Source organism: Alosa sapidissima, chromosome 13 (assembly GCF_018492685.1).
Source record: "Alosa sapidissima isolate fAloSap1 chromosome 13, fAloSap1.pri, whole genome shotgun sequence".
Classification (NCBI taxonomy): Eukaryota; Metazoa; Chordata; class Actinopteri; order Clupeiformes; family Clupeidae; genus Alosa; species Alosa sapidissima.
In genome coordinates, this window is record NC_055969.1 from 9385589 (window position 1) to 9455931 (window position 70343).

The window sequence follows — 70343 nt, forward strand, 5'->3', positions numbered from 1 at the left end:
AAGCACCGAAATGAGGCACCAAAGTCCACGTTGTTATTCGATGCAGTTACTACCGTTTGCGTCGGCACCGGTGCCATATTAGAACCGTGTTTCGGTGCCCAACCCTAAAAAGGATCAAAGTTCTGTGCACCAGAAGAGTATCCCATAAAAATGATTTATGAGGTAGTTACATTTCAGGCATTTTTCTTATCTTCAGGCATTTCAACTGGAGGAACTTCTTTGAATAGTCTGTATTATATAATGTGGGATCTAGTAAAGTTTATCAAGTGAAGTATTAATTAAGGAATATATCAATACTATATCAATCAATACTAAACAAGATGCTGGCAATGCCATGTTTTTATTTGCAGTTCTGATAAAGAATAATAAAAAAAAAAAATGGCCCAGAAAGTGAAAGCATAGTTTATTGCGCAATAAATGTAATGAGACAAAATGATGTAGCGCTCATAACACACCTGGCATTCATCCCACCTAGTGCCATGTCTCACTGTTCACCTGCTCTATACTCCTTTCTCTAGGTGCTATTCTAGTTGTTTTCTAGTTGCTATTTGCACCCCTCTACTCCCCCATCTCTTCCCAGCACTTTAGTCAGACCTGGGCCATGATTGGGTGTTCCAGGATCTGACCACAGCAGCATTCCACTCCAGGCCTCTGAGCCAAAGATCACCGAGTTCATACTGGACTTCCTCATTTCTTTCTTTTTTATATTTTTACTCAAATAATCAAATCCAATAAAATCTTCTGCAAAAAGCATTTTTGGAAAAAGGTTCACCGGTTGCCATAGCCTTTTATTTCCTGGTGTAAAAGAGAAGTGCCTCCAGTCTAGAGGCGGTGGGAGGAGATGGGGGCATTTCAGGCCAAGGAGAGGGCCTCATCAAGCGGCCCTTTACCTCACCTCATCTGCCCCTGGGCCCCGAGCCACGCAGGCAGCTGGACGATCGGTCACACATGCAGACCGTGCAGAAGCGTTGCCGGAGCATCACATAACACACAGTGGCGCTTCAGAGTGCTTCTCACAGCGAGTGGGCAGGCGGCAGTCTGGCTGTCAGTGGCCCCACGGACCTTTCCAGAAGACTAGTCCTGAGACGGCTCAAGTTCCAGCCCCAAACATCATCTCCGATTCAGTGGTAGACAAAACATTCCCTGATCTGAACAAAGAGCGCGATCCTGTCAGAATGTGTATGACTTTCAGTTTAACACTAAATCTGCACAGAGACACGCTGTCTAACTGGGAGTCTAACTTGGAAACGTAACAAAATCCTTGTCAGTCCCTCTGAAAACATCCAAAGAGAGACATGCTACATTTGCATCAGGCCCAATAGTGAAACCACTTGGCTGCTCACTCTAGCATGATAAATATATTCTGGTTGCAATTCCAAATGCACCGGATGAACTATGCAAAAGAGCTCCGCTAGTTCGGGAGCCAAATCTGTGTGAATCAAATAACGACATCCAAACAAGGTCATTAAGGCTATTTGTGTGCGCAGCGCGGGAAACCCTGGAATATTTCAGCCATTATCCCTGAATGAAATGACAAACGGCCACGGACCGAAAAAACCAATAACAACGGTCGGCCTCGCCTCCATCTCACACGCATCATCCACTTAGCGGTCACAATTAGGAGGGACCCCGCCACGAGCGAGGCCGTTTGTATCGACGGGAGCTCTCGCAGGGCTGTGGCATGAAAGCCAGACGCAGAGCCGCCTCAGGGGGGAGTCTGAGCGAGAGATGTGTCCCCGCCACTGAAGACAAACGGCCGGGAATCAAACAGGAGGGAAGTGGACCCCTAATGGGATCCAGCCCCTGCCGCACAAACTGTCCACCCCACCACACACACACGCTGCACACACACACACACAACCACCACACTGCCCCGTCAAACCATCCCTTCAAGACTGGCGTCGATAAACTAAACAGGAAATGGAAGAGGAGGAGGAGGGGGGGGGGGGGGGCAATGTGGAACGGGTCCTGTGGCACTTACTTCCTCTGATAGCCACGACCTTCCGCCTGCACGAAGCAAAGCAGGAGAGAACCACCAGCAAGTGGAGCCATCAGCATTGTGAAACCAAACCCCATTTGTAGTGTCCTAAGTTGACCATAAAGTGTTGCATGTTAAGATGTGTATTATGCTTCACAACACTTTTGCAGATGGTGAAAGAACCATGGGCTAGTGGAGCCATCGGAGCCATTAAACAAAACCTCAATTGATGCAAGTCTTGTGAATTAGATTTTAAAAAAAGCCAAAGAGCCTATTAAATGTGTCAAATTATATCCAACCGGTCAGATCTGGCTGCATGACATTTTATTTTACAGCCTTTCTGCTGTCCTGCCGAGCGACAGGCAACCTCTTGTTACGTCTGGCACCTGTGATTGTTGATCTAAAAGCAGATGCGCGAAATTAAAATCCCCCCCTTTTTTTACTTTATGGGAATTCTTTAAACAAATGAGACTGTGCTCAGTGAGTCATGCAACATTGAGCTGTGCTGGTAACTCAATCTGGCAAAACACGTTTCAGTGGCTATTCAGTCAGAGAGTGAGGCCTACTGGTTCGGTCTGTTCCATGACACAGCGTGCCATTCCATATAAACATGTTTTGTCACTAAGAAGGTCATACTTTTTCCACTCTTTCACTCAATCATTCCCTCATTCTTTCTCTCTCACTGTTTCTCACCCTTTCCTCCACAAATGCCCCTTCTTTCATGATGAGCTCTCCCTAAAAAACCCACCATTGATCATTCTGGAAAGAGCCTTGATACAGCTACAGTTCTGGACCCAACTCTGAGCGATATTATACCAGCACAAGGGCTTTCTTCTGCCAGGCCTACATGGCAATACCACAATTGCTCTGTCCCAACGATTTAGCCCGACATTACAGAGAACACAGAGACCCACATTCATCGGACATCTCAGAGCAGAACAAATCCTGGGCATCCTATATGTGCCCCTCTCCTGAATGTCTTCCCTTTAAGCTGAGGGTAGAGATAAATGTAATGACCTTGTGATGTGGACACTGTTGTATACACTTACACAGTGCATTCCTTCTGCACTCTGGGCTAGACATCTGATCAATACAAGCATAGAGGTTTGGACAGCTGGAGCAAATAAAGGCTAAAGCCATCCAGGCATCTGCTGGGCTTTTTGGATCAGTCAGGGAGTGAGAGCGGGGTGGGTGGGGGGGGGGGACAGGGAGGGTGACAAAAATCCACTGATAGAGACACTACTTCTGGGTTCATTTTAGTCAGAGAAGACCTCTGAGAAGACTTGGGAAAGATTCTTCTAGAAGACACTGACAGGCCCTGCCCAAAGCCACTTCCCCAAGGAGCATGTCCAATGACAGGCTGTGTGTCCGTATGCTTTCCCCATTACACCTCTCAGGGGAGTCATATGATCCCTGCCGCTATACTGTTTACTGTGTATGGGATAAACAACAAACTATGTGCAGGCAGGACAACTTTCTACAGGATGTTATTCCACAAAGTGCTCCTTTGGCTGGTGAAGCATGAAAATAACATAGCTAAAATGATGGTTTCATTTCCTTATACAGTGCGCACAGTACATTCCTCTCTTAGACAATTAGATTACACTGATTAGACTGATAAGCTGTGTATGCTCTATCTGACTGATTTAGTCACATATGTGATATGTCTTGATGAGTTTTTGTGTTTCAATTCTTGTCAGTCTCAGAGTGTCTAAGAATAAGTCAGATTTATCAGTGACGTGCATGCCGAAATCCTCTTCTCATCTCACTGCTGTTCAAGGTGGCTGTTCAAAGAGTCTAGAGTGCCAAACTCTTTGATCTCTGTTTTCATCTTCCCATTATTTCACATTGTGACAGAATCCAGATGGAACCTTCTCCGTGGCCACGTGACGATGTCTCTCCACCGGAGCATAGGCGAAGAGTCGACAGGCTCCTGAGTCACCCTGGCTGCCCGCTGATGTTTGCTGACCTTTGAGGAAGACCCCTTTCCTTTTCCCTGACAGCCATCGGAGGGATGATGCATCTGCGCGGCGAGCAGCTGCTCTCGCTTCCTACCTTCAGTTTCGAACCCACGGATTTCCTGGCTTTTAGCGCCTTGACGTTCAGGACACAGGATGCGCCCATTGTCTCACATTGTGTTTGATTTTTATTGTTTGCCAGCGTGAGATTTTTTGTTCAGACGCCTAAACAATAACAGCTTAGATCCTCAAATGTTCCGATGGAGGGGGATAAGGACCAGGGGGTGGACAGAGCGGGTTTTGACATGAATGTCTGTTTTTTGGACACAAATGAAATGGCTATTGACTTGTTTTTATGAACCCTGAGAAAGGATTATAAATGAAAAGGGAGGCACTGGAATAGGCTGAACATTTGTAATCATACGGCGTCCTCCTGTTGCTCAGCCAGCTGAGCACGTTGCTAACAACACCAAGATCAACGATTCTATTCCCTTGGAACACAAACAGACATTAATAAAGTGTGCACCTAACTTTGAATAAATCTGAAGGATTGAAGACAAAATTAATCAGATCTCAAAAAACTGTCTGTCTGACTGTTCTATTCTCATCATATCTATCTCGTAATATTTGTGTGTATCTGATATTAAACTGAAAAAAACATCTGTCCACTGTCCAAATCTGTCTATTAGATAAACATGTCTGCACACAAACGAAATGTAAACAACATGCCAATGGCATCCTGTTGCCTCACCCTCAATGAAGTCCGATGGGGTGTAGACTTTGCTGAGGGTCCTGTCCCCTCCGGCATTGCGCGGGGCATTGAGGGCCTGCAGGCCGTTCTCGATCACCTCGCCCAGCTCGTCGCGCCGGTCCTTACGGACGGGCTTCTCCTCGGGGTGGCGCGTGAGGCCCATCTCCAGCTGGTAGACACGCTGCAAGGTGAAGCTCTCGAAGGGCACCACCGCGTACTCGCTGGGCAGCCGCGTGCCCTGGTGCACCTCCGCCTGGCTCAGCTGGCTGCGCAGGAACTCCTGGAGGTCGGCGTTGGGGCTCTTCTCGTTGGCGGCCGGCGCGGCGGCGTCACCTCCTCCTCCTCCTCCTCCTCCTCCGGCGGCCCGCTCCAGGGACTCCTGGACGCCCTTGAGCTGCTCGCTGCGCTCCTGCAAGGCCTCCTTCAGCTGGGCGATCTCCTTCTTCAGGGCGGCGATGTGGAACCGGTGCTTGTCCTCGTGCTCCTGCAGCAGGGCCTGGTAGCCCTCGCGGCCCGTGGGTCCCCCGCTTGGACCGCTTGCCCCGGCACCGGCCACTCCGCCTCCTCCCCCACCGCCCCCACCTCCTGCCCGGGGCAGAGCGTGGACCCCCAGCCCGTCCTCCTGGTGGGGGCCGCAGGTGTTGACGTAGAGAAGGGAGGCGGTGCAGCACAGCAGCACCAGCACCAGCCCGATACGGGACAGCCAGGCGAGCGAACCCCTCCTCAGCATGGCGACGCGTCACACCAACAACACGGCCTCTCTGAGCGTCACGCAAAAAGCTGCTTGTCTTGTTGCTGATGTGCTGCAGAAATTATTTCAGTTAAGCTTCTGTAAGCATGCACTGTGATGTGAGCAACACATAAGGTATCAGCCATGACAAAGCATGACTGATTGGATGATCTCCAATGCCTTCACATACTCAACTCCTGAGCTGAGTATGTGCTTAAGCAAAAGTCCTAAAAAATAAGCCCATAAGGGACTGCTGCTCGCTATCCTGTACAAGTGGCCACTGTTATCTATGCCTCTACGTTCCACACCAATGTCAATACAACAGGCAAGGTTATGACCAGGTCCTCACCCCAGCCAACAACACAGTCAGACTGCAGGGAAGTGAATAAGAAACTGCTGTTTCCTGTCCAGTCTAAAGGAGACGTCCCACTTTCGGTCCTGACTCACACATGACTAAAAATGTCCAGTTCCCAAGCAAAATTGCGTTACATTCCCCGAAGAGCACGTCTGGACCCAAGGCCCGGTCCATGCAGCCCGAGCTGCTGATGACACATCGGTCCCGGCCGTGAAGCGGGTGAATATTGCATGCTTTCAGAGCAGGGGGTATTTGCTCTCTACATCCTCCTGAGATCCATGCACAGTAGAATCACAGGGCACCGGATCAATCCACATTCCATTGTGATGCAAATTCATATAAAAGATGGACTGTGGAACAGTGACTATAATCTGCTCGCTGTGTTGTTGTCATCTGGGCAAGAGCGCGGGGAGTCTTCATCCACAGCGCCACATCTTCTTATGGAGATCTAGGAAGAGAGAGAGAGAGACACACAGAGGAAAGGAAAAGATGAGAAATTGGCTGAGAAACACAAAGAAAGACAGAAGTGCAACCCGTTTCTCTCACTTGAAACTGAGAGCAGACGAGAACAGAAACAATAACATCATCATCGTCAGTGAACCTGAACATATGAGACAAACACTTGCAAACATTTTTCATGTCAATTGTGTTATTGCTCCTTTGTTACTTTCTGCCACTGTTTTTTTCTACATTCCTCTTCTTGGTAAAAAAAAGTCACTGCTGGCACCACCAACAATCCAACTGCACAGATGTTACTAAATGAGAAACATTGTAGCTGGAGTTGCAACAGACACATTTCCTATAAAATTAAACATGTGTTTCACGTGCTACAATTTAGGCTACCTCAAAGACGACGTTAAGAACCCAACAAAGCAGCCAAGAACTGGCTCCTGGAGAACACTGTTGCTAGTGATGTGTGAAAATAGGAGCTCTGTGCTAAAAGCAGCCCAATGTGAACACGTCTGACCAATCTCACCGGGGGAAGAACAGGCTCACTGTAGTCTAAGCAAACATGCTGGCAAGAGGCGAGCCATTCATACACACACACACACACATACGGACACACACACACACTCATGGACACACGCTCACACACACACACTCAGGGACACACGCTTACACACACTTACTCATTGACTCACATACACTGACTGGCTCTCTTTCCCACATGCATACACTGTTACAATTATCTGCGTCTTCATGTCATTAACCTCGGAACTCAAACATACACATACTATCTTCCCACTTGTGCTCAGGCTCAGATATCCAGTGGTGTAGTCCAAGTGATATGTAGGACTACGCAGTATACCCATTTAAAAAGCATCACCATCTCAGCATACCCACTTAAAATAGGCAAGGATACATATTAACATTTGGGGTTGATCACTATATACCCACTACAGCAAACTACTACATCACAGTATACACTACAACTAGACTACACCACTGCACATACCTACTCATGCACAAACACACACATACTATCTTCCCACTTGTCCACAGGCTCACATACCTACTCATGCACACAGCAGTGATGCATATGTCTGTATTTGCCCAATTTCATAAGGAATGGAGTAAGTATAAGATTGATTATGAGGATGCTTATTTATGTTTGTGTGTGTATGCATGTGTGTGTGTGTGTGTTTGCCGGAGCGTGTGTGTCTGTTGACTCACCACACAATTAGCTCTTTTATAGGTTTGGGAGGCTGGCCCTAATGAAAGGATTAGTTATGTCAGCAGTGAATACCGGACTGTATCGAGCAGCACTGGCCACGTCCCAAGACTCAGGCATGGCCAGGGATGGCTATTTATCAGGACTTGGACCGTTACTGACGCGGTCGACGGAGCCATTCCTCTAGTTCACTTCCCTTGCACCATCGCAGATAAACTATCACAATCACCTGCCCAATGTGATCACAGACTGACTAGAAACAAAAAGATGAGCAGCTGGTTTATGGTCTCTTATGTTGAGTGAGTTACATCGTTAAATTGGGAGAAATAAAATGCATAAAAGGATACTACTGTTACCGACTACACAAAATGGATTAAATTCATTTCCCAGGGAATGCCAATAACAATAAACACCAAAACCAAGAGCTGATTTTCCATTGGTTTAGTTCAGCTATTCTTTGGGTTGGTTTCACAAACACCCACCAACACATGCACACACACACAGACACACGTTTAATACTGGATTACAACTCAGGACACAGACACATTCAGATAGGATACAGTCATGTTTCCAGCAGCCATACTTTGCCAGAGTGGGATGCTTGTCCTACGCGCAGCCTCCTTGCTGCTGCCGTGGGAGTTTAAATAGGGCACAGAGGGGAAATCTTCAGATGTCTCCATCAAAACTTACCCACCTCCAGCTGCTTTAACTGTCATAGCTCAGGCTGATTTATGTAGTCACGCCCTGGTGAGGAAAAAGACACCCCTGTTTATGACACACACTCCTACTATATACTTCACATATGTGTGAGGCTGTGTGTGTGTGTGTGTGTGTGTGTGTGTGCTAGCATATGTTTTGCGAACGAGTGAGTGTAGATATATGAGCAAATGAGTGATTCACTGTCTCTCTCTCTCTCTCTCTCTCTCTGTGTGTGTCTGTGTCTGAATGATGTGTGAGTGTATCTAAGAGTATGTGTGTCTGAATGTGTCTGAGTGTGTGTGTGTGTGTGTGTGTGCATGTGTGTGTGTGGCCTGCAATTGCCAGCCATTCATGCCCACTGCTCTTGGATGCCAGTAAGCTTGGAAAAGAAGGAAACAGGAGCTCAGCAATTTGAATGTGGCCCAAAACTACTTGCCCTTCACTATGAGGAGTGATGATTCATTGGGAAGAATGGGCTATAAAGGCAGCAGAGTTGGGTCCCATTGCTGCACCGTGTGCACTAAAGCTTATTTACGGAAGTGCTGTATTTCTCTGGGCATTTTAACAGAATCTGCCAAAGCAATATAAGTAACACAGGGTATCTACAATATATCAGCGGAGTAAATTGACCCATAATGAAATACATGAAACCTGACTATGAACCGAATGGCGAAAATTGCCACCAGGGTTCAGGTGGGACTGTTCATGGGTTTTTGTCTTTGGTCAAATAAAAATGGGATAAATCAGTTGTCAAACATTATAAAATAACTTCCCTATTAGTATCAAACAGTCACATCCAACACACTAACTCTGTATTAGATAGATAGATAGATAGATAGATAGATAGATACTTTATTGATCCCCAAGGGGAAATTCAAGATTATTCAACTTATTAGGACATCAGTTATTGCTTAATGTCTAGGAAGTTAAGTAAAGGTAATGCAACAACAGCTTTTTCCCCCCTCCTCTCCGGAATCGTCCATCTGCAGCAACAGCCCAGGCGCTGATCTCACACCCCTCGTTGAGAGGCCTTTGCCAAATTGCTGCCCTCGCTCATGTTCTCGTTCGTGACCTCGCCATTTTCTTCCGTTGCAGCCTCTCACTCCCTCAGGCTGCGAGGGGACTGAACTTTTCCCCTGAAATTAATATGTGCTGCAGTTTCAATGACTTACTGGGGTGGAACCGAACCACAGCCTCTCTGCTGCCTACTGCTGTAGACTGGATGGGCTTGCAATAGGCTCCTACACTGGGCTTGAGCCTACGCTAGGCTATGTGTTCTGCATCAGAAACGAGGGAAGACAGAGTGACTTACAGAGAATGAGAGAATAAGAGGGATGGAGAGATATTAAGAGAGAGAGGAAGGGGAGGAAGAGAGAGAACGAGAGAGAGAGAGAGAGAGAGAGAGAGCACAATAACGATTACATGCCTTTACATCACTCACGGGCACTAAAGTTGAGAACAGATGTCTCCAACGAGGGAGGGAAAAAAAATAAAAGTTGTCAACAAGCTTGAACTATTGCTCCTGAATAATACATTCCAACATCAGGTGGAATTAGGTTAGTGTGGAGGCGGAAAGACAGAAAGGCCAAGACACAGTTAAACAGAAAGAGAAAGAGAGAAAAAGATAGAGAGAGACAGAGGTGCAAATACCGAGACAGACTGACATAGCAAGGGATCAGACATTTCCTGATTACATTGCCCTGTGTCTTTGACAGCTTGACTGTGGATAGCGACTGCGGGCAGGAATTGAGATGGAGGTGGGGTGTTGTGCATGTGTGTGTGTATGTGTGTTGGGGGGGGGGGGGATCTGGTGAAAAACAGCCACTTCCTCTCTTCAAACAGAACAGCTTCCTGTCTGCAGGGCATGGGTGGTACGGGGAGGGCTGTGGGCACGGCTCTGCCCTCGGGGGCCTGCAGAGAGAGAGGTGTCATTTAGCTCGTCTGATTCCAGCACTCACTCACGCACGCATGCACGCACGCACGCACGCACGGGGGAAGCTGCGCCGCCGCTCATCACTGACGCTACCATGTGCAGGGCTGCCAGGGCTGCTCTCATCGGTGCTTGTCTGTGACATCCAGGCCAAGTGTTTGCAGAGATGCAGATTTCAGTGCTCAGGGCCACGGTGCAAAACAATCAGTGATACTCAAAGCACACACACACACACACAAAGGCACAGGAAAGAGCACACAGAAGCCACTTTATTTTTTTCCACAGCATACTGTGTGTGTATGTGTGTGTGTGTGTGTGTGTGTGTGTATTAGCCACTTTGTCCTAAGCTCGATAACACGACAAATTAAAATGTCTCTCACTCTGTGCGCACAACAAAACACACCGACACAGCTGAGAGTAAAACACTCTGGTTTTTTTTTTGTTTTTTATCTCTCCACCGCACTTCTTCTCTCTGAGGAGAAGAATCTTCCGCCTCTCCCCAGAGGACCTTGGCTGTGGTTTTGATTGGGATCTGTCAGCGGGAGTGCGCTTTACAGAGGAGGATATCCGGTCAGAGACAAGCATAGGGGGTAGGAGGGGAGAGAGAGAAAGAGAGAGGGAGAGAGAGAGAGAGAGAGAGAAAGAGAAAGGAGGGTGCAGGGTGGAGGGAGAGAAAGAGTCATACGGAGAGGTTGCTGAAGAGGTCCAAGGCTTGACGTGTTTTACTGTTTTTTTTTTATTACTGTGCAAGTGGGCACCAGTGAAAGCAATTCCAGGTGTTAGTCATAGGCTACACTGACTGTCCACGCACACACACACGCACACACACGCACACGCACACACACGCACACACACACACACACACACATAGAGATGAAGGGAGGTATGTGGGGTGATGGAGAGACACAAAAGGCGAAAGGCGAACAGAGAGAGCATGAACAACTGTGAGAGAGAGGAGAGAAGGAAAAAGAAACAGCAGTGGGGGGGGGGGGGGGGGGGGGGAAAGGGGGAGAGACAAACATGAAAACTGAAAGAATTGAGGAGTAAAGAGCAAGGGAGAGAAAGATAGAGAGCTTAGAGAGAGAGTGAGAGAGAGAGAGAGAAAGATCGAAAGCAAAAGACAGAAAGATTCACTGGCTCTTTGATGTGTTTCCGGCCCTCAGGTGATTCTCTCTCCCCTTAATTAGCTTGGGCCTCATGTCAGGCCCCGGATCATAACTGCCATCTGCCCTTCTGCTAAAACACACATACCACTGCACACAACACTCTCACAAACATGCGCACACACACATACACACACACATACACACACACACACACACACACACACACACACGTACATACACACACACACACACACACACACACACACACGTACATGCACGCTCCACTGCACAAACATAACACAAGATGCAGAACCTATATAAATATACTACACCCTGCTGTTAAAGTACATACTGATCAATATAATGTTAAAGTCTCCATCTGCCTCGCACACAAACTAGCACACAAAGTACACAAAGTAGCATGACCAAACAGATTTAATAATTGATAAAGCCTCCTACACAATACATTATTCAGGAGGCCTTCACCCTCAAGTTTGCCAGTTTCTCCAATTTGCTATTGTGATAAAACAGTGCATAAAAGTGTTCATAGCCGTCTGTATCTAACACGCTCACAACAAGCGTTCAACTTGCACTGCTACAAAATGCTAATCCTGCAAAATAGAGAAATCGCAAAGCCATTGACAGTCATTCAGTGGGCGACTTCCTATTATGCAGATCCACCTCTGCCAAACAAACAAACAAACAACAAGCCATACAAACAAGCCATACAAATTATAACCATCCTTCTTCCTGGAACACACAAACAGCCAAATTAGAGAACACTTGACTTCAACATTCTCAGTTTAAGTCACTGAGGATTGTGTTTTCGCAGGCCCTCATGAATTACAAAGCTGCTTTCAGCGAGGCTAAATGCCATTGTTTACATTCTTGACAGTGCAGTAGATATAGATGTAGTCTCCAATCTCTAACTCCTGGTATCTTGGTACACACAACAAGTTTTTTCTGGGTTGAAAACCAATCTAGAGCATCAGAAAAGCACACCAGGTTTCCTCTTCAATATGTCATCCTATCACTGAGATGAGGGAAGTCATTAAAAGCTGATGGAGCCATGTTGCCATAAACCCATAATGAGTGGAAGCAAACCATTTTCAATACTAGAGCTCTGCAGATTGTCTTCTTTACTGATAAATACTTTTAAAGCACTCCTCCCCCCACCCCCCAACTTAAAAAACAAACAAAAACATTTAGGCTATATTTAGTATTAATCACTGATTTAATCTAGACGCATAGCCAGAAGCCACTGAACTACCATCCGACACCTTGTGGCACTGACTCCTGATTCAGCTAACTGTTCTCTTATAACGAAGGATATCTCCCAGAGAGTGCCTGCTGTTGCCACGGTGAGATGTTGTCAGTCTGTTCAATTATAAGGGGGCTGCTAGGCAGAAGTTGAAGCTGGGAGGGAGAGGAAACGGGGGCCAATTTGCATTTTCACTGAGTTCTAATTCCTCATGAAGGAGAATTTTGCCACTGCGGTTTTCTCTTGTGAGTTTTTTTTTTTTGTAGAGATGCTATCTTATGACGTATTAAAAACCATGGAAATCATTTCAAGCAAATCCCAAATTCGGAGGTGTTAATTTCCTCTCACAATTCTTTGTATTTCCTCTGCTATCAGGACAGGGTGTAAAATATTTACATTTTTTGTGAAAACCTTACAAATGTGAAAACAGGGTTAAAGTTATGGTTACAGCAACCTTAATCATTTCTCATAGTCTTCTATAGTACATTTCCAAATGGCTGAATGTCTTTCTCTTCTATAGGTATTGTAGCAGCAAAAATATCTATCCTGGACTGCTCCCTAAATGCAAGATGTGTAGACAGGCATCCTTGCACTTTCAGGAGAAATAAAACGACACTGGAGACTCCTGCCACACTGGAGCTTGGCCAGTGAGCAGGTCAGAGGAGAGCTGAGGAGCAGGTGGATGCCTGACACTCTAACCCCTCCTGCATGTGCTATAACTCAGCCTTGGCTCAGACCGAAGACAGACAAACATTGTGAATCAGTGAACAGTACACAGTCTGGATCTGTCCAGTCCTACTCTGTTTCTTTTATTCATCAGGCCAGAGCAGAGCAGAGCTCCTTTCACTGAGAGCAACCAGTCTGAATAGAAACTACAGGTCGGTCTGTAGGCGCCTCCGATGATGTAAAGATTAGAAACCCCATACCAGGCTGCCTGTCCTTAACAAGCGGAGCTCGAGCAGACCATGCAGCACTACAGAGCTCAAATGACAGCAGATGTCAGCTCAGAAGCAGGGACAGGGGAGAAGTAGCCATTGAAATGCCATTTGTAGACCAAACGTTATGTCTGGAAGGGAAATAATGAAATTTAGAAAGAGAGCACTAGCCTTTGGTGATATTTAAATTGGATGAAAGTTGGCATATCTAATATATGTGTAATTTTAACACCAGATCTGTGATAATTATGCCTTGAAACTGAAAGAGTATCCAACCCACATATGCATACTCTCTCATTATTTTGGTTAGAGATGCTTTAGATCCTATGCTTAAACAGCCTTAATGAGGGCACTTGGTAGGATTTAGTGTAATTGCCCAAAAGCCACAAAATATACTGGTGTGTGGACTAAGGTTCCTGAGTTACTAACTCAGTATATTTAAGTAATGGTGGTCACAGCATGGATTGTCTGAATAGCCCCAGTATCCTTTTGCACACAGCTTACTCCAAATGTGCCACACTTTCCAAATAGCTTTATACTTGATGGCTGATCTGATGGCATTTTGAGAAAGCCACTTGTGCTGAGTGCTGCATTGTGTTTCTTTTCCACGTGATAATGGCCTCTTCAATATCTAAGACATCACAGCCTGACCTAGCTTCTCTATCTTGATTGAAAATACTGACAGTAAGCCAACTACATGTCTAATACCATCTAGCAGTACCATTAGCCAATGTCAACTACAGAAAAGCCCAGATCGATATCAGTTAAATTAATTACTTTAATGCAAACTAATAATTAAGCTAATGCTCCCTCTGAAAACGCTTTGCCATTTTCCTCTAACAGTTTGCACTTTCAGCTAATTCATCTTCATTCATTTGGGTCCAGGAATTCAGAGGCAGTGGCTGAATGCAGGTCTCTGCCCATTGCAGTGATATTTTTGAAAGTTGAATCACCGTTCCAAACAAATCACTATCAGTAGCGATCATATAGCCTATTTACCATATCACTCTTGATCATTTCTTCCTGTGTGAAGGACAAAAGTCCGGTAGCCTAAAATGGTCTACAACTGGACAACAGTGTGTAAAAGAAAACTGAAGGTTTCCTGTACATTACTCGGATAAAGTTAGAAGTATGATTTAACCGCCCCTTGATACAGAGATTGCCTTTGTTCCGAGACAACTCAGCAGAGGCGGTTTTCACACGCGTCCCATCACTGACAGATGTAAAAACACAAAACACCGATCAATATTATGTTTACCTTTTGGTGTCATTCTGGCTTCAAAAAAGTAGGTTACGGCTTCCAACGGCTTGGGGTCTGTCAACGTTGTGGACTCGCGCTACACAGCGGGCGCTCTGTGCTCCGTGGTCCTTGCATCGCGGTTCCGCACTACAGTGCGATGAATAGGTGCGCGTTTCGGACTCTAGAGAAACAGGATCTCGTGCACCCCGCCCCAGAGGAGCCGCCTCCTCCCATCTCGCTCTGCATAAAGGATGCGTTGTTAACGTTACCTGTGGCTCTTCGCGGTCTGTTCAAGGCGCACAGGGCAATTTCCACTCTTAAACGCGAACTGTTTCTGTGTAGCTGAATTCTAAAAAGTCTTTCGAAGACAGAAGCGACTGCGAGTTACTGATTGCCCCATCCATCTCTACTTTGCCACAGCGTTGCGGTGCTCAGTAGGTGTTGCATCAACTTCAGACTGGCAGGGAAGAGGTATTTATGAAATAACGGTATCAGTGCATGCGCAACAGCAGCTTCGTCTTACTTTTGTAAAATATATCTTATGAAATCACAAAAAGTTTCACAGGATGTGAGGAAAATTAGTAATCTCATAAAGGCTATACAAATAGACTAGGTTTTCCACCAAAAACGATAAGCTGAACTCTGGGCATATAGGCCTAGGCTATCGGCTAGATCTGGGCCTAGGCCTACGCCTCATTTCGTCCCTTGACAACATTTGGTTAACCTTTACAAAGTTTTAGAAGCGGCTGTCTTTGTATGCCATCTCACAAATTCGTTTAAAGTCAATTTGACTTTTATCAAAATTATATTCGGGGAGACTGTCTGAAGTTTGCAGCTGATGACTTTATTAGGCCTACTCGCGAGCTCTCAGTTAATCGGATTCAAAAAAGATGGTCTTCATGGACCTGGTAGCCAATATCTTGCCAAGTGGTATGGGAACCTAAAGGCTATTTACGGTAGGGCCCTCTACCAATGCGAATGTCAGACCAGGCCATACCACTAGTTTGTGTAAGTAGTCTATGGTTCCATCTGCTGGACACAGAGGGTGCTACTGCTGGAGAGCTGATCCAATTAGGTCTGCTTTATAAGCATTACAATAACCCATATGCATTACCTCTGATGCAATCACAAAACACCCTAAAGGCATTTAAACACAACCTCAGTGACAAACCAAGGCTTTTCCCATATACACAATAGAGAGCAGGGTTTCTCAAGAGAGCAGGTTTCATTAACAGGGCTTTAATAAATTAGGAGTAGTGAGAAGGCCATGTGTCTGTGGGGCTGAAAGACTTCCCAAGTCTACAACAGTGCCCAAGAGTGAACTGGTTATAGTTGCATTTAGTGTAGATACACACACTGCAAGAATGTATAATGCATTTGGGAGGAAATCACTCCTCACATGTTTCACAAGTTTTGTCAACAGCTAAGACAATATTAAACATATCATATATTAAAGGTCAAACATGCAAACACACTAGGCCTTTCTATGAACTGCAAAAGCCATGAATGCACATATTGCACATACATCCTTTATACTGCACAAGTTGTCCACAGAACAATGTCTATTTTGTAGTCTTTTTGACCTCTAGGCCTTTGGCAAGCAAACATTATGTCTAACTTACAAAAACTTGATTTCCCGAGAGAGTTAAATGAAAGGCATGGAAGACTGTCAACAAAATAAGCAAAGCAATATTTATTCTGCCTCAACACCCAGATTCTGATAGGTTTAGACAGACCATCTATATCAAATATAAAATACCCTGCAATGCACAAAGGAAATTGCAAGCTGATTTACCACATCTTATTCAAGACTAGGATGCATGCCTCTGTAATACTACAACACAGTGCCAACATTCTCCTGCTATCCCCTTCCAACTATTCACCGATATGTGGTTGTTTATGAATAAATAATTGTGTTTGTGTTTATTCTGTTCATACAACTTCAGTTGTATGAGCACCTGAGGAAAGACCAGAAGGGATTGAGATTTATGAGCATAGCTTTACTTCTGGTGGCCAAATCTGTCATGTCTGTTGAAACTGGTTAATGATACTGTTGAATATCCAAAACAAGTTTTTGTTTTGTGAGCTGATTTTAATGCTATGGAGGTTTTTGTGCCAAAGACCAATTGAGAAGCAAATTTATGGTCACTTCAGATTTTGACTATGACCAGTGTTGGGCAAGTTACTTCAAAATTGTAATGTATTATGTATTACTTATTACTGTCATTTCAAAGTAATTTGTTACATTATAATATTACTGTCTCTGAATTGTAAGGCATTACACTACTATTGTATTACTTTTAAGTTACTTTTACCAAAATATCTAGAAATATGGATTTGGAATTCTAAATGCAGTTTATTATGCTCAATGCAGCTCATTGCACTTCTAATGGAGGCGATGTGGTATAACATAATGACTGAGCTAGGCTTAAGGCTAACAACAGTAGAATGCAATAGGCGCAGTGATGGCTCATGATGCAATACAAGGAACAATCATAGCCAGAATTTGGTTAAAAGCAGACAAAAGGTCGAAGTCTGATCAATTGTGATAGAAATGCTGTAACTTTAGGCTTAGGCCTACTCATTAAAATCAACAGAGAGCCCACTACCTGTATATTGTAACCCAAAACTTGTCAAGATAGGCTACACAGTGCCGCCGCTGGCCATTTTGGTGCCCTAACTGGTGAAATACAGTATTAACCTAAGTATGTCATCATATGGCCAACTATAAAGATGTAATCTGCCTGTTCCCAGGGATGGGTAGTATTTCTGAAACATGTAATATATATTTGTATTTCAAATACAAAATAGTATTTTGTCATTTGTATTTTATTGGGTTGAAGGAAATGGCTCTGTATTTTGTATCAAAATACTTTATTGGTGTGTATTTTTGTATTTTAGAAATACTGCAAAATACTATGTGAAAAACACTTAAAAAAGTAGATACTACACACAGGTGTAATGAATAATTGGTAATTAGGCAACAATGGTTTATTTTTATCGCAAACAGCTAATGTGAGAACAGCTGTGTTCACAGACACTCACAGCTTTTCAGTGACCGCTATTGTTGAAGCATTAGCTCTGGTCTGAAGCACTGGTGTGAAGTCATACGCAAGTAAAGATGACCAAGTTTACCTGTGCAAGTTCACATAAGGACACTGACAAAGGCAAACATGTCCTATTGTCTCCATGCCAATCTTTAACAGAAAAAATGTCAGATATCTCAATGAACCACAATGACATCAATAAATGGTAAGGTGTTTGAATTCCCTTCCTTGTAGCATCCATTTCTGCATTCTACAGTGGGGACAAGTTTAACTTGTTTAATTAAATAACAATTCTATTTCCTTATTTGCTGCATACTTGAGGTTGGAGATGTTAAGGCATATCAAGTTTCTCACATACTGGAACTTCAAGATACATAGCCTTATGATTTTCTTATTCAGTTCTGCACTGGACTTGAATTACGAAATTCGGCACAGATACACAATTATGATTTTGGCCTATTGATTATAATGTGGTTAATTGAAAGCTCTGTCAGTTGTTTTGGATAAGCATCAGCTAGATGACTAAATGTAAATGTAAATTCTTGAATTATTCTTCTGATCACACTACATGAACTTGCATACGGTATACTATTTGGTATGACGGGCCAAATTGTATTGTTTTTTACTATATAGTTTTAATAGGCTAAATGTTTGGGCTATTAAAAAGCTTTTTTTGTAGTGCTTCCATACTTCCTTGAAAAAAGTATTTTGAGTATTTTCTAAATACAAAAATACAGTATTTTATTTTGATACAAAATATGGTTACTGTATTGTGTAGTTTATTTTGATACATTAAAAATTAGAGTATTAGGTATTTTATTTTGAAATACATTCTGATGTATTTTTGCCCATCCCTGCCTGTTCCCAGCAGTACAACACTTTGCGATGGTTAGCTTGTCATCTGTGACGATATATGCTAGGCCTAAGTGACTGACCTATCTGGGTGCGTTTGGAGATGCCTGATGAAATCAGACGTTGTTGAATAGGCATAATTTATCCTGGTGCCACACACCTTGCATGTAGCTGTTCGCTTATTAGAGGGGATGCCGGATCAGGCCACCTGGATCAACTGCCAGTCTCAGGCTTTAAGCATACAAACTGGCCCTATTAAGACTACACATCCTGTTCAACTGCTTCCTCTGCCAAAAACTGTTTCAAAATAAAAGTCCTCACTACAATATTTCACTGTTAAACAATTTAACCCTTTAAACTACTGAACTTTTTAACTGTTCAGCCATTGTAACTGTTACTTGTCATCAACTATGACTCCTACCCACTGTAGCTAGTTAGCATGGTTAGCATGTTAGCATTGCTAACATTGTTAGCATTTTTAAGCAAAACTGCTAAAAATTATTAGCTAAGTTAGCTAAGTAACATGGTTAGCATAGTTAGCATGCTAGCCGAACCTGATGGCGTTAGCTAACGTTAGCTAGTCAGCTCACTCACATTCGAAATGCAATGAGGGGGGGAACCGTAGGATAACGTTAACGTGATCTTTATGAAATACATGTCATTCAGCATCAGGTGTGGTCGTTATCAACGAGTTTGTGATTAAGTTACTGTTCTTCGGGTTAACAGTGGAAGCAATTAATGGGACAATATTTGCTTTAGACCTGTTGTAGCTTGTTATCTTGCCAGACATAAAATCTTATGGCGCTATGAAGTGAACCACGAGCTGAACTTGTGATCAGAACATGACATGAACTCGGGTACATCACTTGTGAACGACGGAGGTTTCGGTTATGAACTTCAGGCCAGGGGAGCTGTAGATGCAAACACTGTACTGTACTGTACACGTGTCACCCCTGCCTTCTGTCACTTGCCTACCCTGTCCTGTCCTGTGCCACTACCACTGTTCTAACCCGGGACAGTGGCACGAGACAAGAGCGTGGCCGTGGGACAGTGGCACGTGTGCAGTTCAGTATCACTTTTTGGCTTCAACTGCTGTTGTTGGATGTCAGGTTGCAGTCAATTTATTCTACATTTTAATATACATTTCTGAGGTCTATATCACCACAGCAGGTCGATGTTCTTAAAGGAATAATTTTCATTGCAATAACTTTGCAGATGCTGAAAGTGACATGACAAGAGGACATTGGCTGTCTTTAGGTAAGTGGCCCTTGTAAGTAGGATATTTTTTTTTACCTTGTATGGATAACTGTGAAGTGTAGTCAGGTTAACAATGCTCTAAGGGCACATATTTGGTCCATCCATAGAATCAGAACAATGTTAGCAATGATGTAGTCTAGTTAGCTGTAGTGGGTATACTGTGATATGTAGTCTTGTTAACTGTAGTGGGTATACTTTAATCAACCACAAATGTTAATATGTACCCTTGTCTATTTTAAGCGGGTATACTGAGATGGTGATGCTTTTTATGTGGGTATACTGTGCATTCCTGCGTTCCATGTAGACTACAGAACTGAATGTTAGTAATCAAATATGATATATTTAAAAACAGCACTCACTGATGCATTAACTTATTGTTATTGTAGTACACCTTTTTTAATTGTCCTACAGTTGTGGAGAGAATTGCTTTAAAAAGGTTACCAAGTTGTTAGTCGCTTTGGTTAAAAATGCGTAAGCCTAATGTAATGTAATGACAAAATAAATGCATAAAACGTTTTGTAGATTTGTACAATTACATACATTTATTAAACAATTACAAAATATAATTGGGTAAGAGACTTAATGAAATTAACACATCAGATCTAATTGGTTATTATTTCTAATAAAGATGTTTAGTGACCAACACATGTACAGCAGGTACCTCATGACACAAACATGTCAGTTTTCTCAGCCCTGCTTTTGTCTTCCACAGGGACCGGGTTGACAAGTGGTTATTGGAGTGATTGCAGATGGGCTCCCCCTATTAAGTCAGGTTCTGCTCAAGGTTTCTTCCTGGAATATGGGAGTTTTTCCTTGCCACAGTTGCCATATTGCGTGCTTGTGGGGGGTAAGAGGGTTAAGGCTGCCAGTCTTATGACGTCATTTTCTATATTTTTGATATGTTGTTGAGTAGATCATAAACAGCAACGAAAAGTGATTGATAATGACTGACTGACTATTATTGTGTTATATGCTTCAAATGTAAAGCACTTTGAGCTGCATTCTGTGTATGAAAGGTGCTATACAAATAAAGCGTATTATTATTATTATTATATTATTATTATTATTGAGTGGTGGTTGGAGTGAGGAATAGGCTGCTAGAGGCTGCTGGAGCAACAAGACTCCCTGAAGCTGAGACTGGAAAGGGCAGGCCAAGTACTTCCATGGCAACAAGCAAGGTGGGAGGCATGGGTTTAGGTGCAGAAGGATTTCGAGTCTTCCTTGCCTTTTTGCTTTGACTCTTGCTTCCAAGATGGCCATCATCCTGTCGCTTTTTGTTCCTATCAGCCCTAATTGATTTTGCTTCAATACGAAGCCTCAGCCTGATGTATGTGTTGACAATTTTTAGTTTTAGGTCATGGCATGAAGGCAGTGTGCTGTGCAGGAGCATGGCCTCTCTCTGTAGTAGTGCCACTGCATTGGCTGACTCCATAAGGGAATCGGTCGTCCTTGCCCGGAACAACTGGTCCACTTTGCTGATGAGATCGAAGGCCTCTTGTGATGGACGGTAAAGGGCACCTCTCTTGAACTCCTTCAGTTGTTGTAGCAGTACGCTACATTTGCTAGTAGCACCATCATTGCTATTGTCTGCAACAGCATGCTGGCATTCCTCACAACGCGAGTTACTGATTACCCTCTTAACAATATATCCTGCAAGGTAATATAATACACAGGCATCTGTTTTGGTTAAGGTAGGTGTTGCTGTTGCAGGTGTTGCTGGGTCTATCAGTTCCTCCAGCCTCAGACCAGGACTGCAGATGGTGTCGAACCAGTGGTCTACCTTCTCAAGGAACCAAGATGTTGTGAGGTAAGACTGTGGCCGTTGCTCCTCCTCAGCCAGGTATTTCAGGCCAGCACTGGTCGCTCTACTGAAGACGTGTATGGCAGGTGACAATGACACCGAGATTGAATAAATATGTGCTGTTGGGGTCAGATCTTTGAAAAGTTGGGATCTCATTTGTCTGCTGCATTGAAGTTGGTCAACAACAAAAATGGGAATGATTTTGCAGTCATGAAGGATAAATTGGTATGTACTGTGATAGTATGTACTGTGTCTCTGTGTTAAGGGCCGTTCACACCAGGAACTGTAACTATAAATGCGTCCACACTGACCAACAATAACAAAAGTCTCTCCTTGTGTTGATGAATTTGCTGGCTAAAGTTCAATGGATTCGGATTGCCTGTCAGCTTTTTATTCTCAAAAAAACTCTTGACAGATATAGTTGGGAATCACATTTTTAGTGTTATCATTATAGTTCATGTGTGGATGTAAGGTCTGGCTCCCCCAACCGACCTTGCAGAGGTCGGCCGTGTATGGGTATGTAAAACTCTTGCTGGTCTCTTTGGTTTCTGGTAATAACTTGATGTGGCATCTGTGACTGTCTTGTACCAAGTGTACACTGACTGTTACCTGCTCTCTCCATTCTCCACTGTGCCTGTTCTTACCTAGGACCAAGGATGCAGAGGACAAGATGGGTGTGCGGTATGACTGAAATGATCAGAAAAGGTCAGAAGAGGCCCTTACACAAAGGTTTTTCTTGATCCAGCATCAGCATCTCCAACACCTCCTGTAGCACTCCAGACTCCAGCCAAATGTGCTACCTCTTCCTTACATTAGCCCTCTTGTAGGTGTGCATAGTGTATGTAGAGCATCCTTTCCACATTGTGTCTTCGGTTGTTCACACACAATTATTGTTCAGACTTGGGAATCTAAAATGTTTTTCAGAATGTCTTTGAAAATCTAAATGAGTGTCTGCCCTCCTTTTTATGTTGCAGTCTCACCATCTCCCTCACAGCCTTTTTTGTGTTTTGTTCCTGTTCTTGTTGTTGAAACACACTTATTCCACACATTGCAAATTTAATAAACAAATCTAGTGAAAACCTAAAATGTATCAGTCATCCTTTTTATGCTGTTATAAGTGCTTTATTGAAACCATTGATTGCTTTATTGAAACTGAGTTACAAGTGTGTTATCGAAACAGTGGCTGTCCTGAACAAACTGTTAAACAAACTTACTTTTAACACAGCTGTTGATTGTGAATTGTTTATGTACTTTTGACATGTTTATGGCTTGGTCTTAAAATATTATCAAGGATGAGTGGTGGCCACCTTTAGGCTATTTGTTCAAAATTAACTAATGAACAGATTGAATGCATTGATCAAACTTACTTGTAACATAAGCTGTTACTGATCGCCATTTATATAATTATTTGCTAGATGTTTATGGCTTACTCTTAAAATTGTCAGAGCTGTATGTGGTCGGCTTACATTTAGGGTGGCCACCTGTATCTCCTCAAAAGAGCTGGAGAGGACACAGAACACATCAAAAGCCCACAGTAACATACAAAATAGGATACATTGTCGAAATACCTATACATTATACATGACGGGAGACAGGTAAATGAAGGATCCTAAAGAAAAGACAACAGTAATGTTGGAACTGCCAAACAATAGGCTACTGTAGAATTCTGGGGTATTCTGATGTGTTCATATGTTAGGCTACTTCTGTGTGTAGTAGTCTATACAACAGGGAGAGGTCCATATTATTGTACATAACTGTGCTTTAGGCCTGTGTACCAGCAAGAAGGTCATAGGCCTACAGCCCAATGTTTAGGAACAGCCGAGGAACATCAGTGATAAAACTTCAGAACGATGTTTGCAGAGCAATTAAACTCTCTAGGTCATGGGCACTATCATGTAAGCATGCTAACGTCATAACACTTAAACTCATGTTTGGTTTGTTTCAATGTTTCCCATTATCGTTGCCGTCTATCGCATAGAAATAACATGGCAGCGCGAGGGCTGTTTGGAACTGTTGAAGCGTACGTGAACCACGTGACCGCTCGGCGGCGACTTCAAAGAGTGTCGCAACTCTCTTTTTCTATGGCTCTGGTTCTAAGCATACAATCTAACTCTACCTGAACTACACATCCTGTTAAAGTGTTTCCTGTGTGTCAAAATAAAAGTCCCAGCCATCTCTCATGCATTCAGCATTTTATCTCCAGAACGGCTTGACGTACATGCTTCAAATTTGGTACGAGTGTTTTTATAGACTCAAAGGTGAAGTGAGTTGATGTTGGAGGTTGAAGGTCAAATGTCAAGGTCAAAAACACCTTGAGTGTGATCTCAAGAATGCCATGTCACAAGATTCAAATTTGGTTACTCCAAAAGCACCTTTGCAGGTATCACAATTACCCCATCAACCAGCTAGCAGCAAGCTCAACAGCCCCACCAACACCCTAACCAGCAGATTGCATCCCCTCGTGTAATTCCTCGGAATTGCATTTCTAGTTTCCTCTGTGCAGTTAGTTTTTGTAACCGAAAGTAATGATAAAAGGCACAACTCCGGGAGGACTTCTTGTCGCCATGGTCAATGCATTTATATCTGAGTGTGCGCACCACGTAGCGCATGCGTTACATTTCACATTATGGCAAAGGGCTCGTTATGTTTCACAAAGTATATAAGTAAAATAAAATAGAAATACATGAATAAATTTAGATTAAAAAAGCAATAATTGGATGAAATACAGCTTGTTCAGGAGTCTCGAAGCTCGAGTCCGAGTTAAGTCTGAAGTCTTTTGACTGGAGTCGCAAGTCAAGTCTGAAGTCACTGTTTTTGCGACTTAAGTCCAAGTCCCCATCTTGTTTACATTTCTATCCCTTCATTCTCTTTAATTGAAGTTCACAGCACGAAGCTGACATGAAGAGCATTTATGCTTTAACAAGAATAAAAAAAGATTAGCGTGGCACCGCTCTAGATGAGTCATTAAATGAATTGTGCTATTTCGCGAGGTAGGCTATAGAGATCTTTCGGTTTCACACACGAAGTGCACTTAACTGTTCTTCATATCCTAGTTGTCTGATAAATTGAAATTAATGAGCGTAGGCTTATGTCCATCGAGTCAGTTGCAGCCAGCCACAGTCATCTTCAACCAGTAACCGGAGATACGTTCTGCTATTTGCGCAGTTGTTTGCGAATATGTATCAAAACATAACACCACTTAATTTCAGGTTAAAATGCATTGTAATGCGCGTTACTGAAGTTTGTACCGAGTAAAATATTACCCAATAGTTTTTTTGTAATGCCTTACATTACCGCGTTACAGCAAAAAGCAATATGTTACAGTAATTACATTACTTTTGTAAGTCGTCCCAACACTGACTATGACTAATAAAATGACTAATAAAATGGCCCAGCCTATGCTTGATAAACAACATATGTTATCATCAGCGGTGAAATGAATATGCAACTGTAATCATATCTTCACTTAGCTCTTCTGTCAATGGCTGAAATGCTTTTTACTAGGTATGCACGATAGGCTATATCGGCGGCCGATAGCCTATATTATTAGCCGATAAGTGAAAAAATGAAAATATTATCGGTCCGATATAACAGAATTCTGGCCGATAATTTGCGCCGATATTTTTTAAAGTCCTAATTTAGGCCTATGTAAGTGTGGCAGGGAAGAGGTGAATTTGTTGCATCGACTACGCCACCTAGGGGACGGGAGGCTGGCCCCCAGGACAAGGAACTAAACTAGATTAACCCCTGAGGGTAATTAGAGCACACAGGTTCGTAAACCCCAAGGATCCGGAGACATGCATTGCATCAACGATATTTATTCCAACAAGACATTATTACAGTTGCACAGTAAAACATGACCATACAATTGACACTCTGACGGAGAGGTCCCACCGACACAGTGACCAGGGGGCTGCTATATAAGCACTGTAGCTATGGGGTTGACTAGCACCTTGCTATTGGGCGAGTGACCTGGTCTCAGGGGAGGGGTAACTAGAGCAGGGGAGATGCTTACCACAGCGAGCCGGACTACTGCAGGACAGAGGGGAGGGGGTCCAGAAAATACACCATGTGTGAGAGAAACACTGCAATCCAAGCAAAAGACACCTCAATGTGCACACAGCAAGGGAAAGTGAAGGCCTCCACCACGAACTCAGTCCTCCGCTCACGTGGGCCACACTGCTCCTGTCTGACAGGGGAAGAGGAGACACAAGCACTGATTAACAGAGTGGTTGATCTTACAAGCCAGGTATGCTAGCAGTACTACAAATGGCTACTTATCTTAAGCAGCAGGTTTGGTGCTCCAGCTCCGCACGGATCAATGGTCAAATGGGACAGCCACCCTGGTCACAGCATTGGGATTGTAAACCGGCATGCATACACACCCACGCACATACACACCAACATGCACATGCACAGCAAGCAGGGTAGCCACACAGACAGACTGGGGGTTATCCCAAGCTGGGGAAGAACAGCAATCCTGGTCACAGCATTGGGATTATAAACCAGCATGCATACACACCCACGCGCCCACACACACACACACACACACACACACACACGCACGAGTAGAAACACAGGCAGAACGGGGTTTATCCCACAACCAACAAATAAAAGTACAAAGTGCATGCAGGTTAGGCCAGAGAAACGGCGACACAGCACTGCATAGCCCAAGCATGTATTGGAACAAACAAAACAAAAGTCCTAGCACCAGCCAGAGCCAGTGGCTAGAAAGATCACAGACTAAACAAATATCCTAATAATTGGACATGACATTACTAAAAGGAGACAAATACAGCAGTCTCTTAGGATGTGGGAACAGCCGATGAGTATAGCCAGCATATAGGCCAATCTGTAAAGCACAACAAAAGCTCAGAGCTGGCGATCCTATGCTCCACTTACAGGTACGAGGAGGAGAGACAACGCACTCATCACTCTACTGCTGATAGCAAACTAACACCAACAAGTTTCTCGCGTTGCGGTCCACTGGACGTAATGCATACGAGTTTCCAAAGCAAATACCAACCGCGCTGTTGAGCCAGCGGTTTCACCTACACGCACACCAAGCTACCGGTATCCCACGTCTCTAACCAGGAAGTCCTTTCACTGACTGAACGACGTTCCTGTCAGTCGAAAGCCACTTCCTTAAATACTAATCCAGGGTACGCCCCCCTAATTAATAACCGGTTAGTCAAGATGACTCAAGGGGAAACCCATTTCACCACATAAGGTCCGTCTGGCTACACTGAGCTACTTGAGCTTGGTTGGCTATACTTTTTCCTCAATGTAATGTCAGCGGTGTGAATGTATTTCACCACTCTAACAAAATCTGTGGATATGCGTTTATTTTGGAATCTGTGCATCTCAAAATCCTCTCGTGAATGATCCGCCATTTAACCTTAACAGAGCGGAGCTCAGCCCTGAGCCGTCTTGTGCTGGTGTGTTTGCACTTTAACGCGCTGGTCGGGGAAACAAATAAACAAACTCGTTAGTGGGATGAGTCCATGAGTAGGCCTAGTTCTAAGTTGTGTTTTAGTATATTTGCATTACTTTAGCTTGGGTTTTGTATTATTACCTAGAAATATGCTAACCATTCGTGCTTCAGTTCCAGACAGGTCATCATAATAAGTTATTAACACCTTCGGGGCTAACTCCTTTCATTTCTGATGCAGCAGGTTGTGCGCAACAGAGTAGACGGACATAAGATACAGTCTGATGAGTTGCAGCTTTATTCAGTTACCCGCAGTTGAAACTAAACCTAAGTTTCCCTCACAAACTCTGATTTGGTCGCTGTAGCTTATTCCAAGCTGAGCCGTTTATGAGCGTTTAGTCCTAAATGAAAACGATTCAACTCTCTAGCCACTTGTTATGGATGTTGAGCATTGAGGTACTAGCGACACCTAGTGGTATGTTATGTTATGCTGCGCCCCATAATGCTGTGCGCAGCTTTTGTACATCATTCAATAAAAGCTTGAACAGAAACATGGTGTCAGAAGCGGTCTAGCTGATATAACGTTAAAAGAGTGTATAGAACCAGCAAATATGGCGAACAATATGATTCCAGCACCAGAGGGCATGCAGATGTCCGGAGATCTGGCGAAGAACTGGGAGGTTTTCCGTGCGGAATTCGAGGACTTTGTGCTAGCAGCGGGCCTCGATGAGAAGTCGGAGGAAGTGCAGGCAGCCTCGCTACGACGGCTAATGGGTAACGAGTGCCGCCATATCTATATGCACAATGTGATGTTGGACGATGGGCAAAAGAAAGACCCTACCGCCATCCTAGATGCTCTGGGGGAGTATTTTAGGCCGGCGAAAAATGTGATTTATGAAAGATATAAGTTCGGATGCTGCAAACAGGAGACTGATGAACCGATAGACAGTTTCCTAACGAGACTACGGGAAGGAGCTGCATCGTGTGAGTATCAGAGGCTAAAAGACGAGATGATTCGGGACAGGCTCGTGCTTGGTGTCGCGAGTGAAAATACCAGAAGACGCTTGTTGCGTGAACGGGAACTGATGTTACCAACAGCGGTTGAAATTTGTCGTCTGGCGGAACTGACTGAAAAGCGCATGAAAACTATGGAGAGCCCACAAGTGCAGACGGACAGTGTAAACGCAACAAACAAGCAATACGAGCGACGTAAACATCAAGAGAAGAGGGCAAGAGATATACAGCTCGCTTGCAAATACTGTGGAAACAGCCACAAGCGGGGCAGAGAGCAATGTCCAGCCTACGGTAAGGTATGCCGAGCGTGTGGCATCTCAAACCATTTTTCTAAAGTGTGTCAGGCTAGCAGCAAGACAAAAAAAAGTAAATGTGCTGGAAGATGTTGAGCAAGGGGACACAGATACGGATGACCTGTTCCTAGCCACAGAATGCATTAGCAATGTAAAATCAAAGGGGCTTAAATGGTTTGTACACCTACGTTTGAACAAGAAAAGGCAAGCATGTCAGCTAGATACAGGTGCCACTTGTAACGTGATGAGCAGCAAGATCAAAGAGAAGTTGTCACCTGGAACAGCTCTACATCCAAGTACAACCAAGCTGAAACTATATTCTGGGGAAACTATGCTGTCACAGGGGAGATTCCACACAGAGTGCGTCATTAGAGGAGAAAAGCATGAACTGATTTTTGAAATAGTGGAAACTCGGCAGGAGCCTCTCCTCTCTGGGGCCACATGCGAACGCCTAGGCCTAATGTCATTCACAATCCCCGAAGAGCTGCATAAAATGGAGGGCGATCGATGCATGCCCCTCACTAAAGAGCAGCTGATTACCAACTACGCGGACATCTTCAATGACCCAATCGAGTCAGTCCCAGGTGAGATACACTTTGAGCTCGACCCAAACGTGCCTCCAGTACAATGTGCACCTCGAAATGTTCCAGTAGCGTTGAGGGAGAGGGTCAAGAAAGAGCTGGACAGGCACATCAGCGCAGGCAATATCACACCAGTGAGCGAGCCCACGGCGTGGATAAGTAACATGGTGACTGTAGCTAAACCAGATAAAATAAGACTGTGCATCGACCCCAAACCGCTTAACCGAGCATTGCTGAGGTCTAACTACCACATGCCAACTCTGGAGGATGTGTTGTACAAGCTGCCCAAGGCCCGTATGTTCACACTGGTGGATGCTCGCGACGCTTTCCTACAGTGCAAGCTTGATGACGAAAGCAGCCACTTGACGACCTTCTGGACACCGTGGGGTCGCATGAGGTGGCTCAAGCTTCCATTCGGTGGCTCTGTATCGCCTGAAATCTATCAGCGCAAACAGCACGAACTGCTAGCAGGCCTGGCTGGCATCGAACCAATAGCGGATGACATTCTGGTGGTTGGGTGTGGCGACACAGAGGCAGATGCGGAACGGGATCATGACACTAACCTGCGTGCTCTCATGGAGCGATGCAGAGCTGTGAAGCTGAGGCTGAGCGAGCGCAAGCTTCAGTTCAAACTTCAAGCAGTCCGCTTCCACGGACACATACTGTCCTCAGAAGGACTGAAGATTGATCCAGAGAAAACGCGGGCTGTGTTGGAGATGCCGACTCCTGCGGATACAAAAGCTGTCCAACGCTTCATCGGCTTTGTGACTTACCTTGCGAAATTCCTGCCAAAGCTCTCAGAGGTCTGTGAGCCACTCCGCAGACTCCTGGATAAGGACATAGAATGGCACTGGCTAGCCAAACATGAGGACGCGGTGCAAGAAATAAAGCGACTGGTCTCAAACACACCCGTTCTCAGATATTATGATGTCACAAAGCCTGTCACTGTCCAGAGTGATGCCAGCATGAATGGGCTGGGAGGCTGCTTGCTGCAAGGGGGGCAGCCAGTGGCTTTTGCCTCAAGAGCCCTGACACAAACTGAGCAAAACTACGCTCAAATAGAGAAAGAGTGTTTGAGCATAGTCTTTGCATGCCAAAGATTTCACCAATACTTATATGGCAGAGAAAAGGTCACTGCTGAAACAGACCACAAACCATTGATTACAATCTTCAAGAAGCCCCTACTAAGTGCACCGAAACGTCTCCAGGGAATGCTGATGCAGCTGCAGTGTTATAACCTCGACGTGGTGTACAAGCCCGGGCCAGAAATGTACGTCAGTGACACTTTAAGCCGAGCTACTCTGCCTCACCAAGGGCCAGACACCCCACACGTGCGACATGCAGTGTTTGTCACCCAGACAGAGTACTCACAGTTAGACCAAGCCCAGCACCTGAATGTCACTGCTTTCAGATTCCGTCAAATAGCACAGCACACAGGAACGGATGATGTGCTCCAAGAGCTGAAGTCAGTGATTCTAGACGGGTGGCCGGACTTCAAGGAGGACACCCCACTGGCAGTGCGGGACTACTGGCCTTTCCGGGATGAGCTGAATGTGCAAAATGGTGTGCTATACAGGGGACAGTGCATTATCATCCCAAAGGCCCTGAGAGCAGAGCTACTCAAGCGCATACACTATAGCCACATGGGTGGCGAGGCCTGTTATAGACGGGCCAGGGATACCCTCTTCTGGCCGGGCTTGAGGGCACAAATCAAGGACTACGTAGCCAACTGCTCAGCATGCAATGAATATGCAAGGAAGCAGCAGAAGGAATCCATGATGTCGTATGAGATACCCACACGTCCATGGCAAACGGTGAGCATGGACATCTACTCCTATGCGGGCAAGGAATATCTCATCATTGTAGACCACTACTCAGATTACTGGGAAATTGACCAGCTGCCAGATCTATCAGCTGACACGCTTATCACACGCTGCAGAGCCCAGTTTGCGCGTTATGGGCAACCTGACACAGTGATCTCTGATAATGGCCCGCAGTTTGCGTGTGAACAATTCAGAAAGTTCGCAACAAACTGGGGTTTTGCCCATGTCACATCCTCCCCCCGTCATCCAAAGTCAAACGGCAAGGCCGAGTCGGCAGTGAAAATAGCTAAATCACTCTGCAAGTGGGCAAAAGCAGATGGCACAGATGCATGGATGGCTATCCTGCACTGGCGCAACACGCCCACAGAGGGGTTAGACAGCAGCCCCGCCCAACGCTTAATGTCACGAAGGCTCAAGACCTCGCTGCCAGTTGCAGACAGCCTGCTACAGCCACATGTGGTGGCCGACGTGGCAGAGAAGTTGCAGTGGAAAAGGCGGATGGCGAAATCCTCCTATGACAAAACCGCCAGGGACCTCCCTGAGCTGAATGTGGGAGATCGGATCAGGATGAAACCACTGCCAGGTGATCGCACAGGAAGATGGCCGCTGGGCCAATGCATCCAGAAAGTTGCTCCTCGCTCATTCGTAGTGGATGTCAACGGCACACTTTATAGGCGCAACCGTGTGGATCTTCGAGCAGCAGAGCGCTCAGCGGAAGTACAACCGACCAGAAAGCCAGAGCCGCACAGTCCTGAACAGAGACATATGACTGGGAAGTCGGCCTCAGCCGAGACCGGGCATGGGTCAGGCCAGGGCAAGCCAGAAGGAATGGAAATCGCACCCCCCACAAGCAGTTCGGCTCCTTGTGCCCCGAGTACACCGCGGGCTGGGCTGGGCCCTACACCGGAGAAGCACAGCGGCTCACCGGGCCATGCGGTTTTCACACGTTGTGGCCGCCTCTCACGCCCGCCTCAAAGACTGGACTGGTGACCTACGAGACACATGAGAACATGGGTTCGACTAGGGTGTAGGCGGATCGCTGCCCTTACCAACGCCCACATACACACGCACACACAGACAGTGGCAACACACACACACATGGAGATATCTCACGAGAGACTGTAGGTCTGTTTAAAAAAAAAAAAGGGAATAGTTGTGGAATTACTCAAATGCAACGCATGTTCTACTGTTAAACTATTAGCAGAGTTGTTGAGATGTTTGATTGCTAAACTACAGTAAGGGAGTTGTGGATAGGGATGTATGTTATTACAGCCTGCAATACTTATTAAAAGGGAAAGAGTTTAAAGTGTTTAATATTTGAACATTAATCTAAAGGAAGGAAGATGTTATGGATGTTGAGCATTGAGGTACTAGCGACACCTAGTGGTATGTTATGTTATGCTGCGCCCCATAATGCTGTGCGCAGCTTTTGTACATCATTCAATAAAAGCTTGAACAGAAACACCACTCACTTGCAATTCAATGACGTCAGGTTCACTTAACGGAGCCACACATACTGTAGGGCTAGGCTACTGTTATGTTGTTGACTGCCGTACTATTGAGGACTATTGTGAGTTCTGTCCATCATTTGTTGGTAGGTAAAAACATTTTCAAGAGTAGGACTAATATTATCGGTTATCGTATCGGTATCGGCCACAACAAACCAATAAATATCAGTTATCGTTATCAGCCCTAAAATTCCATATCGGTGCATCTCTACTTTTTACAGTGATTGATTGGACATTTGAATGACTATTGTCCAAATACTGCCATCTAGTTGACAATCTTCCACGAATGACAAATCCAGCATTGCCTGTCACTACAATGTTTTTATTATAACAAGACATTTTTTCAGTGCTTTGCATTAGGCCTATGTTTTCTTTTCTGTCTCAAGCCTTAAACCGTACTTGTTAATATTTGTGTTGGCTCACATTTGCTTAGGCTATTTGAACTGATAAAGATATCAACATGGTAAAGCAATTAGCCTACACTCAAAACGGTGAATAGGCCTGCATAAGAATATTTAAATAGGTCTATTTCAGGATCATAACAATATCCTGAACACCCTATAGGCCTATCAGCAAAAATACCTTGGTAGGTATAATGCCAGGTATAATGAATGCAGGTTTATTAAGGATTTTTTTTGTTACTGTCAGTCGCTGTTAACGGTCCCATGACTTCGCAATCCTATAACTTCCTTCAGGGAAGAACACATTTGGAGGCGGAGTTGGGTTAAAATTCGGGTTACGATATGAATGGTGAATCTCTCATGATGGACCATCTGTAACTGACAGTGAAATACATATAGCCTATATTGTTTTCTTTACAACTTGCTACACACAAGCAAAAGTCATAGAGGTAAGATCACATATAACTAACCGTTCGTTTTTTTTCTAGGTAATGGAGTTGCTGTTATTTTTTTCAGCCTTAACAAAATAAGAAACAGCCATTACTTAAAATGTTATATGTGCATCTGCTGCCTTAGAAACAAATGTAGACGACTAAATGTTTTCTGATTGTGTGGATCACGGATTTCATGGAATGGTGATGTCTGCATTTCTGCAGGAAATCACGAGTATGGCACAAGCCGCCGCTGCTGACAACAGGACAATGACAGCCAAACTAATAGTCAAGTGCGTAAACTAACATTGATTGTTGTCGAATCTAGGCTACAAAGTAGGCTAGGCTCACTTTTTAAATAACGAAGTAGCCTATATCCTTAAACTCGCGTGTAACTTTTCATGCAGGCTATCTGTGGTTTTAGAACTCTCCGAATCTGGCTGGATTCTAACATAATTTTGCAATGTTCGACCGAATAAAGTGGTGGTCGAGCCTGCAACGGGCAAGGCCCGCGGAAAATGACACTAGATATGCCGACATTTTTCATAACTCAGTTTTAAGATTTTATAAACAAAACGACGGCATATATGTGAGATTCTACAAAATGCAGATTATGGGCGTTTCTCCAAAGGTCTCTGTCCAGAGTTTGTGCCAGAGATAGCCTACAATGTCCTGTCGCATTACGCAAGGAGGTGCGCTATTTTGCAAAATAGCCTCCTGTTGAGACAAGCGGAGTAAAACTTAAATCTGAGTGACGCCAAACTAGCTGACTTTTCAGATCTTCAGTAACTCACGGCGCGCCCCCTCTGCAGGTGCACTACCAGATCAACATGTCACGCTACCTGAGATTCTTCACAGTCGTTGGAGACCAGGATCAGGGTGACACTGCGTGGCAGAATGAAGAGCTCCATGAGGCCAGTGAAGACCTGGAGCCGGCTACCGGGCAGCAGCTGGCGCGCATCACTTTTAGAGATGCCCTATGCCGACTCTACAGCTCCGAGAGATTTCAGGTGGAGTAGGCTAGACAGAGATGAATTGGATACGATTATTGCTTATCAAACCGGTAGGCTAGTTTTCACATAATGTCAACCATTTTGGTGGTAATATTTATCACTGTAGGTATTTTTTAAAACTAGGATTACAGTCAATGTCCTCATTTGACAACTTCCTAATTATTATTATTTTATTTATTATTTATAGGGACAACAATTAATTAATCAACATGTCTGTAAATGTGCCAGTGTTAGCCGGCCGGCTAATTTTCAACTGCAGTCCTTAGAAATAACCATTAATTGACTGGGCCAGTTGTTTTTAAATGCTAAGTTCTTGTCTCTGAAAGTAGGCCTAGGCCTACTGCCCACAGGATTTGTATATCAGTTCTCTCTTGTAGAGGTGTTGGTCTGATCATATGATGTATGTTTTTCAGATTGTTGTGGTCTGTATGGTTATTCTGGATGCTGTGTTTGTACTCTGTGAGCTTCTTATGGATTTGTCCATAATACAAGCTGACGCTGGCCATATTGCCCCACAGGTAGGCTATGTCAGTCATTCTTACATTAAAGTGTGCTATCTTAGTGTGTGTACGTAATTATGTAGCAGGGAGGAGATGTATTAATCACTATTGACCATAATTATTGAACAAGTTATTGTCAGGACAATTTAATAAGTGAAGCTATTTTTGATTTGTCATGCTACAGTTTCAATAAATTTCAACAGTGCATGAATTTATCTTATACAGTGTACAGCTATGCTCAGTGAGGATAATCTTTATCAGCTAGTTTCTTAGCTTAGTCCAAGACTAAAAGCTTTTTTTAATGGAGAGTTTCATTTACTTTTTCTCTTTGAGTCTAGGACTTTAGGGTGCACTCTTAACATTAGGGTGCACTCTTTAACACTTTAGTGCACATTCTAAGACAGTTGTTGATCAATTTGGAGACAAATGCTTTCTGTGCAGTGGATCAAACTAAATATTGCCTCATAGAATATACTAGTTAATGGAATAATGGATGACATGGATTGGTTGTTACACGTTATTCCCACCATTGTCTCCTGATCATTGGTAGGTCTTCCACTACCTCAGCCTGGCCGTGCTCACCTTCTTCATGGTGGAGCTAGCGGGGAAGATGTACGCCTATCGTTTGGACTTCTTCAAGCACAAGTTTGAGGTGTTTGATGGAATGGTGGTGGTGGTGTCCTTCATCCTGGACATTGTGTACATCTCCAGAGAGGATGCCTTCGATGGCATGGGATTGCTGATTCTGCTCAGGCTGTGGAGGGTGGGCAGGATTGTCAATGGTGAGCCCTTTGAGATTTAAAGCAACATGATGTAAGGATGGGCATACCACTTAGTGTAAATTCTTAAAGTTCTGGGGTACAGTAAAGGGGTATCGAGTGTGTTGAAAAGTTTGTTCCTGCACAGTACATCAGTTACATTGTGCAAAAATACCAAGAGTGTCAGGCAGACAGTGGCAATGGCAGATGTCATTCTCCCTATTATGAGTAAGTGTACCATCAAAATGAGTTTCAGGTTATTTAATTTAACACAGTTTGAATGGTGTTGGTATAAAATATGATGTGGTAAAGATGTGTCTCTGTTCTGTTCTCTGATAGTACACAATCACTGGAAGGTAGATAAACACATAGTTCCCATCAGACATCTATATGCACTACGCAGTTCTACGCTCCAGGATGTCTTACAACTCATTCTTTCACTCGTTGGGATTACCAGTAGTTGTGTAAGCCTTTCTCTTTACTTTTTTACAGGTGTCCTGATGTCTGTGAAGAATCGTGCGAATAACAAAATTCAGAAACTGAAGGACAGTAACAATCACCTCATTCAGAGAGTCAATGAGCTACAGGACAAAAATACAAAGATGGTAAGTGCACTTCTATGAAATGCCTCAGTCCACAGGTAAATCAATAGCAATGGTCAGGGTCTTCTGCTTTTTTCCCCATGATCAGTAGTCTTGCCATCAGCATGTGCATACTTCATACACAGCAGTATGTTAAAATCTAGCATCCTGACTATAAACACAGTCATTAAGGTGGCTGTATGAAAGTCACCATTAATTGGAATTTATGTTATTCTGTCCTAGGAACAAGAGAATTCTCAACTACGCTCACTTTTGCAGCAACACAGAATCCAGTTTTGATGTTTCCAGAAGCAAAAATAATGGATCTATGATACTATGAAGCAACAGATTTTTGCACTTGATGCTTTTGCTTTTGCTAAGCATGTGACAAAGGGAGACTATTTACACGATCAATGTAGAAATCAAATGTATTTATATAACAGTGCCATCAAATAATGGTGTTTTTCATGAAAATATACAGTGATGAATCAGTGAGCTTACAAGTCTGCAGTCTGTACAGAATCAAATTATGTTTGATGCAATTCCTAAACAATAGTGTATTTTCTTTTGAACTTATTTTGTTCAAATTGATTTTACATTTAACTTCCTTACAAACACAAGGACATTCTTAACCCACTGGGCGTTGAGATTTGTTTATGAACTCTACACAAGTACCGGTATCTGTATTCTGCATCAAGTCCATTGTATATAATTTACTATGTCTAGATGTCATGCACAATTAAAAGACATTTGTACCCGTGTGATCAAAGTAATTTATTGCAATATATACAAAACATATCAGCACACACATATTCACAAAGTTTACAAAATAATTCATACATGTATCTAATGTAGACACATGTATAGTGTACTTGTGCATTCTCATAATCAAACGAAACATCCTTGACCTACAGATGTCGTCTCTTAGTCCTATCATTGCAGAACTGTGTTGAGGTAGGTAAAGTCCTTTGAGTCTTAGAAAACAAAGGTTGATGTAAGATACAAGTCAACACAAAATAGGATAGATGGATCTCATTTTGATCCAAAATAGGTACATCAATAAACTGGATTTCCACATTAGTGAACTTGCCGAAATAGAGCACTATTTAGTATATTACGAATTGTAAACCTATTGACTTGACTATCTGCTAGTGCCAGCAGCAAAACCACTGTGTAAGTTAGAATAAAACTATTTGCTGTCTTCTCTGTATGTAAAATAATTCTGAAATAACCTTGATGATAACCTTGATAAACCCTCCTTGTGCTCCAGTATATCCTTTCACATCTGCTCTAGGAGTTGTTTTATGAACACAGACCTTGACCTTATAAGAGACATACCCTACATCTGTCACACAAAGGGAAAGAAGAAGTCAAAGGGCAGCTTGGCATCGATGGTAGGTGGCACCCTGTAACCAGGCTCTGCTGGTGCAGACACATCCACAAACGCCACAGAGGTGGTGACAGGCACAAAGCCATTGGCACCTGATAGGAGGACCTGGAACCACGAGACAAAATAGTCAAAATTACCTCAGCGCAAGGTAATGCAAACTTACAGCACCTCAGACTGGGAGGCAGGGATGTTAGTGTAACCCACATTAATTGGCAACTCCCATTGTCATGCACCGATAATTCTCTGGTGGCCCCTAGAGGGCGCACAAGACAAATTTTCAAACAGTCAAATAATAATTTTTCTGAATGCTTAAACACATTTTTTGTAACTATGGCTTTTTTTGCAAAACTCTACACACAAATGGCAAAACCACTCACTGAGTTCGCAAAACTAAAAGCACAAACACTGCTTTGCACTCAGTTTGCAATTTTGTAACACACACTTTGACTATATTTTCATTTGGGACCAAAATTATAGTGTCCGTTGTTAGCAGGTCTCTTAAGACTTCATACGTAAGATGTAAGACCTACATACTGCACAGCAGCTGTACCAGCTGCCTACCGTTACATCAGCACATATCTACCTATTCTGTATACTGAATGATGACATTACAGTTACAACTGTTACGATTCCACAAAGGCAACCTGATATGTGACCACTGTCATTTCACCATTATATACAGAGAAGAATTAGATAATTTAGGTGATTTATTTTTCTGATTTAATAATGAAGTGCCAGTATTTAAAAAAAATGATGCCACCAGTCACAGGCTCACTGGTAGCACAAAGGTATATGTAGCCATTACAGTGCAGCTTATTTAGAATACAAAAATGTCTACACAATATAAAATATCAACATGTATACAAAATGTTTCCTCTAGATCTTTTTAGCAGTCTGCAACCTCCAAACAAGCCTAAAGTTCTATAATTAAAACTCAATAAATGATTGAGGAGATTTGAGAAAAGGGTAACTTACCAGGCTGCTAGTATTGGTTTCAATTATTTCAGTCACACTGACAATTTGTGCTTGGGGATTCACCAGGGACCCATACTTGGTCCATCTCACTTCAAGGTGAAGAGACAGTGGTACGTTACACTCTCTGGAACCCTGTCAAACACACAGTAAACAAGTATAAAATGAAAGAGCAAACAAAGAACCTTACTTCAACAAAGAATGGGGGTAGAGGAGCACTTCTTGGACTCTAAAGTTTGGTTAAGTCAGAGGTGCTCTTTGGATGGGAAACTAAATGCCAAGAATCAAAAAACGCCAAGGCACTCTCTATTGAAAAAGTTAAAAAGCCTTTATTATCATGGCTTGGTCAAGTTAACCTTCTAAAAAACTCCAACGCGTTTCGGCTACATGCCTGGGAGTAAGTATCTATTTTCAATAGAGTGCCTTGGAGTTTCTTGATTCAAAGAACTTTACTTGGGTGATCTTAGCACCAAAATAATAGCATTTTGGCATCTTTATTCTGTCTCAGAGTGTGAAGTTGTTCTGAAGTCCCTGTAAAGTTGCATCAGGTAAAATCTCTTCATTAGAACAATAACATGTGGGTCCCACAACATCTAAAACAACCATAAAACCCTTACTGATGCTGTAGTTTGGTTCTTGATTGGTACCCAGTCCAAAGTGTACTTAGGAGGGGAATTTCCAAAAGAAGCCACATAGTCTGGAAAGTTCTTTCCTTTAAGAACACCTATGAGAGTCTCAGAAAGAACTGAGCAGTTGGAAGCATCTGTCAACCTGGGCAAAAAGTTGTAAATGGAAAAGAAAAGAAGAAGAAGAAGAAGAGGATAAGACATTTTTTTTTGTAGAAGCGCCCAACACAACAACACTGTCCAAATGCAACTTATATCGTCATCATAGTGTCCTCAGTTTCATGTAAAAGAGCAATGGAAACTAAAAATGACCAAGAATGAAAAGAAAAAAGGAAAATGTTTGTCTCACCTGAGGGTGCAGCCAGACACTGTATCTACTCCAAAGAGTACAGGAGAGCGATCCATGCTACCTGACAGGCAGTCCTGACCCCTGGAACTATGGATGACTGTGAGACCTGCCTTGGGGTCAGTTCTCAATGAAATCCCAGTGAAGGAGGACAGTTAAGGACACAAACTGTGACTGTTGAGGCTCAGTTCTGAAACTAGGTTTCTGAACCAATCAATTGGTTCCCTGGGTAATTTGTTTGCAGATATACACTTTTTTTTTTGTGTGTGACACAGATTCAACTTCATAAATTACACAGTAGGAGGATGCAACAACAACTACATTCTGATCAAATCTGAGAGTATTAATAATAACTAATATCACTGACATAGAATGTTGCATGTTAATGTAATGCTCATCTGGACACAGTTTTCATGGGAAAACAAAGACGAGGACAGGATATTAAAACAGTTTAGATAAAGAGACCTCATCTTGTAGAAAATGGGGCTGGACTATCTGCTCATGCTCATTATCTCCACACTCTAGTTTTACAAAACAACCATAAATCCTATACTTGGATCTGCATCTGGCAAGTTTAAAACGGTACAGAATATCCAAAACAACCTCCTCTGCATCATGGATAAACAGGACTCACTTGCATACAAATTACTCGTTTTAGAGCTGGTGAAAAGGATATTTTGCTGTTTTTGTGCCAGCAATTATAGGTAATCCTACTATGTACCCAGGATTGCCACTGAATCTGAATAATGGTTTTTTCACATACTCCTGTAAATGTAAAAATATATACTGTTTTGTAGAGTATACAACATCAGGAAATGGGAAAGAATTATACCTGTTAAAATAAGCAAACACTTTCACCAATTTTCAATACCTGCACAAATTCAATCTGAAAAGTTTGCTGCAGTGGGATCATATTGTTCCTGACTGCACCCAGGATAAATGCTGTGGTCACATTCTTAATTTCCCCGATGTCGCTGAACACAACTACATACTGGACCTTTGACAGTGAAAAACACAAGATATTTTAGTACTGACCAACAGATGTGTGAAGTGTAGATAGAGATCTGTGAAGAAGCAAAAAGTGATTGTGTGCACCTTTCCAAGACCTTACCTGAAACACCACGTTATTGCACACAGGAGAGGCAGCACCTGTCGGGTTCACTAATTGAGGAGTGTAGCTAGAGTTGTCAGAGGGATCCACTGGAGTCTGCACACCTTCCAAAGACTGCAGGACAATGGATATCACCTCCACTGGTATCAGCTGTAATCATCATGTAATCAAAGAGTCACAGACCATTAAAATCTGACTACTGCCCACATTTTGAGATGCTATGCACTTATTCTCCACTGGCACAGACATGCCTTAAACAGATAGGGAGGCAAAAACTAACTCTAGCTCACTCCAATAGATAACCATAACCATAGATACAGATGTCTATAATTCTAATATACTCAAGAAAAAAATGGGATGTGGTAGATGGGTTGACAAGAATTGCACTTACAGTGGCAAGAGTAATTGCGCTCTGCAAAAAAAAATGTGAAAGATCAACATTAATATTAGTGTCTACTCTGCAAAAACACTTACATTTGGTGCAGTGCCATGGCACATTGAATAGACAAATAGACTCACCGAGACAACTTGGAAACCATTATAGCTCTGCAAGCTTAATGCACCCAGTGTGGTGCAGTCATTTACCAAGTCAAAGTTTCGCATACATGTGGTTTTCTGATCCTGTAGAAATGCTGTACAATAGACCAGACAGTAACATTAGTCAAATTTAGATTAAATGTTTCATAACTACTCATTGATTGTACTATCCGAGCAAAAATGCACTGCTAAAATGAGTGTGTGAGTGATGCAAGTCACCCCGCTCACAGTTAGTTTGATCTACTGCCCTCTGGGAAGACGTACAGAAGCCTGCGCTCCCGCACCACCAGACTCACCAACAGCTTCATACACCAGGCTGTTAGGATGCTGAACTCTCTCCCCCCTCTACCCTCAGCTACATAACATCCTGGACATTGGACCCACAATGGCTGCCTTGCACTACTCCACTTGCACACTTTGCAACTTGTTGTTGTCCTGTTGTCCTGAAAACACTTCTGAACACACTTCTGCTGCTCTTACATAACTTGCACCACTATGCCACTTGCATACTTAGGTCAAACAGAACTACCTCAGCCATTTATTGGCCTGACTTTTGCACTATTATATTGACTGTGTATGCACAATTACACAATTTCAACCCAATTTTGCTGCTCTTATTTCATAATTGTATGTGCCTTCTTATTTACTTTTTATTGTTTACTTGAATGTTATGTTTGTATGTGGACTTAATTGGTAAAATATGTCTTGTCTCCACCGTGGGATAGTGGGAAACGTAATTTCGATCTTTTTGTATGTCTTGACATGTGAAGAAATTGACAATAAAGCAGACTTTGACTTTGAAACAAAAAAAATAAAATGCATACAGTGCAACCGGAAAGTTTCCGGACCCTTTCAACCCGACCCTTTTTTTCTCTTCAAGAGAGAGAAAAAAAAAAATCAGAAAAAAATGTTTGGTAAGAGGGATGTCGACACTCTTAATACCTGCAGGGTTTGCATCTAAGCAATAGGCAGTCCCAGCTGAAGCAGGCAGGAGGAAGTTCCCTCTCTGTCCCATCTCATCTTCGGTTAGGATTGTATCACCATACTGGCAATCCACATGAAAAATAAAAGGAATGGGCATCAGTTCACAAAAAGTGTGGCTTTACTTTCTTTAACAACATGCAATACTACCAACATGCTGCATCAAAAATGTAAACATTGTTCGTATTTAGATTTAACATCAGTCATTATGTATGTGTCCTATGTGTCCTATGAAGTCAAATCATTAAAGGAACTTTACAATGTATCCAAATGAGAGTCCTGGATCCTGTTGGTTTGACCCACTGCTCCCTTCAGAAGTGCTGAAGAAAAATCCAACAAACTGATGGAAGAGGGAGTCAAAATTGACATCTGTGGGCACCTCTGGAGTGGCATAAGACAAGCCTGCATCATCTGTGGGAAAACAAACATACAAGACAAACAAATTATACTCTTGGCAAGTAGGAAGGCATATATCAGGCATTTATTTACACATCAGAGTGTTATTGTTTGTGACAAGTGTGTTTACTGATGACAGATGTTATTTACACAGAACCATGTATGAACATGGACATTTTCTTACAGTTGGCTTTCTGTATGCAGAATAGTCCCGAGTTGACCTCTCGATCAACAGAGGACTGCACACTGGCATAACCATCTGGACTGGTTCTCAAGGAATAGGAAGCCACATCTTGACTACACAATTTAGGGCTGACACTGCAAAGGTAGAGAAAAATGCATTTTGGTTCATGGCAGGTCCACAAGTATTGCTAGATATGGAATATATATCTAAAAGAGGATTCTTTCATTGTTATTCCTCATTTCTTATTCCAAAAATCTAATTAATTATCTATGAAATTAGGCAGGTTTCCCACATACATGACTTTCTCAACGGAACAGGAAGTGAAGAGAGATACTTCTTCTGTGCAATCAGGATCACAGCAGCAGTTCACCTCACATTCCCAATGGTGCTGATTACATGGGCACAGGCTGGAAACTAGAGAATAAGAGACTAAATTAGCCAAGGACTAATAACATATGGATGGTCTTAGCTACACACAGCCAAAGTTGTAAGTCTATGCCACAACAGAGCAACTTACTGATGGAATTAGCTCGCTTATGGCGTTAGCTAAATGATTTGCCCTGACAAACCCAGCAATGAAGAGTAGATGCATGGCTTTGTAAATTTGGACAGCTATATAGCTACATACATTAGCTTTAATTCAACGTGCACGCAGTCCAAATTAGTCTGCAAACAGCTAAATAGTTGGCACTCAACTGACAGACACTTTGCTAGTTAGCAGATAGCTATGTAAAATGGAGTCTTTAGCAACAATGTCAAGATCGTACCAGAATAATCTGGGCTAGGTAGAGAACTGAAAAGTTGATGAGGTTCCCGTGGAGCGACTGTAGGCGCACTTTGTGTTGTCGTTGTAGAAAGATCTTTTGCCTCATTTCCAGGAGTGGTCTCGCTCAGTCCAGTTTGACCTGGGAATGGAGTGTCTGTTTCAGTGGGCAAAGTATCTGTTGATGTTGGCAACGAAACGGTGGTACTGTCCATTAATTCCGAGAAATTCTGTAGTCCAATCAAGTCAGTTGTATTGCTAAAGTCGCTATTGTTCTCACTGTATGCATTGGAGCAAGTGTTTTCAGAGTATATTAAAATAAACACTAAAAACAGGGCTTTCATAATATCGGTCCTAGTAACAGATTTGTGTCAATGGCGTCATGTATCCAGGAAATTAGACAGGAAGTACCTAAGCATTCTGGGTAAAAATAAAATTAAAATAAAAGAAATAGTCTACCCTTTTATTTAGTTTTATTGATTGGTAATTGTCAGAAGGAAATTAGGCTATCGCTTACAACGTAGTCAAAAGCCATTCCACTGGAATTTAAACAAATCTGTCTCAAAATCAGCACTAGCCATTTTGGCTCAAGATAAACATGTGCAAATAGACTAATGTGAAAAGAGTCGACACGTCTGTCTGGGTGCAGAAGTGTTTTATATCAAGTATAATATCAGCTGCAGGACTTCAGTTTGACTAATTGTAGCACATACCACAGATCAGAATAGCTCTCCGATGGTGACTTTTAAACTGAAATGCACACACATAATCAGATCTTTGACAAAGACCTCTGACAATCTCTCGCTCCTAGTTTATTAAAGTTCTTATTTCATGATCTGACCTAAACAAATTAAATAATGTATATCACTTCAATTTATTCGACTGACAGGGGTTTAAAACTCTCGAGGATTATTTCTTATGATTAGATTAGTAGGCGTACTGCTCAATTAATACAGCAAAGGGGAAATATAGCCCACTAATAGCATGTTATGGACTAACTTTTAATGACTGTGAAAAGTCCTTTGCGACCGCTTGGGTCATCCATTGATGCAGAAACATGCTAAATGTCCTTTTAGGGAAAGCCCGAATTGCGTCGCCACTAGAGCTCCTGACGTCAGTACGAGTCACGGTCACGAGACCGATCTTTGCTTCTCCGGAACCCGGGTTGTTTGTTGGAGGGCTTGCGAGTGGAAAGGATGATGCCTGGTAGGATGGAGCGATATGGAGGAATCGCGTCTGTTAAATCTGCCAAAACCTAAATAGGCTGTGACTTTAAACGCTGTGTTGTGTGGCCTACAGAGACGTTGCTTTCTCTTAATCGCTAATACGACCGTGGACGCTTCATTTATCTCCGTTAGGTGTGTAGAGTAAGTGCTAGCTCGCAACAATTCTTACCTAAGATCAGCCGAATGTTGGCGGACTGAGTGGCCACGGGCTCGGACAGTGTTGGGGTCGGCAAGTAGACTTCATCGATCTCGAATTGGGGGATGTTATCCGTACTTTCCTATGGCAGAATTGTTGCCAGGGCTGTCCTGGGTGGACTCTCCCAAACTGATGGTCGGGATTACAGCCTCATCACAGCTAGCTGTGGTTTCGGAAAAGACTTTCGTAAGGGGATCTTGAAGAAAGGGATGTGCTACGGCGATGATGCTTGCTTCATTGCTCGACACAAATCTGTTGATGTTTTGGGTAAGTCCTGCATGTACGGCAGCCAAACTAATTCTCTTAGTATTATTTCACATAATTTGCCATTCAGATTATGTCTGATTTAGAACACAAGCGTGTCAGTAACCAAGTGATGCATTGCTATGGTCTAATAGGAACTTCCCCGTGACCGTTTTTTTATTGCATGACCTTCATGGGTTAAAGGCAAGCATGTGGAGACGTACAATGATGTACTGCAAGCTAGGTTGTGTGTGTAGCACCGTTTAGGTGTGACTGCCTACCTGACCTGAGTTCACCGTATCAACACTTCATTTTCTTACACAGTTGCATGTTTGGTCGCCATAACATGATGAGGAATGAAAACATGGAACAATAATGTTAGAACGTTATTTTGTTGAGAAAATTAGCAACCACCATAGCTGTGTGCAGGAAGTCTTTTAGCGTGACCTTTTACCTAGAAACAGTTCAGGACGAGCCCCCCTAGCACAACTAGTGGTGGTATCTTGTGAACACATGCTCAATGTAAACATTATATGATTAGTAAAAACAAAGATAGCAGACACAACAGCATGACAATTTTGTAAAGAATGCATCATTCCAAGGACGCACACAACGTATTAATGTTACACACAACTAACCGGTGTTGACTCAGCCTATTGTCCTGCTCATGTAAAGAGATAGCAAATTTATGCTGAACGATGATGAATAATCAGCCATGTAAATGTCAGTTGATAGTAAATAAACGAAACGTAGCAAGTCATAACATACATTTATATGTGGGTGATTTTGTCGGAGTTTTTTTTTTAAAGGTCAGAATGGTTGAGCATGGAGGCAGCCATGTTGCTAGCGATAGTGGCTAATGTTACAAACTCACGCCTGTACGTCGTTGTTCCGCACGAGAAAGCCTTTGTCCTCAAAACACCTTCTTGTGTGAAGTTGATGGAAAGCGAAGGGAAAATGTCATCGGTCTCGATAAAGTGGATGCCTGCCCTCCATTTAGACTAGATGATCATAATGACAACATTCTGTAAATGTTTAATATTATCTGCTTATCTTCTCCAAACTCACAAATCTTACCGATAGCTTCTAGCTATTTGGGCAACTATGCATCTGCAAAAATAATGGAATATTTGTACAAGATTGAACCTCTTATAGCTAATAAGATACGTATTTTAGCTAATGCAATGTTTTATAATTAAGTAGAAGCAGGAAGTTATTTTTAAATGTCACATTTATGCACGTATTTCTAATTGTTGCGCTGGTTTGTATTCTATTTCTGATTGTAATTGCAGGGGCATGTAACAAACGTTCCTCATAATACCTGTAAAACGGTTTCTTTAGCTTACTACTTCAAACTCATGGTATTTTTTCATCTCATCTCAATAGTCCGAACACCAGAGCCGCTGAAGTCTTTTGTTACTATTGGAAAATGCACGACACGTGGTAGCACAGCTGTTCACATCTCTTTCTTTTGTGTGCGCAAGCGGAAGTAGGACAGCAATGGTCATTTTTTTAAAACTGAGCCAGGGGCTCTAAGTTGTAAACCCTAGTCTAGTGTATTGTGAATGTTAAAGGCACTCAACCATTCAGGCTAAAGGTCGAATAATTTATTAATCAAGGTCGAAATTATATTTTCTTCCATCTGATTTTAAAATTAAATGTCCATATTTCGAACTTCCATATAGCATATGTAGGTGTTAAAGATGGCCTTTCAATTAACGTCACCTCCCGTCACGTCAGTACAATTTGTATAGGATTGTTACTTGCTCTGCAGGAGGTTATCCAAAGCTGGGTTCTGGCTGTCTCACTAGGTTGCTGGGATGAGTTGAAGGGAAAATACCAAATAAACAAACAGACTAGTCTGGTTACTTTGTCAGAATCTTGAGTTTCTTGGAATAATTTGCATTCCTTAGCTTATATCTGATTAATGTAAGTGTAATACAGTGGTCCTTATTCATCACAAACTGCATGAATTTAGTATGGTTGCATAACCTAACAAATAATATATATATATATATATAGGGTAGCCAAATGTTTGAGTATACACTAGCCTCCATCCTCTTGTTAAGAATGATCAAACAAGGGTTGTGTTGTTGCTGATAGATGGTTTGTGTATTTTGAATGGACCATTGTCCTGTTTACAGGATCAACAACACCTTCTCTCTAGTCAGGTTACTTATCCGATCTTGAGAGAACGGTCAAGCGCCTACAAAGACTAATATCAGCTTAACACTCACTGGGTCACGAGGGCCATTTCCAACTGTTAATCAAAACTCAGATGTTAATGCCCGTTGACCATGCCACCTGAGGCAAATGGGATCACCTCCTTGTCTCTTACTGCTAGCACCCTTTTGTGTTGGTGCAGTGTGTCTGTAATATGTCAACACAGATGCAATTCATTAAGATTAATAGATTAAAAAGGAAGTGTACTGTATGTTAGGTCCTAGGTCCAGGTCTGATATAACTGCTTGTTGAAGTCTTTGTAGCACTCTGCAAATAAACTTGTCAGGTTGATCATCTGATCGATGTACAATATTTATGTACGAGTGCCACTTCTTGTTTCTTTTATTTAATTGGATGCTCTTGTATGGTCCCCCCAGCAGAATAACGGTCACAGTGTGTGTGTGTGTGTGAGAGAGAGAGTGACAAAGAGAGAGCTAGGGAGTATGGATGTTGTTTTTCCTCTGTCAGAAAATCTCCCTTTAAAACGTCTCTCTAGAGACCCATACAGATAGTCAGACCTCTGCATCTTTCCCTCCCTGTTCATTTTTCTCCTACAGACACCCCTACCTTCCAATACAACAAACAATTATTTGTGGCTGTGGTTCAATTCAATGAACCCAGATATTCTTTAGAATGTTCATTTTCCAACATTCCCATCACACCGGTGTGACGGTACACCTTTAAGGGTTAATTTATTTTTTCTTTCAAGAGAAAAGGGCAATGCTGTAAATCATGACCTGTAATGGGAGGTTCCATGACGCCAGGCACGCGGGTCAGAACCTGATAGCTGACAGCTCTCCTCATGTTCTGTACTCCCCAGTGGTGGCTGCCTTGACCACAATATGACACAGTTGCCCCCTGCAGCCGGCTCAAGTGAGTGACGGCACTATACAGTATATTTGGCTCTGTGGTTCCCACAAAGGTGAGGTCTCGTGCATCAATCACAAGCAGCTGCCGTGTTTCCAGTCTCAGTCTTATCAACGCGTTGATAATCAGTCGGTTTGTAAAATGTGTGTGTGTGTGTGTGTGTGAGAGGGGGATGTCAAATGGTGAGCCAAATGTTGTGCTAAAGAAGGCCGAAGACGTCCCACGTATGCTTAGAGCAGCCAGCAGTAATAAAAGCAAAGGCATGCTGGCATTAATAGTTAAAATTAGCCGTCAGCATGTGATTGGTGTTCAGGGAGGGAGAACCCCATGATTTGTTTTTCCAGTAGTGCCTTGAGGTGGATTGGAATGATTACATGCATAAGTGAATAAAATGTGCAGACAGACAGATGGCTAAAATAGATAGATAATTGATCTCAATGGAAAGTTAGGGACTACTGGATAGGCAGCCACTTGCATCATCACTGTAAGTCGAGCAGGAAAAGGATACCACTGGAACTCGCCCTTATGCAGTCTCTCACTCTCTGTGGTCCCCTTAGGAGTGGCAGATGGCGTCGGAGGCTGGAGGGACTATGGCGTGGACCCGTCGCAGTTCTCCGCCACGCTGATGCGGACGTGTGAGCGGCTGGTGAAGGAGGGCCGTTTCACGCCCAGCAACCCAGTCGCCATCCTCACCTCGGCCTACTACGAGCTGCTGCAGAATAAAGTGCCCCTGCTTGGTGAGTCTCACACACACTCTCTCTCTCTCTCTCACTCACTCACTCACTCACTCACTCACTCACTCACATACATACATACATACACACACACACACACAACCACACCAACACCTACCTACCTACCTACTGAGTGAGTCACATGTGGATGTACTGACATAGACGAAAACACTCTTTGTCACAATGAGCTATAGCAGAATACAGTGTCCTTGCTTGGTGAGGTTAATAAATGCCCTCGGACAGAGCAACCAACAACCAACTATGAGCAAGGAGCAAGGAAAAAGAAAAGAAAAATGACAGTCAGAAACGCTACAACCAAGTCAGACATTTTGTGCTGGTGTGAAGTCTCGCTGATGTTATGGAATGTACACTACACTTCCCTTTCTTGTGAACAAAAGTGCTTGGTGAGCCCTGTAACACTCACACACTCTTTTCCCCACATTTAAAACCACACCTACATTTGTCTACAACACAGCTGTCTTTTCGAAAGCCTGCAGGGCCTATTAAACCATGACTGTGTCAGTCACGCATCCACACACACAACACATACAAACAAATACACACACACTAATAAATAAATAAAACCACCACCACCCAGCTGCAGGATGAGTCACAGGACGCCTGTCGTGAGGACCCCCCTCCACACACACACTCGCCCACACGTGGATCTGTAGCCTAAAATTAAGCCGAGCGCAAGCAATTCAGGTGCTCTTCTTAGCCTGTGCCCCACTTCCTTCACACACACACACACACACACACACACACACACACACACACACACACACCCAGACGCAAAGGAAAATGGCCATTAACTGAAGCGACCTGTGCCGTCAGCCCGAGCGGCTTCCGATGCACCCATGGAACAGCTCCAGAAGTGGAGGTGGAATTTCTCTCCGGAGTCTTACATCATGGCCATCTAACTTGACACCTGCGCCGGCAAGCCGCGGCTGGGTTGTTTGCGCAGAAAAGTCCGGCCTCGTTTTATTTTTGGACGGCGCACTGCGCCGAAAGGTCACTGGGTGACCGTTTCTCTGCTTGTAAGGTTGTCCATGTGGCTGGCTGGCAGGGAGGAAGGGAAGGGGGATAGGACTCACTTGACGTATGTAGATGGCCGGTTTGTCTTGTTGTGACAGTCCTGACCTCTCCTCTGTTAATGCTATTATTAATGCTACATTAAACTGATGATGACCATTGTAATTTGTCCCTTCATTAGGCATCACCAGCTCTCTCACTCTCTCTGTTTTCCCCTCCTCCTGTCCACGCAGGGAGCAGCACGGCCTGCATCGTGGTGCTGGACCGGCGGAGTCACCGGCTGCACACCTGTAACCTCGGCGACTCGGGTTTCCTGGTGGTCCGCGGCGGCGAGGTGGTGCACCGCTCGGACGAGCAACAGCACTACTTCAACACGCCCTTCCAGCTGTCCATCGCGCCGCCCGGGGCCGAGGGCGTGGTTCTGAGTGACAGGTGAGGCATGACCAGCTGTGCACTCTCTCTCTCTGTGTGTGTGTGTGCGTGTGTGTTTGCCATATGTCCTAAATGGCCTGTTGGTGACCTCTGTCTAGCTGTGCATTAAGCTGTTTCAACCAATAGAAACAATGCGGGACAAACACCATTTGTTGTTTATTTTAACACTTTTACAACCTCTGACACACACACCTCCTTAGTGCTTTGAACGTTCCTACACATCTCAGGCTCACACCTAAAGAATGAAGAGTTTTGGAGACGGCATTTCTTTAAATCACTATGATGATCTCTAAATATTAATCAGTGATAAAAATGTATATGAAGGTAAAATATCTATATGTTTCTGTAGCTGATTCTTTGGGATTGCAAAACACTACCAATCATTCAGATTAATCATATCATGACAAGTGATTGGTTTTGGATTGAGTCATGATCCACCACATTGCGTGTTACTTGTTAAAATAAATCTCACTCTTACAGGGAGGCGCGTAACTGAAGCATTCGTTTGTGTAGCGTCTGCTGCAACAATTAGACCCGTCTTCTAAAACTATTTTTATGCTACGCGAATGGAGCGCTTCAGTTGCGGCCCTGTTGTAGCCTCCCTCTTAGGCCACCCTTGTATTGATTGAACTCCTATGAGTCCTTGTTGGGAGTGTAACTTACTTACGCAAGGGCTCTCTGGGAGTGTAACACAGATACTAAAACATCTCCACTTCCCCCTCCCTCTCTTCCTACTCCTCTCCCTCCTTTCACTCCTTTTCTCTGTCTCTGTTCTCTCGCTCCTTCTCAGAACCCACCCCATATGCTAACCAGCTCTTGTGTTGTGTTGTTTTTTTTTGTTGCATGGAGAACTTTTCAGGAGTTGCCAGGGCCATGTGATGCCAGCCCCTCGGCCCCTAAGGCTTGCCAACATTGTGTGACACACACACGCACGCACACACACACGCTACCCAGAGTGATGCTGTGCTCCAATCATGGGCAGAGGGTGGCCCCTAGGGGGCCGGTACAGTCGGCCAATCCCGTCTCTCGGTTGTGCACTTTCTTTCCCCCTCTCTCCTCTTGCTCTTTAAACTTGGAAGGGATTTCACGATTCAAGCTTTCCATGCACTTTCTAAATTTACAGCGGACCATTTTATGTTTTATGTCAGCTCAACCTTTGAGGGACACTTTACTGTCCTGTTCCTACCAGCCTCGTGAGATACCTCCAATCAAACAGTTCCTTTTTTAGACACATGCTTCGGTGACATATTTTTGTTCCTTAACTCAATAACTCTATAGGTTCTATATCTTGTCACAGACCCCTCAATTCTCTCTCCTCTTTAGCTAGTTCTTAGGCTACGTTTTTGTTAAATGAAAGGTCATGACTCATAAGTATGTGTGTTCTTCTTTTAGTCCCAACACACCACATATTTTTATTTATTTTTAATGCATGCTTGACCTCTGGGCGCTTTGTCTGGGAATTTCTCTCATATGCTTTGCACTCGCATGTCTGGGAGTCGAAATTGGATTTACTCATGACAATGGTGACCGAGAAGCATGTGCCCAGTCTGTGAAGCAGGTATACGTTTTAAGAACGTGTGTGTGTGTCTGTTTGTCTGTCTGTCTGTCTGTCTCTCTCTGTCTGTCTCTCTGTCTGTCTCTCTCTCTCTCTCTCTCTCTCTCTCTCTCTCTCTCTCTCTCTCTCTCTCTCTCTCCTCTCTCTCTCTCTCTCTCTCTCTCTCTCTCTCTCTCTCTCTCTCTCTCTCTCTCTCTCTCTGTCTGTGTGTGAGAGGGCGTGAGGTGACCCGGTGGCCCGGATAGCAGACGGATTATAGTGAATTATGCCTGGTGTCGTAGCGACACAGTGATGGCTGTCGTCCAGGGCATGGACTGTGCTCTTTGGGTGTTTTCCAGGGGCCTCACTGGGCCAAGGTCTAGACCTCTCAGTTCCTTACTCACACATGATCCCTCTCCACCCCACTTTCTCTTTTACTTTATTGAAAATGGTAGGAAAATGTGAAAATTTTAAAGTAAAGAACTAGTGGAGGAAAGATGTAGATGACCTGAGAGATAATAATATATAATCATTTTGACTGTACATGAAGCCATTGTTGAAATTTGGCAAAATTGTATTTGTTTGTTACAGTGCCACCTTGGGGTCAAGGAGTGTCATATTATATGCCTGAGCAGTGGATGGAAAATCCAACCCATCTGCCACTTTTGATGTTTCTAAGGCTTATGATTTTTGCTGCCCATACACTTTTAGCTTCGCTGTTTGGACCACTAATACATTCTGTCGTTTCTTTGTAGTCCTGATGCTGCAGACAGCTCCTCTTTCGACGTCCAGCTGGGAGACATCATCCTGACAGCCACCGACGGGCTCTTTGACAACATGCCTGACTACATGATTCTGCAAGAACTCAAGAAGCTCAAGGTGAGAACCAATTCTGAGATGGGGCTAACACTTCACTCTATTCATTCAACATGCACGCCTAAATAATGCATAGCTGCCTCTTAAATAGATTTGGCACTAACGGGCACTAACGTAACACAGAATTATTTCATAACCCGATTCTCACATACATTCAGACATGCTGAAATAAAAAAAAAACTCAATATCCAAACATGCTCAAAGATATACATTTAGAAAATCATGATTAAGAAATAATGATTACTCATACACACACACTCACACACCCACTTTAACATAGCCCACTTGTTTGTTTGTCCTGTTCAGAACACCAACTACGACAGCATCCAGCAGACAGCTCGTAGCATCGCCGAGCAGGCCCACGAGCTGGCTTATGACCCCAATTACATGTCGCCCTTCGCCCAGTTTGCCTGTGACAATGGCCTGAATGTACGAGGTGAGATAAGATGGCCTCCGCCTCCAGAGGGAGACCAGACTGTGAGGGCGGCCTCCTGCTGTTTTTTGATGACCTTATTCCATATGCGCTTCATATTTGACATGCTGCCTTTCCTCACGAAAATGGATCTGTCACAGTTTCAAACTGATCTATTTAACCTGTTCTGTAAATCTCTAAGTTTTCAGTAAACATGTTTACATGAAGAATAAACAACAGTGTTTTTCATATTAAGTGAATGTTTATAAACTAAATATGTGTAGTGATTTTTTTTGGACTATTCATGGTAATTTGTTGTAAATGTATGTTTGTTTGTTATAAATGTATATGGTTGTGTATGTATATGTGCATTAATTCCTTTTGTGTGTGTGTGTCTTGTGTTTTTGTTCTTCAGGAGGAAAGCCAGATGACATCACGGTGCTCCTCTCCATAGTGGCGGAGTACACAGACTGAGCGCGTGCGGGAGTGTGTGTGATGTGCGTTTCCTTGTGGGAGTTCTCTATGTGGTGCTGCTCCACCTCAAGGCCCGAGTCTTCCGAACTACCCCACCTCCCTGCCCTCCACTGTTCTCAACCTTCACTCCCCGCCCGAGTCACCCCTCCCCATCTCCTTCTTGCACTGCCCTCTTTGTAGTCACTCTGGTCGTCATGTGCATAACACGCACACGCATGCACAACACAAAGAAGTAGCCTCTGTGGTTAAAGTCTTCCTACTCTGCACCAGACAATGCAGACACGGGGCTGTTAAACAAAGATGACGCACCGAGATGACAATCATTTCTGTCTATGTGGTGTGCATGCTGAAAGATCTAAACAAAAACAAAAAGTAACAGAAGGTATAGTTGTCCTTTGTGTGGTTCTAGTGACATGAGAAGACTGGTGTGTCATAAATGATGCGGTTCTAGGGATGGAATGGGGTTACATTCAGGCAGAAAGGGTCTTTGTTGTCACCATCGGAGATGGTTGTAGTGTGGGAAGGTGTTTGTGTGTGTATGGGGGGGGGGGGGGGGGGGGGGGTGAGTGCAGAAATATGTGGCTAAATGTCTCTTGTTTGTTGGAAGGAAAATGAAGGATGTCTGTTGTTGTGCTGGAACGTTGATGCTGTAGATTGTTTAGATGCCTGGGTCTATTTGTCAGTATGTGTGTTGGGAATATGTTCAGGCCATTAAACTGCCTGTGACTCATAGACATTTGTGGCGAGTGCTGCCCATATTTACTCTGAATGATGGTGGCACTGGTGCCTGGTTTTCTAGTTGAGATGGGAGTTTGATCGTGCACAGGATGTTTGCAGATGTAGGGTGCATTTGTGGGTTTAACATAGTCAAAAGCAAAAGTTTGAGTCTGCTGTCTTGATTTGAGCCTTTTCTGGTTAAAGGGCTGTGGCCATAATAAATGTACTGTCTGCATTTAGTGAGTGAATGTGAGTGAGTGGTTGGATAGTTTCAGTGTGACTGAAGTTCGTATAGGGAAGAAGGGAGTGTTGCTTTTGGAATGGGAGATGTCAGCCCTAACAGACACTGACACAGGGACGTTTGTGGTTGGGTTAGTGTCTGGGGCTACACAATGCATCTTAGTTTTTTGAAGTTGCCAGTCAGATGTCATGTTCATACTGCCTACTCCTCTTCTTGATCAGGTCAACAACGCACAAGGGTGAAGCAGGTTGTTGGGAGGAAGTACTCTCGGTGAGGGGGGAAAAAAAAAGAAAAAAGTTAGGTCAGGTATGAGTTGAAAGTCAGAGGTTTTATTTTTGTATTATGTTTCTTTCGTAGTGTGCTTACTTAAAACAAACAAAAAAGTGTGGTAGATGTACGTCTTTTTTGGATGTTCGGCTCAGGTCACGTGCACGTGCAGCCATATTCAGTTTTTCGGACGGCTAAACACCACCTGCACTGTGAGAGAGTGATGATTGTGTGAAGGGTTGTCTAACAATATATATTTTTTTATTTTATTTTGTTTCGGCTCTAGGTTCAATCTAGAGAAAGTTGAACGAGTGTGCTGCTTTTTCATATGTACATGAAACAAAAAAGTGGGTCTATTTGATTTATTTATATGGGTCAACTTGTTTGTTTGTGTGGGTGGGTGGGGGTGTGTGTGTGTGTGTGTGTGTGTGTGTGTCTGTCTGTGTGTGTGTCTGTCTGTCTGTCTGTCTGTCTGTCTGTCTGTGTGTGTGTGTCTGTCTGTCTGTCTGTCTGTGTGTTTAGAATGTAATGTGTGCATCATTCACATTGGAGCTCCATCTAACTGTTACATCATTCAGTGGGTCCTCTTCTGACCCGATCACATTTATCTTCTCGGTTCTTACCATTTAAGCTCAAGTCAGAATGTTGGTATGTCTAAGATGGGAGCCATTATAATCCTGGTCTCTTTTGGGAAACGTCAAAGCAATATGGTTGCCACCACAAGTGATTTGGTTGTATGCTTGGCTGATTTATTTGGATCATATCTGCCATTATGTATCCAGGTCAGCAACTGTCTGTGTTTTGAAGTGGACAGTGAAGCTTAATTAGGCTGTATGTGTGAAAAGTCAGATGTGTTTAAAGGGGGAAAATGGTCAAAAAAAATAATAAGTGACCACATCCTCATCCATGTGCCTCAATCATGATTGTGACCAGAAAAGAGGTCATTTGAACATGTTTGGCTTTCGTAGTTTGGTGATCAGATCCCCTGGTCGCTAAATGTGTATGTGTGTTTGTGTAAGAAAGTATGCGTGCGTAACTTTATCGCAGGTCATGATTCTTTAAAGAAAACCAAAGTAGGAAAGCCATAGCTGCCAGCATGACCAAGGCATCTCTCGAAATTCCACACTCTCTGTTATGTTGGGAATGTGTTTTGCTGTTCTGTGAGAAGAATATGGGGTCGCTGTAATGTCTGAATATATGTACAAGGACATGTAAAACAAATCAAACAAGCAGGCAGTAAACTTAAATGGTTATTAAGACAATACCACATGTAACTGACAATAAACCTCTGTGTGTGTTAGGGTGTGTGTTTTAGACATGGAGAAAAAAAAGGTATTTTAAGCTGCATTTCATTTCTTTTCTCTTTTTTTTTCCCCTGGTAAATCGTCTGGGCTAGTGTTGCATGATGTTTGTCGAGGCTGGTTGTATCTCTGATGTTCACTTCTGTCTGTGTTGCTGATACTCTCGTCCATCTCAACACAACACAGCCTCTGCTACATAATCAGAAATGGATCTTGTCCTTAGTTAAAAATGGCATTAAGATTCATTAAAAACCTGGACTTGCCTCATCGGAGACATTTAGCAGCTGAATACTGAATAACTGGTATTCAGCCACTAAATGGGTGACCCCCCCCCCCCCCCCCCCCCAAAAAAAAAAAAATTCCCCACTTTGTTTCACTGTCCCATTGTAGTGGCCAGGGAGTCCAGGCACACTCTTATAACCAGGACTTTAGTGGTATTCAGCCACTAAATGGCTGATTTCGTCCCCCTTCAAAATCCCCACTTTATTTCTGAAGTCACTGTTCCATTGTAGTGGCCAGGGAGAGTCCAGGCACATTCCTACAACCAGGACTTGCCTTAAGGAAACGTTCACCAAGACTATCCTGGTCAAGAGGCTGTGTGCGGCAGAGCTGATTTGTCTTCATCAGGACCTGGGTGGTGGTCCACATATTAGTCCCCCACTTAGCTGTCCCTCTCTGTCTGTCTCGTCACTGTTGTTCAAGCTTTCTTTGATGGTGCTTTTGCAGTCAAGATGAGTCTCCTCTCAGTCTTTAAGCAGATGTTTGTTTTGAATGAGAACTACACTTTTCTGTGTGTACAGTGTGATACTGCAAGAATAGTTTCTGTAAATATGTTTTCAAAAGTTGTAAAATATTTAAATAAAAGAAATATAGTATTTATACTAAAAAAAAACCCGTATGGTGTATTCAATGAGTCCCTGAAATGAATGCATAAAAAGAGATGGTTGGGGAAGTGCACGGATAAGCCTGACAGTTAGCCTACCTACGCATTACCAAACAGCTGGGTGCTTCGTGCTTGATAGACTACAAAGCGTAATGTCAGGCACTGTACCTAAATCGATGATAAGAGTTGCACACGAATGTCAAATCGTTGAGTCGCTGGATGCTGCCGCCTTCCTTTCTACCCAAAGGCCTCCAAGTCACGCGTAAGCAACACACGGAGAGCGCTCAGCTGATCGCTCTGAAGCGGGTGGGGGTAGCCAGGACATAGCAATCACGTGGCAAACGCTGCGAAATGCGCCGCTGAAACGTGTGGAGAAACATTAGTGTAGTCTATGCACCGGGTCATATCACACATCTGGTGCTCGGCCATTAATGACATTCGCGCAAATATGCATCAAGCATGTGCCTGCCAACATCTGCGTAGCATATGGAACAGAATACACTGAACCCCTCTATGTCTATCGAATATGGACAGTATTAACATTCTGACATCAACATGCGGACATCCTCTGGGCTGTTGTCATATGTCAACACTTTGACAGCTAGCCTATAACATTACCAAAAATAACATGCAATTATGGCCATTTAATGGTTTAGTTCGCGCATATGTTAATTCATTGTAGGCTACAAGAGCAAGCTGCAAGCTCTAACTGACGGCTTCAAAAATGAATCTAACCACAAAACACTACAACAGTCGGCACTGCTCAATTTCACATTTACCCGAGAAACTAGTTTATAGCCATCTCCTGGTGTGATGGATGTACACAACAATATGATAATGCCACTGACTGCACATGGTATGGATAGGCATTGGTACTCATGATGTTGAAATAGGCCACTAGGCCTATAGATATCAAAACAGACAGGACTTAACATCAGATGGTTAATGGATAGTAGCTAAATACTGCCATCATCCTGTAAGAGGCATGTACTACATCAGATGTATTTGTATGTATTTATTATTTTCAAAAAAGAAAAAAAAGAATGACTTACAATTCCCATTCAAATTAAACACCAGAGATCAATATATCCCTGACACAAAATTACACAGATTCACAGTTGTAAATTCACATGTGAAACACCTTTTAGTAAAAAGCAGCTGATTGCAACTGCATAACAGACAAAACGGTAGCAGGTGCTTGTGAATGTGCACATCCCTATAATCACTTAACACTAATTAGAAAAAACTAAGAAAACAGACATTCACTTAATCAACTATTGTGGTATTGAAGACACCATGTTTACATAATTTCCAAAAGGCAAACAAAAAGATTAATACCCATCAAAAGGGAACAAGAATCTGATGTGAACATGAAAAAAAAAAAAAAGTGTTCCTGGCCCAATGTTAAAACAACTAAAAGCTTTAAAGACATTTAAAAGTTCAACAAATAAGCACCACACCTTTTAACAGTTCTATTATGTGACTGCAATCAAAAGGAACAATTCCATTCTCAATTCTCCCTCCCAATCCAACAATCAGATTAATAATTTTGGTCTTATTCATGATGCCTTTCCTCAGCGCAAACAATTAAAGTACTTTGCCATTAAAAACAGCCTTAAGACCAATGACAATTAATATTGGCACATCATAAGGACAGAAGTCCCCAGTCATACTCATAAATAAACTCAATAAAGTAGCAGCTGTGTCAGAAAATACCATAACTGGGTTTACACTCTTTTTGCTCACTCACCCACTCTCCATCACACAGACACTCAAACATACACAACAAACATTAGCTCATCTGAGTGAGGAATCTAAAAAACACGAAATGGCCAGTTCTGAGAGAATCCTGAACACATTGAAGGATGCATACAACATACCTTTGTGCCTCTCAAAATTGGACAAAAAAAATTGTTTTCTTAAAAATGTTCCTCAAATGGAAAACCAACATCGGGCCCTTACAGGCAAGAAGCAATATTGCACAGGTGCACATTCCCATTCTTTGAATTCATCCTGTTTGGATTGGTGTAATAAAGCCAAGACACCGTCTTAGTTCTGAGTTAGTGTGTCTGAGGTCAGAAAGTGGTACTACCTTTACCCTGCACGCAAAGGAAAAAAGATGCCATCTCAATCTTCCATTGGCAAATATGAAGACAACAGGTCTGAAAGACTAGTAGCATTACAAGGACTAGTAGTAAGGCCCGATTTCCTCATAGCTTGCATATCCTGGCCAATTAGGGAAGATCCCATGAGAGCATCTGGGGCTCCCATAGCAGTCAAAGTGAATGCCCCAGTCACTGGTGTCATTTTGTATTGGACTTGTATTCTGGTGTTCTACCTTCAGCGAGGACGGAACGATCCTGTAGTTTTGCCCCTCATTGCTGTCCCAGTGTTGTACTCCGCTCTCCTCATAGAGGATGGCAAACTCGATACGCTCGTGCGGCCGCAAGTCACTGGGCAGGCTCACCTCGAAGGCGAAGGTGTCCCGGTTCTCGTCAGTGTAGGTGGCCTTCACGTACTGGCACGGCACATCGACGTGGCTCTTCCACGTGTCGTAGGTGATGCGCAGCTTGACCGACTTCTCGAAGGCCAGGTTCTTGACCTTCACCGTGCCCACCAGAGCCCGCTCCTGGAGCGTGCAGTGCTCCAGGCAGACGTAGTCGCGCTCCAGCCGCTGGCGGAAGAGCAGGTAGTCGGATGACGGCTGGGTGAAGGCGAGGACCAGCGTGTCCTTCTCTGACAGGCTGAGCGCCGAGCGCAGAAGTTCCTGGATGTTGAGCGGGGGGATGATGGGATCCTCGAACTCCGAGAAGACTTTGATCCTGGTGAGAGCCATGCCCCTGTGGTCAGCAAAAGACACCTGCTTCTTCTTTGCTTTGAGTGTGCTCACCTCGTCCAAACTGGACCACTGCTGGGAGCAACCTCGTTTGACTGTTTGGCCTTCATCTTGGTTCAGACATGGCTGTAAAGCTTTTACAGGCCCGGAGCACCTTTTCCCATGGAAGTCCCCATTTGCCAGGAAGAGTGGCATTGCTAAGTCTACTGGCATGGCAGACTTAGACGAGGAACTGTAGTGTGCACTGTATAAAATAAATAAATTCATTAGTCATCATTATCTGCTTGCATGTGTAGCAAAGAGCTTATGTTTTGGTAAAGGCTATTACATACCAGTATGGCCAAATGTCACATCAGTTTTACTTCTCAAATATTTACAAAGTAAACTGAAATGTATGCAGAGAAGCAGCTAAAATAGATTTTATCTAGGACAATCGTTAAATATTATCTAATAGTTAAATAGACCACACTAAACAGACACTTCTCATGACATAAAAGATCTTTGCACATTAACAAGTTCCAAAGTTCATTCTTTCTTGGTCGCATTTCATAGTGACATTTGACCCAGTGCAGATCTTTGCACATTAACAAGTTCCAAAGTTCATTCTTTCTTGGTGCCTTGGTGTTAAAGCAGCTATACATTATAAATCTCTGACAAAAACAGAGTATCCCATTATCCCTCCACCAGCATGACCAAACAGTGGCAGTGCACAAAGCAAGGTCTATAAAAACATGTTTCAGTGACTTTGGTATGGAAATAAAATGACTGGCCCCTCTCAGAAAAAGATTCTCTAAAACAAACATCTTTGGGATAAACTAGAACAGACATAGTGAGCCAAGCCTTTTTATCAGTGCCTAACTTCTCAAATAATATTCTAAATGAATGGGCAAACATTTCCAGAGAAATTCTAAAATCATACACTACTTTTGGCTACAAAGTGTATGCTGTGAAACTGTGAAAAATGGTGATGTATTGCAATTTTTAAAAACTAATTTCTAAAAAAACTTTCATAGAAGCCTACATAGGATAGCCTGCAACACTGCATAAAGTGTTAGTTATTAGAAGACAGAACATAAACGTGTCAATAACCTGGGCAGATGGTCGTTACAACAGCTATATACATTAGGGCTGTCAAAATAACAAAAATTTAACGCTGATCAATCGCATTTCATAGTGACATTTGACCCAGTGCAGTCTGGCTATCATGACTGAAGGAGGCAGACAAGAAAGCACTGCTTTCAATGACACATTTAGCCTAGGCTTACATTTAATTAAGAACGCCCAGACCAATACTGTTGACAGGAGCATCAATCTACTTTTTCTGCAGTAGACCTAAGGAACTTCTGTTGCCTACCATAGGAGTTCGTCAAGTCTGAAGTAGCCCCTCAATGCAAATCAATCCGGAGTTAGGCCTACGACAGAGACGGTTGATCAAGTTACCTATAGAATCTTTGCCTACGAGTTAGCACACCTCTTGATGATAAAATAGGCCGCCAGCCTTGTCAAAGTTTTTTGTTCTTTGCTAACGTTTTGCTGAGCCTACCCTATGACCGACTAACTAACCGACAAACTCCTGACTACATTTGTTGCACACTGAGACAAAATGTTTATACAAAAGTATGTAGAAGATGGTAACATTTATTTCCATTCCAATGACTTCACACATTACATTTCCATTTGCACTTGTAGGCTATGCTGCTATAATTTCTTTGTTCCTACTATTTAGTTTATTTTCTTGAACTGCTCTCTCTCAGGCTCTGCTATTTTTACAGTGCATGAAAATGCACTGTACTGTTCTTCCTAGGCTTCTTCTTCTTCTTCCAACACAGTTAATGCAGCTTCAACCGTTTAATGTAGAAACTTCATTCAAACTGTGTTACGTAGGTCTTACTTAGGAAATCTGGGCTTTGTATTTCTCATCTTTGTAACTTTTATACTTTTTAAACTATTAATAAAAAACCTATTCAAAATGTACCCATAGACTTAACATGATATAGGCTAATCAGTGACTGATTCGAAACAAAGAGGCAACCATCAAAAGCCGAGTTAAGATCAAACGTCCAGATAAAATGTCCAGATCTTGCGTTTACATGAGATTTCTCTATATCAGTGACATGCACGCCAGGTCAAAATCAGGTCATTTATTTTCGTGGGGTTTATCACTAGGTGGCAGGTCTCGTTAGATCTCTTCCCAGAAACTTTGCAGGCAACACTTCTCAGGTCATAAAAGACGCAATATCTCCATTTCTAGAAAAACAGGAATTTTGATGAAAACTAGCCACTGTTTAGCAGGATTTCTCAGGAACAAAGGCGTGTAGAAATACACGGTTTGCACCCACAGAGCTTAAAGTCTCACCTTTCAAACGAGCCATTGTATGTGTTCATAGCTATAACACAGAATATGCTGTGGCTGTACAAAAATCAACAATGGTCTGGATTGCTGGCACTCTAGGACAAAGCTTCTGAAAACAGCTTGGCATTCAATGAGTTAAACCTCATCTACCTAGCAAATAATTTAACCATTTAAACTATCCACCTATTTAACTGTTCAGTTCATTCTAACTATATTAAACCTCATCTACCTAGCAACCAATATAGTTTGCTTTTACTCTGTATGATATTTTACATCATATTTTTTGCATTTTCATGCACTGCATTTCCTTCAGGAAATGCTTTTCTAGTTTATCCTGGACTGCCCCCCCTACTGGATAGAAAAGGTATAGTAAGTAAGTATATACTCTTTTGATCTCGTGAGGGAAATTTGGTCTCAGCATTTATCCCAATCCGTGAATTAGTGAAACACACTCAGCACACAGTGAAGACAGTGAGGTGAAGCACACACTAATCCCGGCACAGTGAGCTGTCTGCTACAACAGCGGTGCTTGGGGAGCAGTGAGGGGTTAGGTGCCTTGCTCAAGGGCACTTCAGCTGTTCCTACAGGTCAGGGTTCGAACCGGCAACCCTCCGGTTAGAAGTCTGAAGCGCTAACCAGTAGGCCACGGCTGCCCATAGGCAACAACCTAGTAATTATGTGAATAAAAATCTACATGTTTGAATGGCCAAAAATAGGATAAATCATGGGTGGTATTCCACACATTACCTTGGTGTTAGGGTAGCCTACTCTGCACATGTAAGTGAGTGGTAACTTCAGTCATTTGCATTTATCATGCAAAAAATCTGACACCAGGAACTATGCTGATGCTTGACCCAAAGGGAAAATCATAATAAAAGAGAGACACGTTGAACTTTAAACTCTAGAATGTTGGTTTGGCTGTTCATTGATTCACTCATCTGCCAAACTTGTTTTTAAGATATGTTCATAGCAAAAATGGATGTAAGTGATTAGTTTACATTAATTAATCAATCACAGAGTGTGTCATTCATTAGATTATTTGTTTTAATCGATTGACAGCCCTAGTATACATACATCCATACTACAATAGACTATCACCAACAAGCTTCTGAAGACCGCTTTACTGGGATGAATCAGGACTGTGACTAGGCGGTCTGGAGCGACCTCTAGTGTTCACAATCTGAAGCGCACGCGAGTCCAACAGTCTTGCAAGTTTTACATCCAACACCAATTAGCGTTAAATGTAAAATAATTATCAATAATTTGAACAGTGATTGTCAATAATTTGATCAATTTAGGGTACCCTATACAAAGAAAGATACTGGATAGGCCTAGGGTATTTGCAAAAGCAGCAGTCACCCTGGATTAGTCTAGCCTACTCTGAGAATTGATCAGACCTAGATTAGATCTACAGGTTGGTTAAGACAAAGTCCTTTAAACTGATTGATTTCGAAAATTAACAAATAAATAACTTAGCCCTAATACAGGCTAAATAACCGCAGGAACAGTCTTTCCGACACAACGTGTAAATAAAAACGTGTAAAAAAAAAAAAAAAGTGCCATCAAGCTACAATAACGTCTAAAAATCCAGTGTAATCGTCATAACTATTCATTCGACAGAAAAAAATAATGCTGTCGTTGATATGGCCGCATTTCCTTGTGTTTAGAAGCTACAGGTGTAGGCAAAGGCTACTTTTCTTCCTGTTTAGTTACATTGTGGTCGCTTACGGATAGTTCGGTTAGACGGTTCATGTCTACAAAGCGTGATTTAGATCTAGGCCTACTTAAAAAAACAAACACATTTCAAAGACCCAAACACAATAGGATATGACAAGACACTGTAGGGCCTACTTCCAATGATTTCTTGCACTTTAGTGATTTCAAGAAAGCCATTTAAAAGGCCTGCTCAACTGACTTAGTCACAACTCGGAGTGAGTGACAAACCTGCGTTTTAACTTACCAGGATAATTGGCGAAACAAGATAGCCTTTTGCCTGCTCTTCCTTATATTAGTGGCATGCTCTTTCTGTCTGCCGGCCCATGGTCAGTGGATTTGTCCGGGACTGCTACTTCCAACTCATTGAAGGTAATAATTCCCTTGCAGTTGGATCTACGTTACATAGGCTACCTTCTTTCGCATCAAAGTGGAACGCTCTCACGGTGTTAAACCCAAGATCACACCGGGTGCACGTGGACATGTAGTATAAACCAATCACAGACGACTCATTAGGCATGCTGGTCTCATCCCATAGGGAGTGATCCATTGCCCTCTTTGGTATGTAAATAGACCTCTCCAGAATAAGTCCCGCCCAAGGGGGCAGGCGAATTCCCGGAAGTAGAAGAATCGACGTAGGCTGGAGGGACCACCTCTCTGCTAACTCCCATAGAAGTCCATTCATTCTAGGATTTTTTTGAAATACCATAACTTCATATAACATATATCCTGTGCCGATATTGTAGCTTCTGTGTAATCCACATAAACACGACAAAGGCAAAACAGACTCCACTACCTCATCCGTAACGTTGGTTACCCGTAAGAAGAATGGTTAGCTTGTTCGGTTGGAGGGAAGCTAGCTTTGACGTAATCTCTCTTTCGCGCCGTAGGGAGATTACCGTATTGTTTGGATAAGAAGCTCAGTCCACCTTACTGTCTATGACGGTAACTCATAAGCAAAACCTAGCATACACGACCGTATGTTAAGGTAAAGCATTACACAGAGGCAACCTAATAATAATAAAACAAGTAAACCTAATTTTTTTAAAAACGGCACTAATCATTACAGAGGTTTTCGATGGATTGACCGTAGGTCGGAAAAGTGGAAAGAAGATTAGCTTCAAGGCTGTAACTTTTTTGTTTTGTTGACTGTTTTTGAAGATGATCATGTATGGTAGCTTCAACATTAACATGACTTGGTGAGGATGATATTAATAATAATACATAAATAAATGTTTAACTTTGATTCAATTTTGAAGGCGAAGGAAGTGTGAGAAGAATTTCTGTGTATCTATCATATGAGTTACAAGATTCAGTTCGATGGCTAACGTCACGAAGTTAAGTGTGAGTCTGCGCAGTACTGGGGGGACCAACTGAAAAATCGTTCTATTTGACTCGGTGCCCTCCCATTGAAAACGACGGAGTCTGTTCGTCCATTTCTTTTACTGTCTATGGTCCCGCCTCCGTAACTTCCGTATCCATCCAACTTCCGGGCGTCGATTGTCTATGGGAAATAACATGGCGTTTCGAAATATCATACCGGTAAAACATCTGTAGGTAGCGAAGTAGAAAAAGCTGGTGGACAGATTGGCCTACACACTTCTGCCATCTAGTTTCCACTAGATTTTCTGTGTAGGCCAATCTGCCCAGCAGCTTTTTCTTCTTTGTCACCTACAGAGTTTGACAGGTACGATCTTTCAAAACGCCATGTTATTTCCCATAGACATTTGACCAAAGATTGTTAAGGCGGAGCAAGATACTTCGTCGTAGTTCATGTCTATGGGCGCGAAATGGGGATCGAATCCTGTCTGCATAAAGAGGCGTGTCGATGACGTATTGACGAGCGTACGTTGCAACCGGCCAACAGCAGCTGCATAAATAACCGGCGCACATCTGATATAAGGTTGATTTTCTCCAGACGGGAATGCTCAAAAATGCTAAAAATGTACCTGAAATGTTCAGAAGGGTTTGAGGATCATGAAAACGTGCCCGAAATTCACATTCCTAACTCTATAGAACCAAGACCTTAGCATATGTGGTGAAATTCTGAGCTATGCCCATAGACTTCAATGGAGCAGTCGCTGCCTCTGCTCTGCATAAAGGGGGATTTTGACCCCCCCCTCGTGCGATCCGGGTTCCCGGAAGTGGCTCCTGATGAAACATCTTGCTCCGCCTTAACAATCTTTGATTTGACGACCGAAGGTTGGATGGATACGGAAGTTAGGAGGCGGGACTTATTCCGGAGAAAACATCCGGATACACCTAACTTCCGGGCGTCGAATGTCTATGGGAAATAACATGGCGTTTCGAAATATCATACCTGTCAAACATCTGTAGGTGCCAAAGTAGAAAAAGCTGGTGGGCCGATTGGCCTACACACTTCTGCCATCTAGTTTCCACTGGGTTTTTTGATTGTCGGTGCCGTTAAAGTAGAAATATATCAGTAAGAAGCACTAAGCTAGTGCACGCTTCAGACGCCGTGACTCCCCCAGTCAAGGTTGCATAGCAATAGCAATGTTTCATAGTTTGTCTTCACCGAAATGGAGTTCGTGACACCAGAGCCTGTCTACGGAGGTGGCACTAACCCTGCGTGAAATCATCATGTTTGATAGGTTGTTAATACATTCTGAAAACATTACTGTTCTGATCAAGGTCATGCAAAATAAAGCTATTGACTCAATACGATTCAGCCTCTGATTCCTAGTCTGCTTATCATTATCTGTTTTTCGTGAAAACAAATCTCATCTCGTCATGTCTTTAGTTAGCCTAGAAATCTAGACGCACCCTAGCGGCGGCAAATGCTCCTGGGGAGGTGCTACCTAGCGTTCATGGGCTTCGGAAAAACCTTTTCCCCAGTGAAAACGTTGTAGTTCATTTGTAGTCCATGTGGCCTTTCATGTCCAACAGTTTTAATGTGAACTTGGGAATTTGCCTGTTTTTCACTTGAAGGCTGCATATCTTTCTTTCACAAGCGTCTCACTATAATTTAAGCAAATACAGTTGTTTATTTAGGATTTGTGCGTGTTATGTTTTAACCTTTGTTGTGGCATCCATGTTTGTCACACATTCCGACGGCAAAGCACATGAACACTTGCTGTCAGAAAAACAAAGTAGCCACGGGGGCGGTCCTTGTCATTCCGAAGTGCCTTGAATGCACCATTAGGAGATGTGGGAAGATAATTGCATCATTATTGCATCATACTGACAAAACCAAAGTCGAGGCACAAAGTAAGAAAAATGTTGCTTTCCATAGATTTACAATCAAGGAATTCAACCAATAGCTAACAACTAGGATTGCTATTTTCTGTTATGCTATGTTTTTACATGTCCTTGTGGGAACAGTTCCACACCCACTCAGTTCCAAATACTGTTCAACTGTTGTCTGCTCATTCATGCAGCTCATTTTATATAGGGTACTGCTCAGATCTAAAGACAGTTTTTTTCCCTACCAGACCGACAGGCAGCTCTTCATTAGGTAGGCTACAACCAACAACAAAGAACATACAACAAAGACATATTTACAGGTCAACAACAGTCTAATTGGTGGGCCTATGTTATCTCACACTGCTACTCTCAGAAAAGTAAACTGTGAAAATTGACAAGTTAATAGAGAGGCCTGCAGAAGGAGAAACATGTTAAACCTTCATTTTTTTGTAATGTTTTATATAAATATCTGGTTTCAGCTCTCTTGAAGTACTTTGTCAAATGTCATCATAATCCAGAAAGAACCATGGATGCCCAGGAGGTCAAACTCTTGATCCATATCTGTCAGGTGTTCTGGCTAAAAATTGACCACAGATTTCATCATACAGGTTTACAGTTTTTTCTGAATGCTTAAACACAACTGTGATTCTTATAGCACAATTTCTAAAACTATTAATACTTATAGCAAAACCACTCACTGAGTTCGCAAAACTAAAAGCACAAACACTGCTTTGCACTCAGTTTGCAATTTTGTAACACACTTTGCACAACTGTAGGCACAATTCACTGCACAGCACTCTTTTTGCGAAACTGTAAACACAACTCACTGCTTTACACTCAATTTCCAAATGATCAACACACTCCTAGCAAAACTATACACATGTATGGCTATTATTTATGCCATTTTGCCAACTGTTTGGCACACTGTGACATGTGAAAACTGTTTTAGATAATTAGTTCACTTTGCAATCAGCCTAAGCACTATAAATAAGCCACAGGTAAGCTGTCTGTGTGGAGTACAATGGAGAGAGCAGGAAGAGTGAGAATTAGAGGAGGCCGAGGAAGAGGACGTGGAGGTGAAGAAGTAGGAGGAAGAGGAGGAGGAAGAGGAGGAGGAAGAGGACGCGGAGGTGAAGAAGCGAGAAGGAGAGGACAACAAGGACAAGGAGGTGAAGTTAGAAGGAGAGGACAAGGAGGAGCAAGAAAAGGACGAGGAGGGGGAAGAGGAAGGGAAAGAAGAGTAAGAAATAGAATTACTGATGACATCAGAGCTACAATAGTGGACCATGTCATCAACCATGGAATGACCCTGAGGGAAGCTGGCCAACGGGTTCAGCCTAACTTGAGCCGCTACACTGTAGCAAGCATCATACGGACATTTCGAAATGAGAATCGGTTAGTACAGTCACTTTTCACTAAGTTTTGTAGCACTGCCATACTCTAATGAGAAACAACAATACCATACATGTAAAAATACTGACATTGTTACTTTACAGAATTGCTAGACGTCCAGATGTTGGGGGCAGAGGAAGAATGTTCACTGCTGAACAAGAGACCCATATAGTCAATATGGTGATTGCAAATAATGCCATAAGGCTACGGGAAATACAGCAGCGCATAATTGAGGATTACATCAACTTCCAAAACATAAACAATGTGAGCATTTCTGCGTTATCTTGTATACTTGCCCGCAACAGTATCCGCATGAAACAAGTCTACAGGGTCCCTTTTGAAAGAAACAGTGACCGTGTAAAACAACTGCGATATGACTATGTGCAGGTAAGCTATAGTATCATTGGTACTGAATCTGGAAGTACATGGTGCCGGGACACTGTAGTAGTATGCAAACACTGCTCACCACTGGCAGAGTTTATGATCATAAAGTGCCGTCCTTTTTACCTGCCAAGGGAAATTACTGCGATTCTGCTAGTCGCAGTATACATCCCGCCTACCAACAACAACAGCGATAAGAACGCGGCTCTTAGTGAACTGTACCAGGCTGTCAGTGAACAACAGACGGCACACCCAGACGGTTTCACCATCTTCACTGGAGATTTTAACCATGCTGATCTTAAAACTGTACTTCCAAAGCTACACCAGCATGTTGATTTTCCAACAAGAGGAGATAACATCCTGGACCTGGTCTACACTACACACAAAGGAGCATACAAAGCCACCCCCCTCCCCCACATTGGACTTTCAGACCATATCACTGTTGCTAATGCCCGCATACAGACAAAGGGTAAAAGCGAACAAACCGGTTCGTAAGCAGGTAAAAGTGTGGCCTGAGGGAGCCTCCGATGCTCTCCAAGACTGCTTTGACACAACAGACTGGGAAATGTTTAAGCAGGCAGCCACTTACAACAACCGGACAGACATAGAGGAGTATACAGACACTGTAACCTCTTACATCACCAAGTGCATCGATGATGTGACCCACACAAAAGACATCATCACTCGGGCTAACTGGAAGCCATGGCTGACAGGGGATGTCCTCAGGCTGCTGAGGGCCAGAGACAAAGCCTACAGAGCTGGGGATGAAGCTGGCATGAGAACAGCGAGAGCCAACCTGTCCCGTGGCATCAAGGAAGCAAAAAAGGAATACACTCACAAGATAACCACCCACTTCAAAGACAGCAGGAACGCACAAAGCCTATGGCAGGGCATTCAGGCCCTCACGGACTACAAGCCCACGCCACAGAGCTGTGAGAGCAACATCCCTCTGCTCAACAACCTGAACCGCTTCTTTGCTCGCTTTGAAGCACAAAACAGCACCTGCCCACAGAAGACCCATCCCCCTCTACATGAGCAGCCCCTGTGCCTCTCTGCCGACAGCGTGAAGAGGACACTTGCTGCTATCAACACCCGTAAGGCAACAGGTCCAGACAACATCCCAGGTCGTGCGCTGAAGGACTGCGCAGGGGAGCTTAAGGATGTCTTCACAGACATCTTTAACACTTCCCTGAAGCAAGCCATCGTCCCATCATGTTTCAAAGCTGCCACCATCATACCTGTGCCGAAGAAAACTGCTCCATCCTGCTTCAATGACTACCGCCCTGTGGCACTGACACCCATCATCATGAAGTGCTTTGAGCGGCTTGTCATGTCACATATCAAATCCATTCCCCCCCCCACCCTGGACCCCTTCCAGTTTGCATACCGAGCCAAGCGGTCTACAGAGGATGCAATCTGCTCTGCCCTCCACCCAGCCCTCACCCACCTGGAAAAAAGAGACTCATATGTGAGATTGCTGTTTATAGACTTCAGTTCTGCATTCAACACCATAATACCACAACAACTCATCTGCAAACTTGACAAACTGGGACTCAGTACCTACCTCTGCAACTGGCTACTGGACTTCCTCTGT

The 70343-nt window shown here is 43.2% G+C and overlaps 6 protein-coding genes and 1 long non-coding RNA gene across 15 annotated transcripts in view; 4 read left to right on the forward strand and 3 right to left on the reverse strand.

The window, feature by feature from the left end:
- Nucleotides 1-14989, reverse strand: part of csgalnact1a (chondroitin sulfate N-acetylgalactosaminyltransferase 1a) — a 32463-nt gene extending 17474 nt beyond the window's left edge. For both annotated transcript variants that reach the window (XR_006021631.1, XM_042059509.1), the window contains exons 1-2: nucleotides 14634-14989; nucleotides 4688-6220 (exon numbers count right to left, since the gene is read on the reverse strand). Coding sequence is in view for 1 of the 2 variants with exons in the window: in XM_042059509.1 (XP_041915443.1) it covers nucleotides 4688-5417 (730 nt within the window). In the remaining variant the exon portion in view is untranslated. The remainder of the gene's footprint in view (nucleotides 1-4687; nucleotides 6221-14633) is intronic.
- A 6260-nt stretch (nucleotides 14990-21249) lies between these two features.
- LOC121679735 lies at nucleotides 21250-22658 on the forward strand. Of its 4 annotated transcripts, XR_006021404.1 has the most exons (4): nucleotides 21250-21278; nucleotides 21482-21578; nucleotides 22027-22088; nucleotides 22221-22658. It is a non-coding gene; the product is annotated as an uncharacterized LOC121679735 (long non-coding RNA). The 4 variants fall into 4 exon arrangements; XR_006021405.1 differs by lacking the exon at nucleotides 22027-22088; XR_006021403.1 differs by lacking the exon at nucleotides 21250-21278 and having other exon boundaries at nucleotides 21319-21578.
- Nucleotides 22659-29175: 6517 nt separating this feature from the next.
- LOC121679730 (uncharacterized protein K02A2.6-like) lies at nucleotides 29176-32018 on the forward strand. Its single transcript, XM_042058666.1, has 2 exons — nucleotides 29176-31839; nucleotides 32007-32018. Exon 1 carries the CDS (start codon nucleotides 29188-29190, stop codon nucleotides 31702-31704), a length of 2517 nt encoding a protein of 838 aa, XP_041914600.1. The 5' UTR covers nucleotides 29176-29187; the 3' UTR covers nucleotides 31705-31839; nucleotides 32007-32018.
- Nucleotides 32019-32922: 904 nt separating this feature from the next.
- hvcn1 (hydrogen voltage-gated channel 1) lies at nucleotides 32923-36657 on the forward strand. 3 transcript variants are annotated; one of them, XM_042058674.1, is made up of 6 exons: nucleotides 32923-33072; nucleotides 33833-34064; nucleotides 34481-34585; nucleotides 35118-35349; nucleotides 35818-35930; nucleotides 36150-36657. In XM_042058674.1, the coding sequence occupies exons 2-6, from the start codon at nucleotides 33885-33887 to the stop codon at nucleotides 36204-36206; spliced, it is 687 nt and encodes a 228-aa protein (XP_041914608.1). In that variant the 5' UTR covers nucleotides 32923-33072; nucleotides 33833-33884; the 3' UTR covers nucleotides 36207-36657. The 3 variants fall into 3 exon arrangements, with proteins under 3 accessions (XP_041914608.1, XP_041914606.1, XP_041914607.1); XM_042058672.1 differs by having other exon boundaries at nucleotides 33867-34064; nucleotides 36150-36656; XM_042058673.1 differs by lacking the exon at nucleotides 32923-33072 and having other exon boundaries at nucleotides 33115-34064.
- Nucleotides 36658-36664: 7 nt separating this feature from the next.
- tctn1 (tectonic family member 1) lies at nucleotides 36665-43614 on the reverse strand. Of its 2 annotated transcripts, XM_042058668.1 has the most exons (15): nucleotides 43217-43614; nucleotides 42746-42863; nucleotides 42450-42583; nucleotides 42129-42280; nucleotides 41831-41933; nucleotides 40871-40983; nucleotides 40743-40763; nucleotides 40352-40501; nucleotides 40112-40237; nucleotides 39917-40005; nucleotides 39244-39381; nucleotides 38886-39039; nucleotides 38272-38403; nucleotides 37245-37401; nucleotides 36665-36880 (listed from the first exon to the last, which is right to left on the reverse strand). In XM_042058668.1, the coding sequence occupies exons 1-14, from the start codon at nucleotides 43554-43556 to the stop codon at nucleotides 37255-37257; spliced, it is 1917 nt and encodes a 638-aa protein (XP_041914602.1). In that variant the 5' UTR covers nucleotides 43557-43614; the 3' UTR covers nucleotides 36665-36880; nucleotides 37245-37254. The 2 variants fall into 2 exon arrangements, with proteins under 2 accessions (XP_041914602.1, XP_041914601.1); XM_042058667.1 differs by having other exon boundaries at nucleotides 36665-37401.
- A 732-nt stretch (nucleotides 43615-44346) lies between these two features.
- Nucleotides 44347-56323, forward strand: pptc7b (protein phosphatase targeting COQ7 b). 2 transcript variants are annotated; one of them, XM_042058670.1, is made up of 7 exons: nucleotides 44841-44901; nucleotides 47921-47973; nucleotides 48525-48704; nucleotides 49967-50165; nucleotides 52455-52578; nucleotides 52882-53011; nucleotides 53403-56323. In XM_042058670.1, exons 2-7 carry the CDS (start codon nucleotides 47943-47945, stop codon nucleotides 53459-53461), a joined length of 723 nt encoding a protein of 240 aa, XP_041914604.1. In that variant the 5' UTR covers nucleotides 44841-44901; nucleotides 47921-47942; the 3' UTR covers nucleotides 53462-56323. The 2 variants fall into 2 exon arrangements, with proteins under 2 accessions (XP_041914603.1, XP_041914604.1); XM_042058669.1 differs by lacking the exon at nucleotides 47921-47973 and having other exon boundaries at nucleotides 44347-44901.
- Nucleotides 56324-57871: 1548 nt separating this feature from the next.
- Nucleotides 57872-64284, reverse strand: ppp1r3b (protein phosphatase 1, regulatory subunit 3B). Its single transcript, XM_042060318.1, has 2 exons — nucleotides 64020-64284; nucleotides 57872-59950 (listed from the first exon to the last, which is right to left on the reverse strand). The coding sequence occupies exon 2, from the start codon at nucleotides 59917-59919 to the stop codon at nucleotides 59059-59061; it is 861 nt and encodes a 286-aa protein (XP_041916252.1). The 5' UTR covers nucleotides 59920-59950; nucleotides 64020-64284; the 3' UTR covers nucleotides 57872-59058.
- Between the last annotated feature and the right edge of the window lie 6059 nt (nucleotides 64285-70343).

Bases quoted from the DNA above. Each gene is read 5' to 3' on its own strand.
- LOC121679730 (XM_042058666.1), top strand. From the start codon at position 29,188: ATGTTCACACTGGTGGATGCTCGCGACGCTTTCCTACAGTGCAAGCTT.
- hvcn1 (XM_042058674.1), top strand. From the start codon at position 33,885: ATGTCACGCTACCTGAGATTCTTCACAGTCGTTGGAGACCAGGATCAG. The intron at 34,586-35,117 runs GTAGGCTATGTC...GATCATTGGTAG, and splicing joins CTGGCCATATTGCCCCACAG to GTCTTCCACTACCTCAGCCT. The intron at 35,350-35,817 runs GTGAGCCCTTTG...ACTTTTTTACAG, and splicing joins GGTGGGCAGGATTGTCAATG to GTGTCCTGATGTCTGTGAAG.
- tctn1 (XM_042058668.1), bottom strand. From the start codon at position 43,556: ATGAAAGCCCTGTTTTTAGTGTTTATTTTAATATACTCTGAAAACACT. The intron at 40,502-40,742 runs GTAAGTGCAATT...TGATGATTACAG, and splicing joins GCGCAATTACTCTTGCCACT to CTGATACCAGTGGAGGTGAT. The intron at 37,402-38,271 runs GTAAGTTACCCT...TCGTGGTTCCAG, and splicing joins AAACCAATACTAGCAGCCTG to GTCCTCCTATCAGGTGCCAA.
- pptc7b (XM_042058669.1), top strand. From the start codon at position 44,700: ATGTTATCCGTACTTTCCTATGGCAGAATTGTTGCCAGGGCTGTCCTG. The intron at 48,705-49,966 runs GTGAGTCTCACA...CTGTCCACGCAG, and splicing joins GAATAAAGTGCCCCTGCTTG to GGAGCAGCACGGCCTGCATC. The intron at 52,579-52,881 runs GTGAGAACCAAT...TGTCCTGTTCAG, and splicing joins AAGAACTCAAGAAGCTCAAG to AACACCAACTACGACAGCAT.
- ppp1r3b (XM_042060318.1), bottom strand. From the start codon at position 59,919: ATGCCAGTAGACTTAGCAATGCCACTCTTCCTGGCAAATGGGGACTTC.